This window comes from Rhopalosiphum maidis, chromosome 4, assembly GCF_003676215.2.
Source record: "Rhopalosiphum maidis isolate BTI-1 chromosome 4, ASM367621v3, whole genome shotgun sequence".
Lineage (NCBI taxonomy): Eukaryota > Metazoa > Arthropoda > Insecta > Hemiptera > Aphididae > Rhopalosiphum > Rhopalosiphum maidis.
In genome coordinates this window covers 3454686-3515633 of record NC_040880.1, presented here as the reverse complement: position 1 = coordinate 3515633, position 60948 = coordinate 3454686, and the positions used below count along the sequence as shown (strand labels likewise).

General features: G+C 25.2%; 2 protein-coding genes across 2 annotated transcripts; one reads left to right on the top strand and one right to left on the bottom strand.

The window, feature by feature from the left end:
* Window positions 1–1516: 1516 nt before the first annotated feature.
* Window positions 1517–4985, bottom strand: LOC113561181 (septin-1). Its single transcript, XM_026967455.1, has 9 exons — window positions 4774–4985; window positions 4475–4667; window positions 4287–4410; window positions 4077–4211; window positions 3848–3965; window positions 2571–2657; window positions 2324–2484; window positions 2151–2252; window positions 1517–2063 (listed from the first exon to the last, which is right to left on the bottom strand). Exons 1-9 carry the CDS (start codon window positions 4795–4797, stop codon window positions 1931–1933), a joined length of 1077 nt encoding a protein of 358 aa, XP_026823256.1. The 5' UTR covers window positions 4798–4985; the 3' UTR covers window positions 1517–1930.
* A 4460-nt stretch (window positions 4986–9445) lies between these two features.
* LOC113548337 (la-related protein 1B) lies at window positions 9446–24458 on the top strand. The gene is made up of 20 exons (XM_026949166.1): window positions 9446–10251; window positions 14743–14780; window positions 16554–16613; window positions 16697–16958; window positions 18340–18432; window positions 18496–18695; window positions 18875–19020; window positions 19089–19275; window positions 19353–19749; window positions 20443–20534; window positions 20671–20876; window positions 20968–21190; window positions 21245–21406; window positions 21466–21680; window positions 23037–23194; window positions 23316–23460; window positions 23520–23629; window positions 23706–23842; window positions 23901–24120; window positions 24200–24458. Exons 1-20 carry the CDS (start codon window positions 9870–9872, stop codon window positions 24313–24315), a joined length of 3549 nt encoding a protein of 1182 aa, XP_026804967.1. The 5' UTR covers window positions 9446–9869; the 3' UTR covers window positions 24316–24458.
* The last annotated feature ends 36490 nt before the right edge of the window (window positions 24459–60948 follow it).

Below are 60948 nucleotides of genomic sequence, written 5' to 3'. Positions count from 1 at the left end.
ATTAATATTTCAGATTTAGAGATATCATTAAAATTTAAATAAAACATAATACAAATGTACAATATAAATTAAGTAGGTAATAATAAATAATATAGTAGACGAAAAAATCTCAAAAATAAAAATTTAGAGGCTTAGACCAACTGATTCAGGTAAATATCAAATTGAACATTTAATAAACCTAATTGCGTAGGTACCAAGTGAATTACCTAATGATACTGTAAAAGTGTAATAAATATGAGTGAGAATTCAAAAAAATGTTTAAATTAATATTTATACAGTATTTTTAATTTAATTTAAAGGGCTACAATATTTTATTTTTTTATTATTGTTAATATTAATCAATAATCCTCAATAGCATAGGTTATTGAGGTTTACAAAGTTGTATTTACATCATACAGATATACAAGAAGAGATAATTAAATTTATGTAATGATTAATTTTGAAACGATAATGATTTGACTATTGATTTTGTTGAATCTCAGGAGATGCTAAGCGTTGCAGATATATGTGTTCTAATAGATTGGCTTTTTTCTTCGTAGGTAGGGCATGCCGTGTATGTTAGAACTCAGTTTGACTCCACATGATGAACTAATTGGCAAATTTTCTTTTTTTATAAGATAGCTGTGAGCTAAAAACCCACAATTTATAAGTATTAGCAATATACATTGTGGGGTTTTAACCATCAATATCATTAAACAGGTGAGTAGAGGTGATTATTTCCTCTACATATTACCTATGTACTTATTACTTATTATAGTTAACACAGATTTCTTGAACGTTAAATTAATACTGTATCTAACAATTTTAATTTTCGATATAGACTTACAAAACTATAATTATAATTAAATACAGTAGATAATATAAGTATACAATCCATGCTGTGGACAAAATTTAGGTACCTACAGTTTTGATAGAGGTTCTAATTAGGTGTTAGGTTTGTGATATTTCTATGAAGAGTAGGTAACTTGGATGAACCATTCACATAATATTTTACACGGCGACTAAAACTTAAACTTAAAGGAAATTGTATGGTGGCATAATAATTTATAATGAAATTTATAGAGTTCCAGCATTTTTGGACATGTTTTTGTCCAGTGAACTCTATGGTTTCAATTTGGCAAATTAACAAAAGCATAATAAATATAAATACATTAATATTATAATAGTGTTTACACCAGCATATAAATATTATATAAGTAATATTTATTGTATAAAGAATATAGTATAATATTATATTATGTACAATATTTATTATATTACTGTAAGTACACGTCATAAGTGTTAAGAAATGTTTAAAAAAATATATAATAATAATTAAGTACATCCAAAATTCAATTAATTGTTTTTGTTGAACCTTAGAATATCCAATCATAGTTATCTAAATAATTTTGAGGTACTTTCTTGTATTATAAATGAGAACTACCAAAACAAAAAATATATTTTTAATAATTATAAATTAAATCCCGAATTTATTTTTAATTATAAATTAAAAGTATAAAAATATAAGTATCAGATCTTAACTAAGGGTTAGATAAAATATGATTAATTTATTCAAATAAAATATTATGTTAAAATTATAAGCCATTAATTTGTTTCTTAGATCAGTTTTATGATAAAAATTAATTTAATATACTGAACTGCTCAAAATTGGACAAAATTTGGAAAGGCACTGCTTGGTATGTTATCTACTTGTGCAGTTTTGATAATATTGGAAATTTGTAAATAATACAATTTAAATATCAATTGTTAAAAATACTTATTGAACAATAATTATAGTTTAGGTATATCTTAATATAAAATTATAATTTAATCTGTAATCTTACTGATCATAAGAATAAAATAGTTTGAATAATGGCATCATGGAATTAAGAGATATTTTTCTCTAAACAGTCATTGGATAAATTTGTAAATTGTTAATATTGAAATTATATTAAGGTGTTTGTTGTTGTATTTGAGCTTGCATTTTGGCAATGACATCTTGCATACGTTTAAGTTCAGCCTCCTTTTCTTGTAAAATTCTATCTTTTTCTGAGCCAGAATTTTTCTCATGCTCAGGAAGTGATCTATACAAATTAAGAAAAATTTAATATGATTAAGAAATAACAATTAATTTATTTTCATTCTTATCAATGTAATAATAATAGACTTACGTAGTTCTTTTTGGCACAGGTACTCCTTTTGCTAGACGTTCTGATCGGTAGTTTTCATAATGTACTTCTTGTGTTACTTCTTGAAGATCTTGCATGTGTGTGCTGAAAGTATACTTAAATTAGTTTATACATGTTATTATTTAAGCACTATTGATTTATATCAGTTAATTTACATAAGCATAGTGCGTAATTTGATGAAGTCACAATGTTCAGGATTTTCTACTTCAACAACACCCCAAGGATAGAACCGCCCTCTGACTTTTTTACCACGGACTTCCAATAATTGATTAGCACCACAGACAGCAAATGGTACAGCTTCTTTCAATTGCTTCACCTTTGGTATGCACAATTGTTTAGTTATTTTACAATTTAAATGGGTTTTTTTTTTTTTTAATAATTAATTAAACATTTATTAAGAACCTGTTCTTTGTAATCTTCATCTTCATCACTGTCACAATCGGGTAGAGGGTAAATCTTTATGCCATTAGCATTAATTTCTTCTAGTATCTATAAATATATGACATAAATTGAGTACGATCCATACTGAATTCTTGTAATATTATTAAGTCTAACATAAATTTTTTCATTAATGTAAATATCTCAAACATTATAATTTATAAGCAAGAATCATAAGTTCATGTGCTAAAAAACAGTTGAACAAAATATAATATACAACCATGATAATAAAATATATTCAAATATGTAGTAAAAAGGATTTAATTATAAAATTTAAATTTAATAGTATAAAAAAAAATGTTCAACCAATTTATGAACAAAACTTAATGTCATACTAAAAATTGTGGATGAATAGATTATTTTATTTGTGTATAATTGTTTTATTAGACTTGTGAGTCGACCATTATTTTTTAAAAATTTCAGTACTTGTGCATTAATTATATTTTTAAGATTTCCAAACATTCTGTTTTTGTTATTAAAAATTTCAATACTTCTTACAATCAAAGGTATTAACAATGTGTTAATATTTTAGAAAAAAAAAATTATATGCTTTTTAAATGAAAAAAAAAAATGCACAAATATGATAAAAAATGCATATATTGAACCCAGTCACCCTGAAGCAAATTTCTATATTACTTAGCAATTAATGACTTGGTTTTTATGAAAATGCATGCACACTCTTTATTAGTTATTACAGTGAAATTTCTATTTACAAATACTTTCCACAAGCAAGTCACAAAATATTTTTTAAATGTATAATACTCATATTATCAGTAAAACATTTTTGGAATAATTATTATTCAACCAATATCATCAAATTATTTTAAAACAATAAAATGATAAGAGTGCATACTAGAATATTCTAATAGAATTGCTGATTTATGTAATCTTTTGTAATATTATGTATTAAAAAATAATAACTTTTAAATAAATCTGTATGCTAGGATTTAATTATTGGTATACATAATTCCAAATATAATATATTCTAATATTCTATATATATATATAAATTATTGTAATAAACAATAGTTGACATTTTTTCTAAATCGAGCAGTAACTATATATGCTGCCAAAATTTAATTAGATGATAGACCACACCTACCATTAAAATACTAACGGAAAAAACTTCTAAATAATAGAAACATTTGTATAACAGAAATTAAATTTCAATCATATAGAGATTTCATTAACTAATATTTAAATAATAATTCGATAATAAAAAAATATTATTTTTTAATTACTCTTTTTTTTAATTTCTGTATTTCTTTTTTAGTAAGGACATCTGATTTGGCAATAACAGGAACAATATTCACTTTGTTGTGCAGTTTTTTCATTAGTTCAATATCCAATGGCTTTAATCTAAGAAAATAAATATGTGTATATTCAAAATACTATAATTATAAAAATAAGCAAGCTTGTATTTTTAACATTTTTTGATTAGGCTAATTAAGACAATATTATTTAACTTACCCATGACCAAATGGAGAAACAAAATAGAAACAACAATGAACACGATTATCAATAATGTGACGCCTGTTTAATCCACTTTCATCTTTTAAAAATCGTTCATACTGCTCATCAATATATTGAATAATAGCTCGAAAACTATAAATTACAATTTTTCAAAATAAGTTTAAAAAATTAGATACTAATAGTTGAATAGTTGTAATTTTTAAATACCTATCAGAATTATCTATGGCATCTCCAAAACCAGGAGTATCGACTACAGTTAGTCGTAACTTCACGCCACGCTCTTCAATTTCTACAGTTGATGCGTCTAATTTAACAGTCTGCTTGGTTTTTGCTAATTTGACCAAAAATAAATACTCAAAATACAATGGAATATGAATTAAATATTAGATACATACCAATGGCATCTGGAATGGTGCGTTCGGGATATAAATCTGTTAAGAAAAGGCTGTTGACAAGCGTAGACTTTCCAAGACCTGATTCTCCGACCACCATAAGCGTAAATTCAAAGCCTTTTTTCACGGACTTACGGTGCACTTGATTCGGCAGGTTGGCAAAACCAACGAATCCAGGTGACTCCACATTGTTGAACTGATTACCGAATAATCGAAACAAAATTAATAAACAAACCACACGCTCAATGCATTATTTAGTATTTGAAAATCGAAGCAATAGTGACTGAATAGACTGAACTTACTGTTTTAATCGAATCGCTGGACATTGTTGCTGTCGTAGATCTACCGGCTAGTGACTATAGCGTATTAAATGAAGACGGTCGCAAATTCGCAAAAACGAATTATACCGAAGTAATCAACTTGCTCTATACTTCTTTATTTGATTGTTTTAAGGAAAAATAAACATCAGCGTCACACTTTCGAGAATATAAATAATAACAACGATAATAATGCAATATAAATGTTGATAAGTAATTGATAACACTATATCATTATTATTATTATTTAAAATATAATATGTACAATAATACTTGGATGTGTATTAAAATGTTTTATATTTATTATATAATCCGGCTTACCCCATTAACTTATAATTATATATCGCATCGAAAAGTAATAAATAACATAAACATAGAATACCCTATTATCTATAACCGCGGTATAGACACAGATTACGTTTAATGGCGATTGGCTACAGCAAGCGCGTCATATTTCGTTTGGTTTTTTAAGTTTTTTTAACTGTTTGCCAAAAGTTTGCAGCCTTGCAGGTCATTTTTAAACCGTCACCAGCCCACAATAATAAACTCGAAGTCTCGATATAATTATAGTATTATATACCTGTGGTTTGTAGGCGTTGGAATTTAAAATGTAAACATCTAGGAATGTAGGTAATTTTTAAGTTTATATCTTTATGGAGAACATGAGTTTTTGTGATTCCTTATTATCATTTATCACACGATTTAACGATAATTTTATTTTAGTTAAAATATTTATTTATGTATACGGACAATGTCCAATTTACAATATAATATAATAATAACGATATTACGATAATATTAATAGTATGATAATAATTGACAATTAATAAATTTTTGAATAATTCGATATGTGTAGTACAATTAATACAATAATACAATAATAATAAAAATTAATTATTACAAATATAATATAACGACTTGTAGATCGAAACGTTTGCCTATATTTATTTATTTTATTTTTACGGATAGTGTTCAATTTACAATATAGTATAATATGGATATTAATAATAGTATAATAATAGTTGACAATTAATACATTTTCGAATAATTCGAAAATAAAATTAAATAGAATATAGTAAAATGAATAAAATGTTTTCTTTGTATATGGTATTTGGTCCAAAGTTGGATCACACGGCAAAAAAAGTATTTTACAATTAAAACAAAATAATACAATATCAGATTTAAAACATCGATGGGTGCTTTAATTTTATTTTTAACGGGGCATAGCACAGAGATATATTCTACATCATATTCTACAGAAACAACCGGCCGAGAACTATGGAAAACACGGAAACCTAATGTAGTAACATCCTAAACATAAAATAAGTAAACGACTCTTAATTTAATTGTCTATGCTCCCAAAACAACCACGTCGGTCAGATATTAGAATTCAAAATATTCAGATCATAGACATTATAAAGATCTTATATCTTTATATGTCTATATATGATTCAGATTGACAACTGGCAAATGGGCAGTGGCCGGTATACGGGAAAACCAAAATGATAATATTCATCAATAACCAATATTATAATATAATATCAATATAATTTTATAACATTCTAGCATGATTTATTTTTTTACTAGTACTTGTAGACTGCAATACTTTTACATAGCTACATGTACCTATTATTGCATTAAAGAATAAATTTATATGATTTACAAAAAAAAAAAAAATTATGACAACTAACAAGTGGGAACCGCTTTGCTCGGTTGTACATGGGTGTCGAGTGTGCCACTGTAATAGATGTGTTGAATTTATTTAAATTCATAATAAAGTTATCATTTTGATTTTACATAAAACAAAATTCTAAGTGGTGACAGCCACTATATATCACTCAGTGACTCAGTAAATTTCATGATTTGATTTATGATATTACTCTCAATCTTTGATTAGATATTGCTACTAAATAACTATTAGATATAGTAGATATACAGTAGGTTAAATTATTTTTTAAAAAAACATTGTATTTTAAAGAATCTAGGAAAAAAAATCCCGGTACCAACTAAATACATTATTCGTTATTTTGTTATGATTTACATAATTCAATATAATCATTACATTTATCTATGCAACAATTTTTAAACATAGTTATAAGTATAGTTAAAATCTGTATTTAACATAGTCAATAATTGTCATTTGTCATTTATATATTATATAATTAAAAAAATGTTAAATAAATTATTTAAATTATATACAAATAACATGTATAAATGACAATTATCGACAATGTTAAATGCAGATTGCAGTTATACTTTTAGATACGTTAAAGAAATATTAAATAGTTAAATGTAATGATGATTATATTTAATTATGTAAATCATAATAAAATAACGAATAGGGGCTTTTTTACTATTTGTGTATATAAAAATATATAATATATAGTTCCACACGAAGACCAACCCAATGAGAAAATACCCGATTTCCCGATAAACGAACTCATCCCTGGATTTACTATATATTTTTTATATTTAATAAAAAAATTATTAATACATACATTTAGAAATAATATTTTTCATAGTGATAAAAAAAATCTATAAAACATCACAGAATAAATTAAATATACTTGTAATAAATCGTTATATTAATAATTATTTGATTTCAAACATTCAAGTGATAGTCTTTTTTAGTATGTAATAACACTATAGTATAACTGTATAATGTATTCAGTCCAGTAATGAGTCCAGTACTACATTGGTTATTTATTTTATACTATTCTTAACTCATCTATAGTTACGGAAATTGGGATAAAAATATTCAAAACTATGAGGGAGAACTAAACTGAGTAAACTGCATTTATACTCATTATAATACCTTTATTTTTTTTATCCATGGCTTAATTGATATAATTTTTACATGGTTTATGCCTATGGCTATAATATCTAAATATCTTACATAGTTACATCGTTACATGCCTATATTATGTCAAATTTAAGTCTTTCTGTAAGGCTAGAATATGAAGTTTATGTAATTTATAACTACGGGTATGAATCTTAGATCATACACTAATCAATAATCACTAATATTATACCTATTTAAATACCGCAGATTTGAGCGTTTTCAGTTTTTATAACTTATAAAGTTATAAGTAATAAATGGAGATATAACTATTAAAACATATCGTAGCATACCAATACAAATAAATGCTACTAATTTAATATTTATGATTTTTAGGTTTTAATGCTTTTAATACTGCATTTTTAAGGTTTTTGAGTTTTTCAATACATGTTTCATTTTATATTATTTCGTGTCTTTGTGATTATAGCACGGACTGACGGACTAAGATAGTATTACACAATAATAAGACATAATAATAATATTATTACGTCATCATGGATTTATATTATATAATTAATAATTATTAATATTTATTATTATAGTGTTTACAATTTATACAAGTTTTATACTGTTTATTAAATTATATTAATATATGGTTTATAGCAAATGATTACGACTAAAACAGTGCACCATGGATTCCGTTGAAAGCGCTAGCGTTGAGCAGGTTTTTGGTGTTTTTGTTTTTTTCAATAACAACATGTCAACATGGGCAATGGGCACATAGTCAAATAATTTTTATTTTTTTTTTTTCGTCACGCAATAGTTTATATCTCAAGTCGGGATATTTACATTGATCTATGACGATTAAATAATTTCATACTATTCAGCAAAATAAAAATTGAATTTCGTTCAGTTACGCACTGTAAGAGGGTTCTCACCCTTTCCGACTTCAGTGTAGGTATTTAAAATTTTCAACTTGCTTATATTTAAAAAAAATATTCAAAATATTATTGTTATTTGTTATTATAAGAATATCAAAGTATACTATCAATAGCCAATAAAACGCGATAAAAGCGTAGACCTAGGTCTATCGTGGCCCATGTGTAAGAGGACTTCTACCCTTTTCCCCGGCATAAAGTATACGGTATATGCTGATATCAGGGAAGTTGTGAATGTTGTGATTGTACATAGAGTAATATAAGTATCATAGCCCATAGGACGTAGATTAAAAAAGAATGGATCTACCCAATATTCATTAGCTATTTCGTCATGCGTAAGACCCATAGTCGTATCACATACGCGACAACTTTTTTATATACTATACAACCATGACAACACTTATTTTGTCATGTATACAACGGTGAACGGGACACAATGTTATTTTACACTGATGACTGGGACTTTGGAGGCGTGGCCGTTATTATTATTACTCGGTCTGTCACTGGTCGTGCCAAACAGCTTAAGAGAGATAGGTAGTTTGAGTTTAAAATAAGAGTGAGAGAAGTACCTCACTACCTTACTCAAAGGACAGCGAAAGAATAAAAAAAGTAAAAACAGTTCCTTGAAACGAGCTCCGCCCACTTACACAGTTGCACGTGTTATCATACCGAATGCTTCATCGTCGTGAACTCTTGACTCGTGGTTTATTATTATTTTTTTATAGTTGTATATTACATCAATCCATACTCTGACTTTGATTCAAGATGGTTTTTAGTGGGACTGAGTCTTAAAATCACCTGGGCCCTGGTTTTTTCACGAATATAGATAATTATTATTATCTACATATCTATGGGTTTTTAATTTCTTTGGCTTGAGCACATGTGTTTGAAAAACTTTACTGATAAACAATTTTCTCTTCCATATTATTGCGTTGCGCAGTAAAACAGAAACGTGCCGGGTTACCGAACGTCGAACACGCAGTTCTTATAGTTTTTGCGTTTCCAAAGTCACATGGTTTTTTGAAAAAAATAATATTTTAGTTTTTAATTTATAAGCAAGTTTTAGTTTTATTTTGTCATTTACTCTCGTAATACATTTTTTGACGTGTTGATATACCACAAATAAAATTGTAAGAAACATAAATCGATGACCCTATTAAACTTGAGTAAGTACTACTGAAGTTAAAACGCTTAGTAGCTTGATTTACGATTAGTTTTCGTGGAAATCAAGTATGTTATTTTTGCAATCGTTTTTACATTAAACGATTTGCTCAACAACATAACTAAGTTGTTGTAATGGTATTTTGAAAAATGCCAGAGTAAAGCTGTTTATCCGTCGCTACGGATTAATTCAAGTTTTTTAAATGACTACCAGTATGAGTCAAGTAATCGTACCGTCGTCAGTGCCTTCAGTTGCCATGTCTACTAAAAGTGCGTGCAATAAGGAAAATATACGCTCAAAAAAATATGCGCCCACGTCTGAGGATATTGATGTAAACAAACATATCCAATGTCAATCTCCAGTGCCTAGTGAAGACAAACCACTACAGGAGCTTAACAAATGTGACGAGGGTAGTGAAATAAGTAGTAATGATAAAAAAAAATTTGTGGAAGCTCCATTACCTAAAACTAACCCATGGACAGCAAATATAAGCGTAGCACATGTTCGTTCAAAAGAATCAGCCAAAGAAAAGGATCCAATCGTTGGGGAAAAAAGAGTCTTGTTACCTCAGCAACAAACTAGTTGTAAGTATTAGTATCTATGAATAATATTTAAATTAGCTTGATAGGTATTAATCGTGAATATTGAATTTCATGTCTAATTCAAAACTTACACAGATTTCATAGATAGGGTAATTTTTTTAAATTTAGTTCTTCTATTAAACTTATAATACCTATATTACACGCCTACTACCTAATTAAATATTTTGCAACTTATCTTGAAATAACACATGTAGGTATCTGTTTTATCATGAATTAGGAATTGGTAGATATCAATATACCTATATGAAAATTGTAGGAAATTACAAACTAAAATTTTAATCTAGTACAAAGATATTAACTTTTAATTAATTTAACAGTAAATTATGTACTTTATACCAAATAGCAAGATTTTTTTGATAGTTAATTATATATATTTAACTGCTTTAAGATCTATGCAAAATTAACTGAATGGTTTCGCTAACACTACTCCCAGAGCCTTCTAGCTTGAATGAGTTGAGTTTGATAGTAGCCTTTCAACAGTCAAATAACAATATTTTAAATTAATACCTAACTTATGAAGGCATCTGCAATTTTGTAGAACTTAAGTATATATTTTATGTTAAAAACTTAGAATAAATCAGTGATCATTTTTAAAATTTTTGTTTATATCTAGATACAAACTAATACTTACTATACTAAGTTTTCTGATGGCTTATTATTATGCTATATGCATAAGTAATTAAAATAAGATAGAAATTAATTTCTGAAATAGAACAGACAATCAACAGGTGTATTATTGGTCTATCTGTTAAAAATATACCTATTGGAATTGACTTAATACCTTGGTATTCACTAGACTTATGTATTATTATAGATGAATCAGTACAAATGTAAAATTCTATGAATTTATTTAAAATTTATTTGCTGATTTAAATTAGTTTTTGGTGATATTAGCATTAATATCATAACATTAATTAGTTTTCAACTTTGTGATATTTATCTAAGTGATATAATTCCACTTATTAATTTTAGAAAATTAATGGGTAAGTCTACATATACATATTATTAGGTAGTTTCACATGACTTACACATTTCTTATTATGTTTTAATGTTGGGAAAGTTATTTATTATTTTTTGTTTGTTAAAATCAATGGTATTAAAAGTAAGTAGGTAACTATAGGTAGTACGTATTATCTTAGTTATTGATATAGTCGAAAGAATATATTGAAAAAATATATATTTATATAGGTATATTACCTATCATATTATATTAAAAGAGTAATTATAAATTATAAAACATCAATCATTTTTAAGCTTAGTTCATTAAATTATACTATTTTTTATTATAGGTAAGTAAGTACTATTATTATTTGGATAGGTAAACTAATTAATCCATTGTTAATAGATTATGTTAATATAAAATAATTGCAACCATAATAGTTATTATGAAATAATATTTATAGCAATAACATAGTTTATAGCTTATGCATAAAAAAATTATTTTTAATAGGTAGATAATATTACATAGGTGTCCGAAAATGATCTTTATCAACTCTTTAACTTAATTTTACTTAAATGTTGAATTGTATTTTAATGCTTATGGCGAAGCCTCATTGGCTTATGTTTATGTAAGTATTATATTATCAATTAAATAATTTAAGTAGGTAGATTTACCCTAGTTATAATTTTAAAATTATTGATTAATTATTATTAATTATGCCAATTATACAATTAATTAAACTTTTTGGAAATAATGTTTACACAAGTAATAATATATAAATTTGGTATACATTTTTAATATCTACCCATGTTTTTGTTTTAGTTTTATCTTTCTATTTATGTGAAATATTTAATAAAAAAGATAGTTAAAAGATCAAACACATTAATTGTTTAGGTACCTAATACTTATGTGATACTTAAATAATTCTGTTGATATATAGACTGAAGGTAGTAGTAAGAAAGTATTTGAAGTACTTACCTTAATATTATACTACCCAACTACTATTAGAGTTGTTTGGTAGCTCTATGAAAATACTAATTTTTATTACTATTTTATTAATAAAATCTTAAAAATGTGTTTTCTAGTACCTACTTTAAGCAATACCGTAAGAGGACATAGTAACCGCTTGTGTTGTCTCCGTCTTACACACATGCGACATAGCAAGTTTCAACAGTTTCAATAGTATGCAGTTAGTTTTGACATTAGAGTGAATTGACCTATTATAATATTTTAAAATGTACAGTTTCAAAAAGATCATAACTTACTTAAAAATAATAATATCATTAAAAGACTACAAATTAACAGTACACTATTGAAACTGTTGAACAAAAATTTGCTATGTTGTCGTACATATAGACAGAGACAACACTTGCGGATTTTTTGTATTAGGTAACTAGAACATTCTATGTCCTCTTAATACTTAATTGTAACTGTAATTAAATGTATGAATTTAACTACTTTAAAATAATTGTTACATCAAATTAAAGGATTTGGTTGAATTTGTCTATAATTTAAATGATAAATTTATTGTTAAGTTTAAGTAGGTAATGACATATTGTATTATTATTTTACTATTGTTAATTTCAATTTTTGGATTATTTTTAGTATTCTAAAATAAACTTAAGGTATCTATAAAATGAATATTATTTTATTAAAGTATATAATAATGTATGTTAATAACTGATTTTTTAATATCATTAGTACTTGGTAGAATTTAAAAAAATGTACCTATTCTTTTTAAAATTTCTCAAATTCTCTACTGTAGTTAGTTAGCTTCAAGAAAAGCACTATAGAAATAAAAAAAATGATAATTTACCGACTAGAATTTCATTTCTAGTTAAAATTTTAAAAATTATCTATAACTTTTAAAGTACCTATTTCAAAAATTACCATTGTAAAACTAGTGAAACTTATAGATATCAAAGAAAATTTATTTTAAACATACTGTACATTTTATAATTTTTTATTCTCCTTTTATCAAATCTAGTAGTATGTTTATTATTAGGTAGACATTATGATATGTATTATTTGCAAAAACCATTTCATGCATAGTTACATAGTAAATTTCATTAATTCTTATTTATGATGTGCAAATAAAAATATCGAGCCATGATAAATAAGCCAATAATGTTTTAGTTACAATGGTTCGATATTATAGTGTGATGATTCAATGTTCAAATACTGATTAGTGTTGTACACAAGATAAACACTTAGATAAACGTCATATAGCAATTATTATGGTTATTAAATTGAATTCCCTATCTAAATTATGTTTTTATATGTACCTATTGATTTATATTTTAATTTATAATTAAACTGTTGTAGGTATAAATTATCAGATATGTTAAAAATCTAGTTTAAAAACATTATTTTTTGTATCTGATTGATTACCTATATTACTCTTGTTTTGTTAATTAAAACTTAATTTAATTAATTAATCATATTTAATAATTAACAAGAAATCTGACTGATTTAATTGATACTAATTATTAAATAACAAATGAATGCATTTAACACTTCTTACAAATTATTTTTAAATAACTCATTTGCATTGTTGGACTGTAGAAACATTAGAAAGCAAACCTTTATTTATTGAATGAAATTCCAACTTCTACAATATTACATAAAACAAAGTTATCATTATAATTAAAGAGAGTTGGTCACATCCAAGCTAATGATTGTGCGGATATGAGAGTTATAATCATTAATTAAATTTTTAATTCATGCATGAAAAATTGATTTTACATTTCCTATAAATGTATGGGATTATTATTCATATCTTGAAGAAAATTTTTCACTAACAAAAAATTGTATCAATGGTGGGCATAATGGATTTTAATCTACATTAAATATCTGTCATCTTATTATTTGGAAATTTGTTCAGGCGTTTAATTAGAAGGAGGAAGTATGATGAGTAATTTAAAAAATGTGTATGATGATTATTATTTATGAAATTAAGATACCTATTTGAAGATAATTTTAAATGTATAGTTTTCAATTAATGTTTTATTTTTAATGTATTTGTGTTCTACTCATTTTCAATTTTTACTATTTAAAAAAAAAAATAATTGTATTTATGGTAAATTGTCTGCAGAGTGGATTGTTCATGCAATAATTTTTGTCCAGTGGATAATTATACATCAATGAATTGTGTGTAATAGTTAATCTTTTTAAAGCTTGAATTTTTAATGATATTTAGTACCTTTATTTTTATGTTCAGTATTTAATGAATATAATAATTATATTTTTATTTTATTAATAAGAAGAATTTTTTTTTATTTACTTACAACAAATAGAAACGATAGGTATACGTAACTTAAAAATATTCTTCAGTATACATAAATGCTTAGTTTTTTATTTCATTATGTCACATGTATTCTACTGCAAATATTTATTTAAAAAGTAATTATTTTTATTATATATTTTAGTATAATATATTATGTATTTAAATAAAGCAAATAAATGTGTGCTCAAAACTAGATTTCTATTTTTAAGATTCCTGATTTATCATTAAAATGTATACTTATTTACAGGTGATATGTCAAGCAGCAAATTCACTAAGATTAAAAAAGTAAGTACATTTTCGTTATTTGGATCATTTGATGTAATACATTTTAATCTAAGTAATAGTTCATTATTAAAAAAACCTCCTTATTTTATTTTCAAGTATCAAGTTTCTGCCAAAACTATTGAACTTATTTTATAATTTTTTTTTACAGAATTTTTATAAATACTTTCCTAAGTGTCTCTATATTGCTCATTTTTTAATTTTTTGTTTGGGGGTGAGAAGTACCTATTTAATCTTTAAAGTTTTTTGGTGAGGCATTTGAATAATTTTACGATTTTTTTCACAAAGTTAGGTACTAAATTATAAAAAATTTTAATATATAATTGCATTTGAGTTTAAAACTACGCATGAGAGAAAGACAAATTTAGCTAATATTTTATTAAGGGTGTTTATTTTAAACAAACAAAAACAAAACTGTTTAACTCAATGTTTCTCAACCGGTTTGTCGCCGGGTAAGTGCAAACGTGTCGCGGGAATTACTTATATTAAATACACAAATCTTTTTGACACTATATTTACAAAAATTAATATGCATTATTCCTAAATTTTTTTTTTTTTTTATTGCGTGTCACAAAGTTTGAACGTTTTTAATAGTGTATCACCATAATACAAAGGTTAAGAAACATTAGTTTAACTAATAATATAAGTTTTTCTTTTGTTCTATTATATATATAGTGTTGTTTTTTTAGGTTTTTTATGCACATAATGCAGAATGATTTTCATTGAGGAATCTATTTTGAAAATTCTCATTTGCTTACATTTCGTATCAAAACCATTATAATCCTTGCTATTAAAGACCTTTTATGAAACTAATGAATAATGAATAGGGTCTATACGAGGTGATCTAATTAACCCAGTACACTCATTATTTTATAAAATACTTATGTTTTTGAAAATGTGTATTTTAAATTATTTTACGTTGATTTGTAGTCATCAAAAAACATTTTTGGAAAAATAGTTTATTTATTAATAAATTTTTTACTTTTTTTTTTAGCATAGATTTTTAATTTCATATTCCAAATCATAATATTACTCTGAGTATTTTGATCTATCAAAATTAAATTTTGAACAAGTAGATTTTAGTAATAAGTATTTAAAGGTAAAGCAGTGTAATAATTAGTAATCAACATTTTATAGTAAACAATTGTTCCACTCATCTAAACTTGAAATATTTAAGTAAGGTTAAAAGTAATTTATAAACTACTTGCCCAAAATTAAATTTTTATGTATTACAAAAAATATCCTATTTTGGAATAAGGAATTTAAATGCACAGTAAAAAAATTTAAAACATTGATAATGATGAAAAATAGTTTAAAAAAATGTTGTTTTATAATACCTAAAAATTATGTAACAGTAATATATTCAAAAAATTTTTTAATTTTTTAAATAATTAGTGTCTTGCATAAAACAGATCACCAAGTTTTCTTATATACATACCTATCAATATAATATAAAGAGACAAAATAAAAGGCATGTAATTTTGTGACTTAAAAAAATTTTATTTTTAATGTCAAGTTAATATTATAGAATTAGAAACATTATGCATACGAAAAAGTGTCATCTTTGTTATGGTCAATAAATAATCGTATTTATTAAATATTGTTTTTAATACTAAACAACTAAACCCTTAAAATTAAAGATATTATAGTATTTTTTTATGTATTTATAAATTAATTAATGAGTCATGCAAATAAAACAAATTTAAAGATATTTTGAAATGTGTTTATTTTTAGAAATATTATCTTATGTTGTATTTATATATTTGTCATTTTTAGAACAAAGAATTAAATGGTATTGAGGCTTGGCCTTCTTTAGGAACTGCTCAAGGCCCAGATGTAAGTATATATTTTACCAATTAAATGAAATTAATAATTTTTATCAAATTAAAAGTACTTTATGTAATTATATTTTCATGTAGAAAAAATGTATATCACAGAGTGAAAACACTTCACCAAATATTCAGTCACAATTGCCAAAAGTTAATAATTCCTCATCTGCGAAAGATGCCCAGACTTCTACTAATGAGGTAACTTCAGCTAAAAAGTCTTGTCAAAAAATAAATGGTGTTAAAAAAAATGAAACAAGCAATGACTCTCCAAATGTTAATGAACAAGAAAACGGTACAAATTCTGGTCATTCATCATCCAATGAATCAAATAATATTGATAAACGAAAAAAAGGTTAGTATTAACACTTAATAAATAATTATTGTTTTATTAAGTACATTTTATTTTAGGTTTTCATTTACATATATTATTTCTCGACTTGGTAATACAATTGAGTTACAAAATTTGTTTTTAGATTAAAAGGATGTCTTACCCACATAGTTTGTTGTATCCATTTTACTAATGCATATGCATAATATACCAACATTTAAGTTCAGAAGTTCCTATTTTGTGTTGTTATTTTAAATATTTGACTGAATGGACCTATTATCAAACTTAAAGGTAAGAACATTATATATGTTCTATCATTTTGGTTTTTAGGATATTTTAATTTTATGTAAACCATGAATAGGGTCCTAATTTTGAATGCCTTAAAAACTCAAAAAATTATTAAAAAAAAACTTAAAATGCCTTTTCAATATAATTATGCGCTTAATAAAAAAACTAATCCAAATTTTTTGATAGTCACATAATCAAGAATAAATCAGTAATATAAATTTCAGCATTTTAATACTTCTTTATCTTAACTAACTAAACTTAAACATACACAATAAGTAAACAATTTACTCAAAATAAACACAATTGCAATGTAACAATGATTGATAAATTAGTTGTTATATATATAAGCGAATTTCAACAAGATATTATATTTGATAATTACTGTGTTTAATAAAAGACAATCATATTTATATATATATATAAAAAAAAACAATAGGCATTTGGTACTAATGAAAAATTCCCTGAACATTATTAAAGTAAATACAATGAAAACAATATTTCTTGTTACAATATTTTGAATTTTCTAATTTACAATTTAAACTTGTATGATATATTAATAATATTATATGCTTAATATCTCTTTATATGTTGCTAAAAAATAATAAAATGACCAGAAAATGCTCTAAAGTGGAAAATAGTAGAAAATGGAAAATAAATATATCACTTGAAATCACTTTAAAGTATCAGTTACAATAAAATAAATTATTTACTTGGAATGCATTGTCCTATAGCACTTAAAAAATATAATACACTGCATTAAAATTTAAGCTCTAATTATAAGAATGTAAAATACTAATAAAAATATATAAAATTATCTAAAAATTAAAATATTGTTTAATACCAATTAGAAAAAATCACAGGTAATATATTTACCTTCAAGTATGAGTGATAGGTAAATTCACTTGTATATTTAAGCTTAAACCATAAAATCGGAACTGCTAAATGTAAATGTTGTATATTGGTAAGATGAAGAGAACACTTATGGGTACAGGCACCCTCTTAAGAAAAAAAAGCCACAACTAGTTTGCAACCATTTGGCATTTATTTTAAAATAGATTAACATAACGATATATTTTAGTTTAAACATTCTTTGTTTTATCTGGGTATATTATTACAGTGAAACATTCTAAATGGACACCTCTTGATATTGAAATATCTAAAGAAAACAGTTATAGGAGCAGACTTTCAAAATATCGTAGAGATCGATCTGGTGAGAATAAATTTAATTAGTAATTTATATAAAGTATACTAATATTCTTATATTTTTTCTCAGGTGGTCGAGACAAAAGTAATAATCAAATTAGAAATAAAAATAGTCGCAAGGTTTCTGATTTGTCAGATAATACTATTTCTGATTCTGACAAACGTGAGGGAGGTCCAATTCGCTATCTACGACACCAACGATCTCGCAATAGACTACAAGATGAAGAACCTAAGACTAACTCCCAAAAACCATTATCAGATGGAAAAAATGTAAATTTTCCTTGTGCTCATCTATGATAGTTTTCAATGTTTATAAATATTTTTTTTATATATCACATAACATATTAATAAAATATTGCATGATAATTTGTTTAAAATTCATAAATGGATTCTTAACACCCAAATAATTTAAGACCCTTTTAATCTTTAAAAACTCTTTTATTTTTCAGGCTATTTATAATTTTAAAGGAAGTGATGTTTTGTACTCAGGTCCATCCCGTTTGAATTATACCCAACCTTATTGTGAATTAGTTCCGTTTATGACTTATCCAGTGATAAATGAACAGACTGTGATTAATCTTCTTAAGCAACAAATGTGCGTTGATAATTATTTATAAATTGTTTGATACTATGATATATTTATTTATATTATTGTTTTTCCAGATCTTACTATTTTTCAACAGATAATCTTTGCAAAGATACATTCTTCAGGTTTCACATGGATGAACAAGGTTATGTTCCTGTAACATTCATTGCATCTTTTAAACGTGTAAGAGAACTTAGTCAAGATATTAGCCTTATCATGAAAGCTATGATTGATATGGAAGAATTAGAACTTAGTAGTCATATGGTATGGAAATATTTAGCATTTGGACATAAAACTAATTTAGTATATTAACCTTTTAGTTTCTAAACTAATTTAAATAGGTAAGATGCCGAACTGATCCAACTAAGTGGCCACTTAAAGAAATACCTCAACAATTTTTATTTAAAAATAATTTAAATGCACAACATCCATTATATGCTCATCCCATGGGACCGCCTACAATTGTTCCACTTATTTCTCCAGACTTAATGGTGAAAAATCTACCTGCACCTCCTCCTCCGCCAAGCATACACATAGTTTCTGATCCCCAAGCTGCCATGAATCTTAATCCTGATGTCCCAGAATTCGTTCCAAGGAATGGCCCCATAGAATCGAAGACTGAAGAGAACTGTGATACAAATGACTGTGAACAAACAAAAATAAAAAATACTCCTTTTACCAATAATGATGAACTTATTGAAACGCCCAATAAATCTAATGGTCAACATTCAACAATTGGTAAGAATATTAACAATAATACATTTTTAATGTAATTTTGATAATAGTTATAACATCAAATACTCCTATCTTTATAATATTTTATAAAATTTAAATTGACAATTAAAATTAAATTATTTAATATACAGTTTTATTGGTTCAAAATACCATAATACTTATATACTCTTACACATAGTACAGTAAAACTACTTACTATTGTATATTTTTTGTAAATACACAGTTAATATTAATATGATTCAATTAATTAATACCAAAAAATTATTGAGAACTATGCTATATCTGTATTTTTTTTTTCAAATTTAAATATTAAGAGTATAATTAAGATTATACATCACAGTATATTCAGAAAAGTAATTTCAAAAATAAACTATTCTTGATATGTTTTTAATGTATCATATTATCATAATATTAACAATATTGTTACTACAGCAAGTATACAGACTGATGTTGTTTGACACTTGATAAGATTCTTTCTTAACTTAAACAGAGTGTTATGATATAAATTTTATCCAAGAAAGAGAAAAAGAACCTATTTATTTTGATAAACTGACTAGTGACTAAATTAATTTATGATAGTATGACATATTATTTATCAAAAAATATTCTTGATCAGTATTTGCAAAAATAATTATATAAGATAAAGATAAAGTAATGTATTTATTTATTCATAAATTAACATCATTTGTTAAACAGCTAATTTAAAGTCTGATACAATCAATGAAGAATCCAAAGCTAATAAAAGTGAATCTGTTGAAGTTTTAGATGATAAAGAATCGTGGAAAGAAGTATGTTTTTATTTTTAGCTATAATTAATTTTATTGAATATTTAAATTATACTTACTCAATATTATATAAATAAATAAATAATTATTTATAATTAATAGTTTTCATGGGTAAATTAATAATCAATTAATATTGCAGGTTAAAAGACGCTCAAAACCTAAACATAATGCTGCCATAATATCAGAAACACAAAATGTTGCATCTAATGTATCTAAACGCAATTTTCCTGAGAATCAAAGTGATACTCATACATCAAGTTCATGGGATCTTGGATTTCAGTTTGATGAAGATCTTGCTGTTGTACCATGTGGGAAAATAAATAAATTTAATGAAGATCCAATCGGGTAATTTTAAATTTGTATTAAATATTCAATTTTGAACTGCAATTAATAAATAAGATTATATTAATTTTTTCCTGGTGGTTTGTTTATGAAGTTCGGATAGTGATGAATCTGATTATGGAGATAAAGATGATTTTGATGATAAAGATATTGACAAACTCATGATAATTACACAAAAAATGATAAGTCGCCCTCAAAAGATTGAAGATCGATCGCATGATAGAACAACCCGTGTAAAAATGACTCAAGATCTAGAACATGCTATTGACTTAGGTTTAAGATTGTATGAAGAAGACTTGTGGCATACAAATTCTACGGTATTTATTACAAATTAATATTCAGTCAATTATCAATAATATATTTTTCTTTAGAACCAAACATCGTCTTACAAAACTGTAAATGTTGTTACACAAGAGGTTTTTGAAAGGCTTGTACCAAAAGCTCCAAAAAAAGTCAATCAAATTCCTCCACCACCACCACCTTCTCTAAATGTTGATAATTTAACTGAAATAATGGAATCTACTGAAAGAAAAGTAATTGTTTTATATATTTTTAATTAAAGTTCAATTATTTTAACATTTTTATTAATTAGGAAATTGAAAATAAACAAGTAAAAGCTCATACTGCAACACAGACTAAAACTAAAGTGAAATTTGACTTACAAAAGCCAAATCGTCGTCACTTTTATGGAGATATTGATGAATCTGGAAATAGAAAACGAAGTCGTTTCAATGCGGATAGTGAACATCATGTAGGTTGGGTGTTGGACTCACGTGCCCATTCTAGGCCTCGTACAACATCATTTGGGTAATATAATTTTACTAATTTTATGTTATATCTATGTTAAAGGTTATCACGACACTAAAAACAAGTTTGCTTAGATTTAAAGTATGTCATTATCCAAGAAATATAGTATTGGTCTCACACTAATTATTCAATGAGATACAGGGGTTTAAAAATATGTGTGTAACATTATAGAGCTGAAGTTGGAACAGCGGCGTATGTTTTACGTGCAAGTGTCTAGATTAACACAACAATTTCAATCATTAAATATAATATTTTTAATTTTTTTTTTTTTTATTACCTTCAGTGTGTATTTTTGTGTTTATGACACTGGTATGATTATAATTTTGATATACTTTCAATTTTTTTTATAATATGTATGCAAAAACAAGATATATTCAATTTTAAATTACACCATCATCTTAAACACATAAATATATTTGAGATTATGAAAAAAAAATTCTGAAATACTATTTTAAGTTATTAAAATCATTGTGTAAATCAAACTACTTTTACATGTAAAACATAGGCGGATGTTCAGTCGTCGGCTCTATGATGTCATGCAACTATTCATTATCTCGTTGAATAATCATTTTTTGAATTTAGGATTTTTACTAAAACATTTTTCATTGTGTTGATCACAATAATACACAAATAAACTTAAAATTAAAAAAAAAAAATAGTGTTGTGATGTCCTTTAATAAATAGTATATTATAATAGTTATCAGTGTTGGATTGATAACTATTATAGTGCTCCATAAAGTGTAGAACTAAAGTCTTAAATGGTCTCTTGTTTTTAAAATATATAAATTTAAGTTTGCTATTAACACATAATGAAAAATTAAAACATTGATGTGATGAGACCCCTTACATGTATGATAAAAACAATTTAATGATTTACTGTATAGATATAGTTTTGTTAATATATGGCAGGGGTAACCAATATGAATATCAGAATAAGTTTGCAAGCCATGTGATTAAATACAATAATAACAAGAACTAAAAAATGTTTATAAGTACATTTTATTTATTTTGATAAATTTTTTTAAATGTTTACCAAAAAATCTAAAATTCATAATGATTGGTAAATTTTAATTCTCCATATAATTGAGTTGTATTTGACTATGGCAAAAGCCACAAGTTGGGCCCCTTGATTTATGGCATGTATCCTAAAGAGTAGAAAATCTTTTAACAAATTGTTGACATATGTTGTGAAATGCATATTCATTTGTTTTTTGTGCTAAGTACTATTTCTAATGTTCAAATTTAAATGTAAATAAATAATAAGAAATTTATTTAACTATCTTTTCATATCTCATTAATCCTGATGATATTTTTAACAATTGTTTTATTATATACTAAACTTTATTTTGTTTGCAGTAGTGGAACATTAGGCACTAGTCCTAGTCCAAGTGATGGTTTTCTATCTAGCACACCTCAATCATTGCCAACTTTTCATCATCCTTCTCATGCATTGCTTATGGAAAATAATTTTACTCAACAAGCATACCACAAATATCATTCACGTTGTTTAAAAGGTGTGTATATTTAATTATATTTAAAAATATTCTTTAATGCTGCCTAACTTTGATAAAATTATATCCAATAACTTACAGAAGATTAAAATAATAATAAATGTTCTTATTTTTTTTCCTCTAGAGAGATCTAGACTTGGGCCAGGAATGTCTCAAGAAATGAATACGTTATATAGATTCTGGTCATTTTTCTTGCGGGACAATTTTAATAAGAACATGTATAAAGAGTTCCAAACTTTAGCTGTAGAGGATTCAAATAATGGTTTCAGGTTTGTTAGAATTATGTTAATGTAAGCTATATTTTTATAAATATTTTTTTTTTCTGTAGGTATGGATTGGAATGTTTGTTTCGTTACTATAGCTATGGCCTTGAAAGGAAATTCCGACCAGAATTATATAAAGATTTCCAAGCAGAAACTATAAGAGATCATGAAAATGGTAATTTGTTGAATTTTATATTTAATTTAAAAATAATTTGAAACAGTTAACTGATTTTTTTATGGTTAAACTGTAGGCCAACTTTATGGTTTGGAAAAATTCTGGGCTTTTTTGGAGTATTACAAGTATAGTAAAACGCTTCAAGTAGATTCCAAGTTAAAGCAATTTTTAAGTAAATTTAAAACAATTGAAGATTTCCGTAAAGCAGAAGAAGTAATAACTTAAAATATATAATTAATAAGTTTGTATTAAAATTTAAACGTTATTTTAGCAATTACCTAAAAGTGAAGGTTATTTGGATGCATCTATGCGAAAAATGGCACGCATGAAACGCCACCGTAGTTATTCTGAAAATTCTACTCTTGATACTTTGAAAATTGCAACAGATGTTATAACAAAGCCATTAAATATTACTTCTAATGTTCCATCAACTAATGATGAAAATTGGCGTAAAAACTCTGTATTACCTAGAAGAAGATATTTATCTGTTGGTAAGCTTCTACTAAATTATAACTATTATATTTGCATTTTGTAGGCTTAAATAAATTAATGAATGTATTAATCATTTAGGTGAGAAATCAGGAGACTCCAAAGGTCCTAGAATCACAAAGGTAACATTTGAATTAAATAAAAAAGGATCATCAACAATTGAAGAAAACTCTTCAGAGTCACCAAAATTAAAGTAATGCCTCACAATACATTAAGAAAATCATGTTATTTTTTTAACATTAATAAAATGAATGTATAGTAAAACACAAAAAAAAATAATTTTGGAAATTTTAGATATTTTTAAGTTTAGTTTGTTATGTTATTTATCAAGATTATTGACTTGGGTCTAATATATTTTTAAACAAAAAATTTGATTAGCTATTTCATATATGCATATAAACCTAGACATTTTAATATATATATATATACACACACATTTATAATACTCATATCTGAGTGCATTTATATTTTAAAAGTAAACTCTTATATTGACACCAATAGTTATTAATTATAAATGTGTAATTGTAATGGTTACTTTACATATATTACTTACAACTTGTTAAATAATTTTGGTGAAGACTGATCATTGTGTTTTGTCTTTTTATTTCAATATTAATTTCTTCATTTTCCATTTAAAAATTAATCTACCATCTTTTATTTATTTTACTCTTATGCTTATTGTTGTGAAACACTAGTCACATGGTTTGCTAATTACTAAGTTTATTATCAAGTAAAACAAATAAAAATGTTTGATGAGTCTTTGATACCTAACATAACAATTACTTAAAAAAAAGAAAAATAAGATTTAAGGACGGAAATTTTATTTTATGTAATAATTTCTTAAGTAATATTATGGAAAGTTTATTTAGTGTGATAGTTTTTTAATATTTTAACAATTGTATTGTATAAAGTGTGTTGCTTAATTTAATTATTTTGTTAATACTATTATTTTAGTGATGATGTTAGCATTTAAATTTCATAACATTATCTAAGAACTATAATATTAGTTTATGGGAATGGGATTAGATATCTTGTATTTTATTTTATTGTTCCAAATCTTGGATTTTAAATAAAAAAAATCTAATAGTTTGTGTCTATTGCCATATAATTAAAAAAAAATATATATATATAAACTAGAATTAAAGCCAAGTCTTTGATTGTTTAAGACTTGAAAGTGCTCACAGGGTTTCTTTTTATTTATAATCAATGAAAATAAATTCAGAAGATTGAGATAATGGTATATATTTAAATTAATAATAGTTTTCATATTGTTTGTCATACAATTTGGATTAGTTATTTTATTTTTGGTAAGTCTAAATTGAATTACTGAATATGTATGTAATCATTTGAAAAAAGTAATAATTTTTTTGTATTACCTAACATTTTTAATAAATAATTATGTAAAAAATATATTTATATTTTGCTTTAAACAATACTTTGATTTAGAAACCATTATATATGTTATTATTGTTTTCTTTATCTTTTGAATTTCCCATTTTTCTTGAAATTGAGTTAAAATTTGTCAAATCAAATTTCTAATGATTGTGTTCATCTTTTAATTTTTAGAAATATAATAAGTTTAATCTGATTGCAGTTTAAAGAGTATAGCTAATTTATATTGCATATTGTATTTTCCAATATTTTTAAGTATTTTTAAAGTAGAATAAATACACTTGTTTTTTTTCTTAAAGTATATGTATAATTATTAAATCATAACAACTGAAGTTTGAATCCAAATTTAAAGCCCTTTTTAAAATATATTTTTAATAAATAAAAATATGTTATAATTAAATTACCCAAAATGTTTGTGATTAAAATTATTATACTTAAAATTTAATTTGGGTGATTATTATACATAACTTTAATTAAAATATATATAATTAGTGTATATCATATAAGTGTTTAAGTTTGTTTGATTGCTACTTTGCTAACAATAACAGTATATGTATGTATATATATATATATATATATACTGTTATATAATATTATATTAATTATAATATTTATAATTATTATTAATTTGTTCAACAACATAATAAACTATATTGTTCTGTGTATAATCTTATCAAAATATAATTATTTTATTTTGAATATTGCAATTTGTATATTATTATTTATATAAATACCCATTATGATTTAACACTTCCTGTTATACAATAACTAAGTTGTTTTTATAGCAACATAGAACTATAAATCTACATTCATGAACATAATATATGCAGACATTTTTATAAGATAATTTTAAAAAAAAATGGATGAAGAAAACTACTTATTAATATTATTAAATTGTGAATCGTTAAAAAGTAAGCACATAATATTATGATAAAATAATATTTTGTGTAACAATTAATAATTTTAAAATTTATCAGCTGATGCTGATATCATAACAAATATTATTAAGACAAACATAATATCAAAAACCTACGCAACTGCCCCATCTAACCTCCTACTCACGGGACTCGCATGTCCACATTGCTTTAACTACTTAATCACGCACTCTTCATAGTCTGAAAAATCAGGCTCCCGCTTGCAATCACTTGAAAAGTGTTTTTTTTTTTTTATTATTATTAATATCAATTATATGTTTGCCAAATTCTTCGATACTCTTATTTCTTTTTTCCCCTTTTCACTACTTAAATAATTGAAACACTTTTTGTTTTTCACCAATTGTAATAATTTTCAATTTACAATGCACTTTTGTTTTTACACGTCATGTAATTGCCAATCGGCCTTGTAATTAGTAAAGGTTATTACAAAATTGATTGAGAAAATGTAGATGTGTATTTTGCTTTTTCGAAATGGGAATTTATGGCAGAAATTCAAAAAAACTGTTAATTTGGGGATTAATGAATTATTTTTGACAATTTTCTTAGTTTTATGTTATTTTCACTAGAGCATTTCTACATATTTTATTTATACTATTGTATTAATCATTAAACACAGTAATCAATTTTATAATATATAATTGGTTCTAATAAAATATAGTTAGCTATTAATAAATTATAAATTAAAAAAAAATCATGTCTTTTGGTAAAAAGTGTTTAAGGCTAAGTATTTAGAACTTCAGAAATCTGTTAATTTTAATTTGGAGCTTCTTTCTGGCACAGAAACTTGTTTATTAATTTTAGTTCCTACTTACCCGTCTTGTAAAATGTAAATGGTTTTAATTTTCATTGGTTGAGGTATTCTTTAGTTTTCTAAAACATACTTTGCCCTGTCTGCAGTGGCGTAATTATAGGGGGGTTATGGGGATGTATCCCTCTCGAGCCTTTTTGAAAATTTTTACTAACGTTGAGCAACAGGAACTATTAACGGTTATCTAATAACAGCAATAAAAGTTAAAATACAATTATAACAATTATTATAATTATTGTCTTAAGTAATCGATACTTAATAAATAATAGTCCTAATATAATATTTTATTAAAAATTAAAAGGCAATCAGATGCCTTACTTTCATTTTTTCAAAAAGAAGTTGAAGAAACTGATCAAGCTATTCATAAAACAGTTTGTCAAAATGTCATTCAGACCAAGACCAACTTAGCAAAGTGCTTGTAATAAGAAAGTTAAACTTTATTTCTGAAATAATTAAAACTTTCATACAGTTATGTTTGTATTTCTAATTTCTATTTATTCTTTATAATATACCCATGTCAAACTTTAAGTACAAAGTTAGGGATAAAATGAATTTAATGATTAAAAATTAACATTATTAAATCTTTATGTTTATTTGTATATTTTGATTTGAACATTGCTTCTATAGTTTTCATTTGTATTATGCTAGAATATTATTTATGCTTAGTAATTAGCATTTGCTTATCAACACACATTATGATATGCTTGAAATATATTGCATATAGGCTATTGGCATATAATTTTTACTAAATCACATGCTTTATTTTTTCTGTATTTTAAGATTGAATGCTTAAGTAACAATGCTCAATGTCATGAAAATGATATAGGTTTATTTTCCCATAAACATGCTTTGGCTGATGAAGATAAATATCAAAGTCTGGTGATGTAAATAATCAGCCATTAGGTCAACATGCTGTTAGGGTTTTAGATAAATGGATAGCTTAATGAACAAAGGGGATGTGGAGGTATAGCCACTCGCTATAACGATAATATATAAATTTATATCCCACCCCAGAACCAATTCCTAATTACGCCACTGCCTGCCTGTCCTCATACGGTTCTGATTACTAGGTAATATACTAGCATTAATAATTTTATTAAATTAACTTTATCGAATGTATAGAACATATTGTGATTCATACCTATTATAAATAAATAGGTACCTACCATATAATTGATACCTAGTCCGGCTAGTCCATCAGTATTTCATAAGAACTGGTATTGATGTAGTAATGTCACTAGGTCACATTTTCCCGTTTTAGTATTGAAGTAGGTACAAGGTATGTCTATAGGTAATATGTATTATGTAATTTTATTATTCCCATCATTGTAAATAAGTTTTTTGTAGATATTATAAGTGTACGCTTATAACGTTTAATTGGCGTACTCGGCTTTTTGAACTAATTTAAATTGTGCTAAGAAACTGTCTGTATCTGAGTTAATACATGCAGCATTTTTCTTGGTTATTTTCGAACGCGGTTCAAACAAACTTTTGCGATAACTTTTAAATTTTTGTCAAAACCAATAGTGTTCTCAAGTATTTGAATTAATCAATGGCAACCCTATAGGCTAGCGTTTCTCAACCTGAGGATCGCTGTGGTCAAAAATAATAAAACACCAATTTACAAAATGAATCTTTCGTTTAAAATTTGATTTTCCCAACGATATAATACAATTTTATACCGCTTTTGGGGGTCGCGAGACTATAATAACTTAAATGACTATATACTTTTATATCAGTAGCGGATTTTTAACAGTTTTTTTGAGGGGAGGGGGAAGGGTCCTGACGAACAATATGTAAAAATGATATTTTATAATATACAGTATAGGTACTCTCGATTATCCGCAGAAGAAGGTGGCAGGGCATCCTCGGATAATCCGACAAATTAAAATTATAAATAAAACGTATCAACAATTATCAAAAATATTAAACCAGCGTATTGTATTTTACGTCGTTATCAAGTAATTGGCTATCACAACCTAATAAATTAAACCGATAATTATGTATAATGTAAATATATGTATATATATTTTTTTTTGTATAGGTACATATAGGTATGTAGACGATTCCACGGACGAGACAACGGATTATCCGCAACGCGAATAGTCAGGGTTACCATAATGTTTTTATACCAAATCCGGACATCAGTTCCGTTCTGGGGGGGGGTAAATTGAAGATAATGATAAACAATATTTTTATTTCATTAATACAATTTTATTTAGATATATAAATTAAATGTCTACATAAGAGTTATTAAGTTAAGTATATGTTATAAAATGTGTCATTTATCGATTTTTTTTGCGATAATAATGGGTAACCTACCTTACTACCATAGTCACTTATCGTGACGTCCCAGGAAAAAATATGAACAAAAATAGAAATTACATATAATACATTTATATTGAGTGTACACAAAATCTGTTACCTGACATAACTTTTTGTATCATGTTTTTTTCAACCATGTTAAACGGTTAACTTTGTAAAATCTGGACGTATGGTAACCCTCGGAATAGTCCGCTCACAGATAATCGAGAGTACACTGCATATTATTATAAGTTGTCTAATATTAAACTAGCGTCTGGATAGGGGTCAGACTCCATGGACCCCTTCCCGTAAATCTGCTACTGCTCTATATCACTAAGTAAATTTCGTGATATAGCTATTTAAGTCATTTATTTATTTGTTTATTTGGACGGGCAAAATACCCAATAAAAAAGTCAATGTAATGTACAATTTTCTAAGTTAATTACTACACACATATTAGATCAGGCACTTAACACATTTTTAAATATACATTGAATATCAAGGTAAGTAATTGAACTAATTACAATAAAAAATGCGTACGATGTGAATAAAATATGATATATATATATTCTTAGGTTCTAGATTCTATATATATTATATTATTAAATTATTTAAGTATACAATAAACATAGTTGTATATGGAAATAAAACTTACAATATAACTTATTTAGTTATCAAATAATGTAATCAGAACGTATAGCAAGAAAACTAAAATATAGTTTTAAAAAAAGTATTTTTGTAGATACTTGGAAATAATACGTTAAGAGAAAAAAATAAAATTATAGCTTGTATAGTAACACCGTGGGTAATAACACATAATGAATAAAAAGTGAAATTAACACGTTCTGTAATAATAATGGCAATAGTACATTTTGAAAAATAACAAAAGTGGTTCTTATATGAATTACGAAGGATTTAGCACACTTTGAAATAAAATCACTATGGAAGTAACACGTTTTGATCAAAGAACCCTATTTATAAATGAGCGTATCATATAAAATATTGATGTCAGGAACGAAACGATAGCACTATTCGATTTCCCGCCATTTTTATAATAAGAAAAGACTATAACATCGATTTTGTTAAAAATGACATTAATACGTTTTGCAGTACAACCCTTAAATTTAAGAAAAAAATTAAAATGTTCTCATTCCTAAAAATATAGTTCATAAATGAAATGTGTTCAAATTAAAATGTTTAGATAATTTTATCGTAAATAAAATACGTTAATACAAACATTTTGTAAAAATATAAAATTAAAATTAATTAATTTACTTGTTTTTTATAAAAAAATGTGTTTACATTTTCAATATTTTTTTAATGCTATAAGAATATAGGAAACCTAGGTTTTAACAAAATCAAAAATAAACTTTAAAAAGCTTTAAATCCTTTTTGGGGACCGGTCCAATATGTGATCTATTGACTAAATATGTATGTTGTATGCTACTTAAAATAGTAATGTACTTTCTCGTATTATAATGTTGATTATAATATTAATATAGCAAAAGTAACTTTGAAATCTGATAATAAATCATCAAATATTTGAGTTTATAAATATTTAAGTTGGCAATCTAATAATGGAGATGCACCATTAGATTTTACATTATATTTAGACTTAATTAACTTCCACAATGACTATTGTTTGAGTGTGAGCTTCAGTATTTGGATCCACAAAGTTGTCAGTATGATTTATAGTATAAAACCTACAAAACTCAAATATATTATCAGATTTTAAAAAAAATTTGCTGTATGAATGACCTAACCTAATACGAAAATCTTCTTTATAATCGTCAAAATAAGTACCTATGTATAAGACAGTTCCCGTTGTTAAGATTAAAATTGCCATTATTTTTAAGTACAATGAAGTATAATCTAAAATCTGATACGATTTTCGTTACATAATACATACTTCATAGTAAAAAAAAAATATTCTAAAACATATTATATTAGAATAATTCTTATTCTACACATTTTGTTTTCTCATGTTTGATCGTTATTAATGTTTCAATTATGAATAACGATATTCGTTATAATATTGTTGTAATTCTAAACTATTATTTATAATGACATAAAACTTGTATGCGTACAGTATTATATTTCTTAGGTAGGTTACAACGATATTTTCACATGCATGTTTTCGGAAGAAACCAATCATTCAGTTTACTGTATAACTAATAGTAAAATTAATTAGGTTATAAAAGTTATATTTAACGATGATATATTTTTTAGTATATTGAATTATGACGTTGAGAGTATAAATAAATTGGCGTTAGTATTCAGTCAACGTGGTAACTTAGTTTGCAATATTGTTTTGCTAAATATACCCTTGTAATTATTTACACATGTGTTTAAAAACATAATATTATACAGCAGTATAGGTACGATATGTGGCTAACCCATTGACTTACGTGTTTCACACTAAGAGCTAAAAATTAATAATTATACACCAAAAATTCATACTATGTATATAGTATTAGTATATGAATAAGATATATTTTTTTTAGATTTTTTTGTATTCTTAAGTCGATAAGAACATACGAGTGTTGCCTTTAGGGCAGCGTTTCTCAAAGTATGAGTCATGGCACACTGGTGGGTCGTTAGTCAATTTTTAGTGGGTCACGAACCTATTTTTGAATTTATTATGATGTCAATGCTGTTATTAACCATGACAGAAAACAAGCACACATTTCGCATACACCTCATTCTTATAAGTACGTTTATAAAAATAAATTGATTATAAACCTTTAAAATACTAAATATATATTACAAATTTATTCATATTTATATAATACAAATTTTGTTTTTTATAACTAATTTTTGAAAAGTGAAACCATGTGGGTCACGAAAGTTTAGAGGGTGCTGCAATATATTCTATATCTCATATGATATTTCACGTATATTCCACGTAATAATATTTGCATTCAACAAAGTTCATTGTTTTTATTAATATTATATTAGTTTAATTTAAATTAAACACATTTTGTTTTATCATGTAAATTTTTATTCTCTTGTAGGAAATAAATATTTTAATTATCATGAATAACAATATCCGTTTTATTATTGTAATTCAAACCATTATTCGTGAAGACATACAACTAAAATACTATACAGTATTTTATTTCTTAGGTGCTAACTTGACGAAACTTTCAAATGCATGTTTTTAGATAAAATTCAATTATTCAGTTTACTGTATAACTAATAGTAAAATTAATTAGGTTAGTAGCAGTATCAAAAACATAGCATATAAAAGTCATACTTAACGATGTACGCTAAAACTGTCTTAATATTAAAAAAAAACTAATAACTTAAAAAAATAGTATAATTACAAATATTACAAAAAATACATATTCACCAATTGGAGTTTGACCACTGTCATATGTGTATATTAATTAAAATTTGTAACTTAACGCGTTTTTTGTTTTTGTTTTAGAATATTGGTATTTAAAAGTTTCATTTATGCTATTTAATTTGATACATGTTTATATTTGAAATTCTTTTAATTTTTCTATGTACATAAGAATATTTGGGTGAGTTGTATAAAATTTCTATGATTCAATTGAAAAAGTATACAATCATATTGTACACTCACTATATACAATCATTGTATATTTTACAAATAGGGTACAGCTTAAGTTGTCGGGAGCAGTTTACATTATACATTTTCAATGTAGACACAAATTCTAAGTTTGAATAAAATAAAAGTTTGAGCACAGTTTACGTGTGCTCGAAATACCATTTAATTAACATTTAACACGTTAATTACAGTTACTCATCATTTGCTACCTATCGTACATCAGAGCGGTAACCATTTAACTGATATTTTTTTTTTATGAACTCACACATATTATAGAACCTCTATTTTTCCCAATTCCACTCCCAAATTTTTATAATTCCAAGATTTTAAATTAAAAAATTCAAGTACGCCAAAGTACATATAAGTACACGAAAAATAGTGATCTGACCGACAACTTATGTACAGCAGGCTGCAGCTTGACTACCATTTTTTCCCATTATTATTTTGAAAAATATTGGGAACTTTTAATTTGGAATACTTCAAAGAACGAGCAAGATACAATTTGCTATCAAAAACTGCTCTCAACAAATGTGAGGCCATTTTTTTCATTTTGGTCAATGTTTATGGTAGAGAATACAAAACTTCCCAGAAATACATAAAAAATATGTGAATGATGCTGATTTTACTTTGAAAATAAAATAGCTTATAGCTTAAGCTTTTGTTCCTGTGCTATATTTTTTTTGGAACATTCGAACAGTTAATTTTTCAATTTTTTTTGTAGACAATGAAGAGTTAAATCATTAAATTGATTATTTTGAAGAAAAGAGGATTGGGAGACCAACTAGAAGAAATAAACGACTACCTCAAATTTGATTTAAAATATATATTAGTCGTGAGTCGTGTAGGAAAACAGCATAAACGAAAGGCGGGGAACCCGACACACAACCAGACAAGATTTTCAAAAGTATAAAAATCCTAAGCTTAAGGAAGGTCCTATACCGACAATTTATTCGTTCGATATCTTGAAATCTATATGTGTAAACAATTATTACATGTTTATATTTAGCAAAGCAATATTGCAAACTAGGTTTTCACGTTGACTGCTTACTGACGCAAATTTATTTTTACACTCAATAACGTCATGTTTAAGTGCAATAAATTAAACCCAGCATTGTTCAAATGCAACGTTTTTAGAAAAAGTGTATTCAACCTACTAAGAATTAACAGTTATAAATTAAATTACTTTACTTTACCTAAGAGCAATATAAAATAACGTAACATTAAAAATTATACATATCGTTTTAAATTTATAAAACCATTAGAAAGTCTCCTGTCATAATTGTTTTTCGTAAAAAATTAAATAGAATTAAATTAAAATGTACCAAATATTCAGTATACACACAATCATATAAGTATATATATATACATATGTATTGTATAATACTTTTTAACTTGTTTAGACAATAGATTGATTTTTTTTATACAACATGTAAATTAATTGTAAAATCAGTAGCTGTAATTTGAAAAATATTGCAGATATTCGAATGCAGTTTTTTTCAATGTGATGTATGAATAATAGCCTACCTTTTAAAAATAATCTAAAAAAAAAATTAAGAAATAAATTCATTGACACTTCTTCTGTCTGCCATTTTCCCGTAATCATTTCCCCGACTAATACATTGCAACGTAAGAACGTATGAACAAAATGTATATTTGTATGATGAGATAGATTTGGAGGGCAAAGTATAACCTCCCACACAATATTTACAAAATGTATTGAAGTCTCACTAGACCACTACTTCCAATATTGTCAGGATCAAATAGCAATTAACGATAGATGATAAAAATTCAATTTATTACAAATATTCAACCAATCGCTAAATAATAATAAATAATAATAATAATAATAATAATAATTAAACAATAATAAAATAATCACTAATCATACACAGTTTAGAATAATCTATCATTTCTTTTTTTACCGAAAAGAAAATTATGTAAAATAATATGTTCATTATTTATCTACCCTAATAATACGAAATAATCTATAGAAAGGAACCAAAGACCTCGTCGACGACAAACTTAGTAACTTTTAAAAATAATATTGTCTCTAAATTTATTCTAGTGTCAATTTTATCCATAAATAATAGTTCAAAACGAAGTTGCTTGAAACCGCAAAAAATATTTTTTTGAATACCAGTTTTATTTTTTTCGATTTTCAATACTACGGTAATGTATTTTTGGTGTATCGATTTCTGTTTTTTAACAGTTTTTAAAACCGATTTCGAAACTGGTTTCAAGTCCTGTGACGTACAACCAGACACGGTTAAAGAAGACACGGAGATTGCGCATACTAAATAATAAGATATTAGTTGTAGGTCGTACAGGAAAATGGGTTTGATAAAAGACGGAGAATGTGACTGACAATCTAACAGGATTTTAAAATATATGAAAATCCTAGGCTTTGGCAAGTCCTTCCGATTTCGAAGTTTATATTTTAAATTTAATCTAACTCTTGGTGAAATATCTTTGCACGGTCTGATTCTACAGGTATGGGGTGTGTTGTATTAAGCTTTAAATGATGTATAAAAAAAAAAAATAAATAGCAATACGAATTAGTGTTTATTAAAAACCACATTAATAAAACAATAATGTAACAATTAAACACATTTACAAGTATTTAATAAAGTTATGTGACGATTTAAAAATAATAAATTTGTTCAAACCAGGTTAATATAACATTTGTGCAATTTAATATCAGGTAGGTAGTAAGAAATAAAGAATATTTGTTGTTGTCATAACATATTTGTTGTTAAATATTTTTAAATTGCTTATTTATTTTGTATTGGGTTATGAAGGAATCAATCGGTCATAAAAGAACATGAGAATTATTTTTATTATCATTTCATTTTTTAAAGTTTTCAAATAACTTTTATTCTTTGTGCGTATCAAATGATTAGAATGAATTTTTCTACGCATTGTTATATAACTATTACAATTACGATTCTTGCAATTTTAATTATTCCAACAACTGCTAATTATCAGATTATAAACAAGTATCAAGAGGAACTTAAAAAAAGTAAGTTCAAATTTATTGATTTATACCTAATAATTTTCTTTATTATTATTATTTATATTATTTATATTATTGTTCTAACTTATACCGTTTATTGCAATTTTGGTTATTTCAGATTTTCCAATACAAAATATTAATACGTGGGATGCTGGTATGTTAAAATTTATTTATGTATAATGAATGAGTATTTTTTTTTTAATTTTTATTTTATTCATATGAAAATAGTGTAATAATGTGATATAGTTGTACAATAATTTGTAGAACTATTCAAAAACTATTTAGAAACTGAATCCAATTAATGAAGTTTTACTATTGACTAGGAACGACAATCACTAATACCGATTATTATTTTTTATTCGTACATAATATTAATATATAGTAAATTATATTGTTTATGACATAAGAATAAATGTTAAATCTGCCCTTTATAAAATTTATTTATGCTCAGTTAATATAGCTGTTGTTTATAATTAAGTTATTAATTAATCTATCAACTGTATGACACATTGAAATTTTACACAGCTTTAGTCGAGAAATATACAATTAATGATATCTTTTAACTATAATTTTAAAGATGTTATTTCTACATAGATTAGAATAAAATTAATATAATTGTTTAAAATGTAAAAATTGTATTAAAAATAATCAGAGAGATAGTTGAATTATTTTAGAGTTTTATCGTTTTATGTGAAAAAATGCATATCAAAATTTTTAATATTACATAGTAATATTATATTATTTTTTTTTTCAGCCACTTGCAAATGTAATATATTTTAACTTATTATTAGTAAACATATGGTAACTTAAAATAGTCGTAATACTAAGAATTTAAAGGTTGACGAGTTGATTAAAAGTTTCATGAGATAATAGTTTTTGAATATGTTGTGGATTGACGTTATTTTCTATTTTGAATTTGACTTGTATTTATACATTTTTTTAGTATTAGTAAAATATTTTAAAATGTGTGTATGTATTTATATAAATGCTCTAATTACTTTATATCACATTAATTGTTTGAAACGAAAAAAATTAAATTTTTTTGTATAAAATAACTTAGTTTAATTATCTACCAGTTAAGTGCATAAAGTATACAATAACATTATATGTTAATTTAGAATTTGAACAGAGCGATGGATGTATTGATTTTACAATGATTTGTTTTTCTGTCTGTGCGTGGGTATCTTTGAACAATAAATAGTAGAAAATGTGGTTTGATATTTTAAGGGTGATTTCTGATAGCAAATTTATCATAGTTGATTAATGAATCAATTGTAAGATAGGCACTTCAGAACTAATGTTAAAACGAGATTATTATATTTAATATTTTTGAAGCGGTAAATAAAAAAAAAATATGCTACTCAATCATACTTTTTCATAATAATGGAATTTAAATTATTTTAATTAAAATATAACAGATATACTAAAGGATATAGCTAAATTTACGGGTAAGTAACTATAATTTATGGGGTAGTAATTTTATTGTATTTATATAATTAAATCCTTTTTTGTATAAAATGTATTTTTTAGTATTTTTTTTTTGTTAAATTAAGTTAAATTAATAAAGTCAAATAGTTTATATTTTAGAATTTTTTATAAATATCAATATTTATTGATTACATTTATTTGGAACGTAATAACTTTTTTAAAAATACGATTTCTGAGAAATTGCTGAAATGAGTATATTTCTTAAATTATTTATTCATCGTATAATATTAACAATTTTTGCAATATATATAAGTAGCATTATTTATTTATTTTTTTTGGTCAATTCTATTTGTTACACTCTGTTTATACACGAAGAAACTTAATAAGTAGTGTAGCTACTTTTTTATTTTTTTAGTCTTTTTTTTATCAGATTTTTCGTAAGGTTTTGTTATTATTGTTCCAGCTATTTAATTTGTTCATTTCTGTTGAAACAAAATTTGCTAATATTTTAGGTAGAGAAAACTGCCTTTTTTTAGCAGTCCTGTAAGCTATATTATTTTCATTTTACTTAAGTCTTACTTTCGCTGCATTTTTATCTAGTCTGAGAAACACGTCTGTAAATTTTTCTTAAAATTCTTTAAGTTATACTTCATCATTTGCATGTTACGTCCAGACTTGGTGAAATTATACAACAACGTGGGAATGAATACGTGATATATAACAGATATAAAAATTCAATAAGTATATATATATAAGCTGTATAATATAAGGATAAGCGGGGTTACGACCTAACTCCAACATGCTGATAAACAAGACTATGATTGGTGTAACGAACAGCCCCTGAATGGCTTTAATATTCTTTACCGCACGTCTGATGAGCTTTTGTCCTGGTCTCCTTTATACTTGATTGATTCATTAGAGTGGCGGAAGCGATGGTGGTAATTTTCGTTGAATTGAGGGGATTCGCATTAAGTTTTTGTATTCTTGTCGGTTTATTACTAATGTTCATAGACTACGAGTTCGGACTTTTCTAAGAAGGGAATAACGCGGGAACATAAATTATCGAATAAAATAGTACAACATTTATACATCTGTAACATTAGTTTAATACATTCACAGATGATGCACAAAGCGAAGACGCCATAGACTTTACAAGTAATTATTTGAAAATAGCTAAATAACATTTTTAATATCATCTACGGTAGTACGGTGGATAGAAATCGATAAAATATTAATATTAAATTTACCTATAAACATTTGAACCTTTCTATAATTAATGTATAAAAAAAATTAGTTGTCATATACTATACTATACTATACTATAACTTTTCAAAAATATAGCAAATATTTTTTATACATTTAAAAATTTTTAAATGTTATGTTAAAACTCAATTTTTAAACAATTTATTTAATATTAAAATTTTTAATGTTTTACAATTAATTCTATTAATGTAAACTTTGTACTCTTTTATATTACCGTTGCATACTTACCTTGTAAAAGTATATTATATGTTTCTGGTTACACTGTTAGACTGAACATTTTATCTATTTTCGTGTTCTCATTAGGTTAGCTTTCGGATTATTTTGTGACCACGCTAACAGCGGTCGCGGTAGAAGCACTGATTTTTCGATCGTTGTGTTTTCACTTCAATTTATATTATATTTTATTATTCAATGGTGATACAGAGATTTTCAAAACTTTACTGATCTCGCCGACCGACTTTTTAACATTTTTTTATAGCCCAAGTAATACCTTTTTTTATATTGAATTGGTATTTAATATTTTATATTATATTCGTTTGTATTATTGTCGCAATACGCGCCACTCTCTACACGTGTAAATCAAATCAAGTTTTTGCGCCCCGACAACATCAATTACACGTAACGTAAAACGAACACGACACAACGAGCAAGCTTTTCGGGGATCGACCCACGACTAGACTATATCTTCGACCGCGCTCACGTCCAACATTAATCGCGAATTACTGGGACATTAAAGTACGCAATGCGCTCATGCTTCGAGCACCTGACTGACGCCCACCTGATATTAAGGTAATTGTTTGAAATGTCCGTTCTTGCGACTGGAATAAATATTTACATCAATTTATTACTGAAAAAGTAAAAAATGTTGACGGGGAATATACATTTCGAGAATTGGATCGTTATATTAAAGTAATTACCAAAACTCAGTTTTCGACATAAATTTATTATTTTAATATTTTTTTATATTTTCATAAATATAAAAACATAATGTTTCTTTATTTTTATTATTGTAAATAATCATTATTAACGATATTATTTTTAGCTAATTTGAGTATGTATTTTCTAGTATTTTTTTTTTTTTTATAATGTTAATTTATTTTCACTGTTATTAATTATTTTAACCGTATAATACATGACTATTTTATTTTGTAGATCAATCATACAGTAAGTATTTGTTTTTCAGATACATTTTATTTTCATGTTTAAAATTAGTTTAATTTTTATGAATTTTAAGTTGTTTAATAGAGTTTGATAAGCTTACCATGTTTGTAAGTCATGGTGTATTATTTTAGTGACCATGTAATATAGATCTTCAGTGAAAATCGATAAAGGTATAAAATATTTAAAACTATAAGAGATAAAGATACTTTAATAACTGATAACCTTTATTAGACTGCATATATGCTAAAATGTTGTAACATCGACATAGTCATAAAAACCAAATAAAATCATTGATAAAAAATTACAGGAGTGCTATAATTGTTTTATTAATTATAGTCAATATATTATTTGTTTTTATAGATGAACCACAACGGCCAAGTAAATATTTAAATTTTATACTTTGGTTTATATATATAATATGATATAATACCCCAAGTATTAAGTGCTGCTGTTGTGATGTTGCTCTTACACTCCCTATCATTTGATTTCGTTACGTGACAATTATAATTTAGGAACTTAGGGAGCTGGAGTATCTTAGCTAAAAAAAAGTTTTGTATTTCGTTTAGTATATTTATCACTTATTGCCTATCTTTATATCTTTGATTGTATTTGGTCAATATTATAATTTAAATTTATTATCGTCTATATATAGACGACACTCCAATATAATACGAGCCACTGAGTACCGACAAGTTCCTATAAGAATTTTGGAGTGAGATATATCTTTTCAAACATCCTGATCATTTGAGTCACTCGTTGATTGCGTCTCGTGTATTAATGTCACCCTCAATTCGTTACTATTATCACTACCAAAACCATAATTTATTGTTTTATAAATTTCCGTATTGTTTGTCTTCGTTGTTCCTAAGAAAAGCCATTTCATATAATGTCGTATTTTAAACGTTAACCTCCATTAATCATTTTATCCAATAATTATTTGATTAAATATCGATTTCCAGTTTCTCTTCTATCTTATTCTTATCACGTTACTACGTTCTTTCAACATTTTCAACGAAATAATATTTTAACTTTTTTTTTTTAATAGATTTGATATGTAAGTTAAATTTCAATAATATTGTTTTATAAGGTTTATTTAAATTAATTATATTATCTTATAAAAAAATAGATAACTCATACCTATGTTATGTTTTTATTTTATTTAGCTGAAGCATTTGGTACGTAATGTATTTGTTTTTTATTGTATTGCGCACCATACAATTTTATTTTATCTTTTTATGTGATACGTTTCTCGTAATATATTTTATACATTTTCATCAAATAACAATAACAGGAAACTACATAAATAAAAAAAAAATCAAATACGCTGCTTTTGTATTATTATTATTTTTTTAAGTTCAAAATATAATTTCACTATTTCGAATTTCTAAAATAATTTTTATTTATCATTAACATTTTTTTTCCAGTTGAATTTGGTATGTATATTTTGTTTTGTTTTTTCATTAGTGTTTTTTAGTTATAGAATCACCGAATATATTATTAATATGCAAACATCAAGAATTAGGTCTTCACATTAAAATCTTTTGTAAATTTATTCTTGTATAATATTATAACTTTATTAATACTACGGTATTATATACATTATTTTTGTAGAAAGAATTGGTAAATATATTTTGTTTTTATTTATTTATTATTTTCCCAAATGCATACTGTTGCTTGTCATATACGATTAAAATTAATTTATAAGAAGTATATCTAGGGTGATCACTGGCTATTTTATGTTTAAGTCATAGTTGGCAGGTCCATATTGCCTGTAAAATGTGTGTCTTCTATTATAATTTGTACATTGTACACATATAAAAGAATTAACTAAAATATTATTGTCCACAGATAACCAACGTATGTATTATTTCTTTATTTTGTATATGTAATCAAAGAACTACGTGTGAAACAGGGACTACAATTTTAAATTATAAGTGGAGCAATTTGAAGCATGTGTGTTTTATATATTTTTTGGAACAGTAAAAATGCTTCTAAGTGCAACATTGAGGATTTTTTTGTATAAAATTGCTGAAATTAATTGCATTGAAGTTAGCTGACATAATTAGGGGTGAAAATGAACATTACAATGGCGAATAAATAGGGATATTTACGTAACGGTAGTTTTCGATTGATGTAAGCAAACAATAAATCATCGGATCTAAATAAAACTGTTTGGTTCTAAACTACAATATTAATTCAAATAAGCTTTATCTGTGTTAAAACGATTAGAGGACACCCAAAAGTAATATCTTAGAGTTATTGAGTGAAGAATATAATACCAATTTTTCTGGTGTAATATTATTAGTTTATTAAAATATATATAGAACACATGAACTCTATGTTGGCCGGGTGCAATGGAAACTGTTACAAACCAAATGAAAAAGTACAAACTACCTGTTGTAGCAGTACAAGAACCACGGTAGCCTGTAAAAGGTAGTGTAAAATTTGAGAATCTCACGAATTCGGAATTTCTATAATGTATTGGAAAATGGAAGACACAAATATGGAGTAGGGTTTGTGGCCAGTAACGCAATACTACCAAATGGGTAAACTGACATATACTACAAATGTGATGAAATTAATGGCATCCAGTAGGAATATGGGATTAATAATTAACGAAGCAAATACTAAATATATACTGATAGCATGCCACACGCCATGGCAATGAGCAACGATTTGATAGTCGGTCCGTACACCTTTGAATGTTTCGTTAATAATTTCCAATATTTTGGAATAAATTTCAATTATAAATCAAATAGGCACAATTAAGATTAGGTAGATAATGTATAATACATCATAAGTTATTGTTTTTTTTTCATTAATTGCTTAATAACTAATAGTTACGATAACTTTTGTTTGTAGTTCAAATAAGTATGTATTTATTATGTTTTCAAATTGATATTTAATTCATTTATTATAATCGTGATCTAAATAGAAGTTTTTAGTAGTTGGGTTCTAAACTACAGTGTTAAATCCTATAGGTTTTATCTACATTGTATAATAAATTAGAGATTATCAATTAATAATAATATTATCTTATTTTCGTTATGTAAATAATTTAATAAATTTTGATAATATAATATAATTAATTATTATTAGTTATTTAGTAATAACAAATTTTATTTCTCTAGTAATATGCATTTAAAAAATTACAAAAGAAACAATTTAACACCCTATTTTTTGTTGAAAATTTTCATTCTCATCTGATGATATATTTTTTTTTAATTAAAAGAGGGTATTATTTTTATGAAGTTTAATCGAGTCCCCTTTGGAATTTCTGAATATTTTGAAATTCTGATAATTCATCATTCTTAATACATTTCAAATTTTAATAGTTATTGATTATTTTAACTAATTATTAACGATTATAATTAAATTTTTTTAGATGAGATTCAAAGTACGTAGATATTATTAGAATTTTTAATTTTATTTTTATGAAATTTCAAATTTGTATTAACAAAATTTATGTGTCTTAAACGAAAACTTGTTAAATTATTTTTTTTAACCAATTGTTTTTTTACATATTAAATGCAGAACCAATTTATTAATTTTTGAATTTAACTCGTTATAATTATTATTATTGTGATTGCCAAATCGGTTTGTTGTATGTTACGATATTGCGTTAATTATTGCCACGTTTAGTGTTTGAGTTTCCTCCAAAAACAGAAATCAATAGGTACATGTGTAGACTGTAGGAAGGTGATTGCTAAAATTTTAGATAAACAAAAATATCATATATAAAATTGTGTTACTAAAACAAAAAAAGGTTCTCAATCGAATAACTGATTTTGAGTTATTAGCTTTAATATAAAAGAAGAAATTTACCAATGATTAAACTTAAAGGAAGTATCTTTATCTTTTATTTGTCGTAGGTTTTTTATGTTATTAAAATTTTCAAGCTAGTCTTAATATTTAAAACATTAAAATAAATTAATACTGAAAAATATCATATTCGTAAAAAATCGACGAAAGATAACAGATAATGTTCCTACCTTTAAATTTGTTTATTGTAAATTGATTATGATATCAAAGCTAACAATACAAAGTCAGTTATCGTGAATTATAAATAAATATGTTGTAAAGCGGATAAAACACACGACAATGGTTTTTTTTAAATTTAAAACACACCTGGGGTCATTTAAATGCCAAATTGTAAGCAATTAAGATTTATACACATATTTAAACTTAACAAAAATTATATCATAATTTAATGTTTTCCAATGTTAATAATTAGTTCAGACATTTTATTCATTGATTGAAACTTGTACTTTTTAAACTGATATTATATTATTTTAATTCTTTATCGTAGTTATCTTATATTGTTTTATTGCTTTTTTTTTAAATAAATATTTACAAGTAATCTTTACATTGACAAATGAAATTATACTGTGACGACATTTACAAAATTACATTTTTGGTTTATAATAACACATGTGAATGTATTTAATAAAAATAAATTTAATAATTAAAGTTCACAACCTATGAAAGTAGTACACAGGGCCAGAAATCATCATGATATTAAAGCTAACAATACAAAGTCAGTTATTATGAATAAGAAAATAAGCATTCAGTAAAATGTATAGTTATTTCTTATTAAATTACAACAAAATAAGAAAATTGATTTTATCGAAAACTGGTTTAGCAAAAAAAATTCTCGTCTTTTTTTATATGTTGTTTCCATTAACTAAGAGAATTATCAGAAATTAATTACTCTTAACTCCTAAAATTGTACTGACTTGATCATGATTACAATCATCTAAATTTGACAGTTTTCATATCATAAAAAGTGATTTTAGACACAAAAAATAATATAAACAATTAAAAACGTAAACAATAACGCTGTAATATCAATATTCAATACATTTATCGCTCGGATTAGAATTTAAACATATTGTCTCGACAGTTAGAAGTTAATGTAGCTCTCGTAAAGAATTACTGAATATTTTGAAATTCAAATAATTCATAAATATTTATAAATCTCAATAGTTGTTAGTAATAAATTAATAGTAATAATTTTAATTATTTTTTTTTAGATCATTTAAATAGTAAATATTATTTGTATTTTCTAATTTAGTTCTAGAAAATATATTTTTGCATTATTTCCAGTGAATAAAACAACATCTTTTTAAAAAAAATTTTATATTCAAATAAATTTTATTATTAGATATTTTCATGATATTTAATTTTTTGAATGACGGCTTACTTTTTTAATTTAATATTCTGAAGCAAAATATTTTGAGAGTATTTCAGTACATTAAAATCGAAATTTGACGGGTAGTTTATAAATTCTATTGTATGAATTCATTTTTCTAATTTATTTAAATTTAAAAATTATAGAATATGCAATAAATATATATAAATCTTTACGATATGTATGATGCAAAGAAAATATAAACTAAAATATGCAATGAAAATGTTTAAATTTCGAAATCTTTACTTCAAAAAGTATATATGTATCAAATCCTATTTCTTCTGTCTAATTATTCGACAAATATGCAAATGTATTAAGTTTCGAACTCTGGTAATAATATGTATTTTAAGTTAAGGTTTACAGAGTAAAAGTAACACATTTTAGGTTGTACCCCACATCTTTCCACTCTACACAGTACTCACCAAATACTAGTCCGATTATCAATTATGATGTATCGAAATACTCCGAAAAACATTCCACTTCAGATTAATATGTATGCAGTTATTTTAAAAATATAATTTTTAGAAATGTTACTTCAACAGAAAATTATATATAAAAAAAAATATTTTCAAAAACTTTAATACATTTTATATAATAAGAGTTTTTTAATAAAAGAATTACCCATTATAAATTATATATTTTGTATACATTAATGATTAACTAAAAAATTATGGCCCACAGGTACTCAAATGCAAGGTACATATTTTTGTATATTTAATGGACAACTGATTAATCCCAGCTTATTAAACTCGTAAATTTATCTAAAATTTTTTAAAAAAAAAACTTAAAAAACTTACAATTTAAATAAAACCAATAGATCGCTAAGTTTTAAAAATTAACTCATACTAAATATTTTTAAATTTTGAAAATCAATTAAACACATTAATTTGTTTTTTAATAATTATTATTTAATATTTTTAATCTAAATTTATTATTTACAATTATAATAATATTTTTTTGTAGGAATATACGATAGTAATTATTATATTTTTTAAATTAATATATATTTAAGTAGTTGACCAAATGATGATTAATAAATACTGTTATTTTTTTATTTTGTTTTAACTAGAACTATTTTAATTTAAACTACAATATTACAAACAATAGTTTTTATATATGTGGTTAGATAAATTAGAGATTACCAAGAAATAATTCCTTATATTTAATAAATATTTTTTATATTTTAATACTTATTTGATGGTTTAATTTATTAATTGTTATAATACCAAATTTGCACGTTTCTCAGGAAATATACATTTATAATTAGCTAAAAATATTCTAATTGATTGAAAAAATAACTTAACAACCAACATAACGTTTTTACTTAAGAACTTTTTTATTACTAATTGACATTTTTGTATTTACTTAAAATTATGATATTATGATGAACTTTGAAGTTTAAGAAGCTTTCCTATGGAATTACTGGACATCATGAAGTTCTGATAATTCATAAATTATATTAATATTGATAGACTTCGAACTTTATAATTGGGCATTTATGAATATTTTGCAACAAACATTTATAACTTTTTTTTCTATTATTACAGGACATGACAGTACGTATAATTAGTATTATTTTCAAACAAATAATTAACATGAAGATTGCAACTTTGATTTCAAACTTATGGATGTGTCATAGTTTTTAATCGAATTATTTTTACATTTCTTGAGTGAAAAATCTTGTTACAATGTTAATTTCTCTGTCGATCAAACGCAAATTTAGATTTCCTTAGTACGTTATTCTCGGTTAATGCACTCTCTCAAAATCTCTTTTTCTTAGTAAATTTCAAAAGTCCTTATTATTCTTCTCGTGATAATTATCCATTTTAAGTTTCAATATATAATATAAAATATACTGCTTGTGAGTCACATAAAAGAATGATGAGGGTTGTAAATGTTTAACTATCTAACTCTCCTTTTAATATTATACATGTATTTTATATTGTTTTAATTTTTCTTCTATTTCTATTTGTGTTTGTGAATATTTTAAAATTGTATAAAAGTCAATGATTTTGTTTTTTTTTTAAATTATACTTTAAATTGCAAATAATTCAATAAATAAAAACTTTCACTCAGAATTGAAAAAGTAATAATTATCATAGTGATTCACAAACGTTCATTTTTATTGGTTAATTTTTGTAAATTACAAAATATTGATTTATTTTTATAAAAAAAAAATATTAGGTATTTGCTATACTTATAATATTGTTAGATAGTATTATAAAGTATAACATATAATAATATATTAATTAGTATGTTTATGATTTTATTTCTAGAATTTACAAGTAAGTGCATTATGAATATATAAACTAAGTATATATTTATAAATTTAATGTATGGAACTTTGTAGCTCAATTTATAGGTTTACATTGAATTGAGTCCCGCAAAAACTTTTGGGTTATCGGAGTGGAGTCCAACCATTATTGTTAGGTTGTTTGAATTGAGTCCCTTCAGCCTATAATTGATATATATTGATTGCTTACATTATTTTTAATAATAATAATAATGTGTGATATAATAATGTTTTTAAAATAATAATAATAATTTTGTGTAATATAATAATTTTAATAATAAAATATAGTGACTGGTAAAAATTTAAATGATACAGATTTTAAAAAGTCAAATCTCCAAATTTGCTTATTTATGTATTTGTTTGTCTGCTCCCGTAAAAATTTTTCTTTTTCTAATGTTTCTTTACATGGTCTTTTTACTTTGCTTTTTAATTTTATATATGTATCAGACCGTATTCCCACCAGAGTGTTTACAAGAATAAAAATATTTGGATGTCCTGTCCCGAATGAAAAAAACATTTAATTTTGAGTGAATTTTACTGTGTAGGTAGTTATATGACATTTTATCTATACGGATTCAATTCAAAGGTATTAAGATAATAAGCTGGACTCAATTCAAACCCATAAAAGTAGCATGGACTCAATTCAATATCACCGAATTAAAAAATTCGTTTTTTGTTACCTTTATAATGATCTTCATCCTTCTAAATTTACAATTATTTATTGATTACCACGGTTATAAAACCCTTCAATAAAATATTGACACACATAATAAATAACGTATCACCATAATTATTATCATTAACCCGGTAGACATATTCACATTAACAAAACATGTTGACTCTCCACAAGTAGCATAATAACAAAAACATTTTTAAAAGCGTGTGTGTATATTTTGTTCATATTCTATACTTGATTTACGTTTGAATTATTCACAAATATCACATTAAAATGACAGTTTATAATTTTTTTTTTTAGAGCTTGTAATGTGGAGTACGTGCGTTTTTTACTTTATAATATCTAATAAATGATATATGCATTTGAATAATTTTAATCTATTTCAAACTAATATAAAGTGTAAAAGAAAAACTAACAAATAGTAGAATATTTTGATTTTTATAAATAAATTATCTGACAAACACTTATGTTTTAATTTAAATTGTTTAATTATATTATAAATATTCTATTTTTCGAGTGAGTCACCGTAATGGTATAGTGTTAAATAAAAAATTCAATGATTTAACTATGTATACGAAAAATATTGTTTACTGAGACAATCTGTCAGTCTAGAACCTAATCACTAGGTATATTGTTAAATTAAATTATCAATAATATCAAAACAAACACATGAAAATAAAATTATCGCAAAGAGATCAAATATGATACAAAAACCCAATTTTTGATAAATTTGCAGATACGAGATATTACTGTTAGTGTAACGATTATCAACTGCAAAAGTGGATTGAAAATTTTCATGATTTCGACTTAACTTCAACTTTGAATACTTATAAAAATAGATTGTGCCTATTTATTTTAAATATATTTTGAGACTATTGTAAAAACAAATTTTGTGAGATATTGAATTACATTTTTAAACTTTTTGACCATGGTAATTTTTGGTTTTTATTGATATTTATAGGAATAAATTGAAAAATTCTAATCTCAATAAGAACTAAAATATTTGGAAAAATACCTATACTATGTAAAGGAATTGTTTGTAAAATTATTTTTTGAAAATTTCAAGTTGTTTTTTTAAATAATTAAGGTGAAGTACTTAGATCATTATCGATAATAATTGTCATATTGTCAATGACTAAAAGTCAGAGCCACGCCATTAAGATTTGGTGCTCAGTGCAAAATTAAAAATATTCGCCCCCTATTTTATTTATCGTTATACATTTCAATTTTTTTGGCGCCTCTTTAAACCATGCGCCCGGGACGCATGCCCCTTAGGCCCCCCCACGGCACGGCTCTGCTAAAAATACATAGTACATACATAGGTAAGATTTATGTAGAAGGTTTGGTTTTCTTTCTATGAGATGGGATAATTAATATTTATTAAAATGTATGAAATGTTATATGCACGTATAATACAGGCATATAATGGTGTAAAATTATATTAATATAAAATAAAAATTCAATTTTATAGTAGTATTGGTATAATTGTAAAATGTGTGAAAATATTCTTATCTTTATCTAGATATACTGCATTTATTTATGTTTATATTTTTTTTTTTTATTAAACAAACTATCCGCGACATCTGTAGCCGTTGGACGAAACAATACATTTTATAATATTAATAGTATACATATTATTAAATAATGTCAAAAAAAAAAAAAAGATACATATAATAATATTATTGGATTAACATGGCCCTTGCACAAGGATCACTATACATTTATGTTACATTATTTTTATCTATATTATAATTTGTATATAATAATTTTCTTAGGTATATACCCCCACACTACTTATATAAAATAATTATAAAATTAAAGTATAATAACTATTACAATGTAGTTTATTTTTAACAGCAATGGCAGCTCATTACCAAGCAAATTTCAACAGTATGTATTATTGTGTACCAATAATAACTCAAAATAACAAAATATTAACTATGTGGTTATATAATGTAGTATATACTGTGATCATGTAACTTTTTGCAAAACAATAACTGGGTTCTGTTATAATTTGTTTTATATTAATTAAGTAATAATTAAGTATATACAAATAACCAGAATCAGTATTGGTCTCGGATTAAAGTAATGATCGATGCTACCGGTGAATTTAGAATCATTGCTTGAATGAAGAATAGAATAAAATAATGATACAGTGTTTGTGGTAAAACCTTACTTTAATATTATTTGTATATAAACGAGTCTTAAGGTATTATAATGGTAAATATTCAACTAATCTAAACCAAATTAATTTTCTAGATTATTTGGACCAATGTAAAGTAGGCCCGCTGACTAGATACTGTATTGTTAACAACGAAATAGACAATGGTGAAAATAAAAAATATTATACAGAACTTTTTAACGAGTGTATTAAAAAGATAAAAATCTATAATCTTCTGTCAACTTAAAAAACTTTTTTTTAATAAATGTTTTATTTAATGAAATAGCCAAGATTTCTGTTACTTTTTTTTTTTTAAATTATTAATTTTAATTTGTATTCTATTTGGTACTAATATCCATATTATTCAATATAATAGCTATGCATATTCTATTTTTACAATCAAGCAAAAGTGAAATGTAACATTCAAATACATTATTTAAAAAACATATTTGTAAAAAAACGCATTAAATAAAATATATGTATGTACATTTAGATTTAAATTATATTTCCATATTTAAGTGGAATAAAAAATCAGAAATGAGAGAAACTATTTTTCTTTCAGCACAATCTGTTTTTTTTTTTTAAAACAAAATTCTCATCGTTTTGCCTTCCAAAATATTGTCATACATATTACTCTAGAATCAGTTTTACTCAGGTTGCGTAAGCGCGTATTTTCTATGTCGTACGTGTGTAAGACGGAGACAATACATGCGTGTTTGATCACCTCTTAAAACAATTCAATTTATTACCTATATTCAATCCATCACTGATAAGTAATAATACAGTTTAAAATAAGTTGGCATTTTTTTATTTAACGAACAAGAAAAATATGTAAAGTAATGTGATTAATGTATTTATCTACCCTAATAAGTAATAATACGAATTATAGTGTAATCTGTATCAATAAATAATGGCACAAAACAGAGTTGTCTAGATTTTGAAAAAATAAACTTCCTTAGAATACTAGATTTTAACCAATTTTTGTTTATTTTTTTTCTAAAATTTTTTTTATCGATTTCGATATTGAATACCGTTATTACTTTTCCTATTTTGTTTCAATTTTGAATACCGGTATTGTATTTTTGAGGTTTCGATTTCGTTATCGTTTTTTTAAGGTTTTAACCGGTATTCAAAACAGATTTTGAAATTTTTTTCATGCATTTATTAGGTCACCATAACGATGTGTTAAATTTAAGTTCAGTCTTGTACCATTGTATACGATAAAATTTGATTATAGCATTAATGGTTTAATTTTTTGGTAACCATTGTTAACCATAGTTTTTAATTATTTAATACATGTTTGCTTTAAGTTATTTTTTGCTTTTCTCGATTATTTAAAAATTTACTGTGAGTTTTCACCCAAAAATATAAACTAGATCCCATTTGCTACCTCAAACTTCATTCGAAATTGATGGTTGGAGCACTTTTTTTTCTATAAAAAGTGTTTTTAGAAATTATACATAAAATAATAAGAAAAACACATTATTATAAAAACAATACACTTTTTTTACTCTATTCAGATAAATTTTTTTAAATTTTGATCTTATAAAAAAAATTGTGATTATATTTCTAATATTTTTAATTTTTCTATAAAAATATGCTATAGGAACCTTGTATAAAATGTTCACGATTTTTTACTCATCAAAAAAATTGAAAATTAACTAAAAAAGTAGGTAACCTTTCTGCCTTAGTGTTGTAAAATTGGCGTTGACCATCAAGTGTATCATGTCATAAAGTAGGTCACTGTAATGAACGTGTTAAATTTAAGTTCAATGATAAATCATTTCATACGAAAAATAGTGTGAATGTGGTGTTTTTATTGTTTGTTTATTTCTAAGGATATTTTATAACATAAAAATATATCGTATTACTATTAGTAATAAAGGGATTATGTTTAACAAGTGTATGCCTAAAACATCATATTTAATAAAATATAATTCTATTTAAATATTTTTCCGATAATTTAATTAACCTCCTTCTCCCACAAAAAAAAGTACAAATTAGTACCAATTTTCTTTCAGAATCCTGCTTCCTCGAAATTACCTATAAAATCTTAAGAAATTTTTTCTTTTAGAAGAAATGTCTTCAGGTACAAAAATTGAAAATAAATAAGCACTCATCATTCTGAAACCTGTACATGAATATTGCCACTCAGAATGTAAAAGTGGAAAATTTCTTTTATCTATTATTAGAGCAAAAAGAGTCAATATGTTTTGAGAGTTTGAAAGTCCCTACGGCCTAAATATGAAACATATGTTAAACATTGTTTCGTTAAATATAAATGACAACGCTCTGGTTAATGGTATCACTTTTTCTATTTATTTTCATATAAATTTATACAAGTATGTACAGATGTATGGGGCTGAAACGCTAACGCGGCAGCCAGGCTTGAAAGCGGACTGCCGGATACGGCGTATTGTCACGACGAGTTGGAAGCTCCGCCCTATCGGCATTTTAGGGTCATTTGCATAGAGGATGTACAGAAAAGGGTACGGAGCCGACCACGAGTAGCTATGAAGCGACTGCTATCGTGAATCTGACCCGGGAAGGCAAGCTCTCAAAAGTGGCCGTGGGTGAATTGGGGGGGGGGGGTACTACCCGTTTACTATGTTGTTCGTGGTCCGTGTGAAGAACACGAACTGTTTGGTTTTCTTGTTGTCTGGATCGCCGGTTGCGGTGTCGTCCCGTACGGAAAGAGTGTAGCGATGCCCGTATGGGTTGCTCACGGTCTGTACGAGGAACGTTCGTTCGGTGTACTTGTCGATGTTACTTTCGGACTGCGGCTGGTCGTCGTGTCGCTTCGGTGTTCCCTCTTTTCTTCTATTCTTCGTACTGATTGAAAATATGTTCTAGTAGAAGAAATTGTGTTGATTGAAAACTGTTGTATGTGGTTGGAAATCGACCGGTATATAACCCGTGCACCGTATCGACTAGTAAATTATCGTGTGTGCCGCCATGATGTCTGTGTTTCCCGTCGGTACGGATCTGCGTGCTGTTTGCTGGGTTTTTTGGTTACAATCCTGGGGGGGTCTCATTATATTTGTCCTGATCTCCCATGGGCGTATTTGTCAGTTTGTTAGTGTAATTGGAAGGACTTATATTTTGTAAAATGGCTCCGATTACTGTAATTTCCTGTAGAGCGTGTTCTGATTGGCTGATATTGTGTAGTCCTGATAAGGGCTGTTTTAATGAATGATGTACTGTTACAAATAGTTATTGGTTTTTGAGTTACAAAAAATAATACAAATTCAAACAACACATCATTTTATTATTTTCGGAAAGAAAAAAACAAATTAGTCAAATTCAAATAGTGCATATTATGACAAATTGTAGATATGGGTTTTTTTTATAATATATGTAATGAAACTAGCTGCAGTAATAGCATTTATATTTATTTGTACGTAACGTTAAAAATCCGGAAAACTTGATTGAAACATATTATATAATAACATCCAATATGGCAATATGAAATACTCTAAGAATATTTTATATATATATATATATATATATAAGACGGTTGAAGCGTCGACTTCGTTGGTTGTCTTTTTATCTATTACAATTGTCCTTTAAATAAAAATAAAAATAACACACGTAAAGTGTTTATAGTTACATATACATATTATATACAATGTAAATATAATATTTAAGACAATGCTTAAATACAATTAAAATGAATAATTTAAATTTTTTGAAATATTTGTACCCATTGGTCAATGAGACAGTTGTGCTTGGTGATTTAAAACAAACATTTTACATTATGGACACTGAACAGCAGTACTTTGATTATATGACTGAATATATTTAGGAATATCTTCTATTTTTAAACTATTTTATTGCTCGACTCTTCCATAATTATATGCTAATCAATAATAAGACGTTTAAATCTTCAGATACGTATATTTAATTACACTTTTGCGTCCCAATGTTTTTTTAAATCAAGCACCGTACAGATATGTACCATAAACACAGTAGAAGTTATATTAAAATATCAATACATATTTTTGTATTCCATTTAAATAAAAAGATAAGGGTAATTGGGTAACTTGAAATTTAAAGTCAGGGACCATCGTAAAATTATTTGTTGTAATTTCCTAATAATAAGGTTGTTGGAAAAATATAATAATTGTTTATGATAACGTACTAACACTAATAACTTTAATTTTTCACGCTTTCAGTCACGTGCTCGAATAAATAAAAATGAACGTTCTTAAATCATTTAACCTTAGAAAATAAGAAATTAATGTGCTCTTGCCGATTGGCGAATATAGTAAGCTGATGATACCAATGCGTAAATATTCATTAAAAAAATAACTGCAATTTGCAAGTCTAATTTTAGTTTTTCTATAATTTTCTAAAATATATTAAATTTGCAATAAACCAATGTGTATATTCTGCAATATTAGTCTCTCTCTAAAAAAAATCATTGTTTATTTAGGAAAGGTGCATTTAAAACACTTATAGATATTTTAATACATTTATATAGATACCTAATTATTGACTGCATTATTGGCTTTTTATACTGTTTCGTAATATATGACAATTTTAAATAGATGTTTAGATGTTTAGTGTTTCTGTGAATATTTATGATTGATTTATTATCAAATCTAACCTTTAAAATAAAAAATGTTACTTTTGGTTATACATATTGTCATATTGAATTTTCATTATTCATTGCATCAAATACAAATAAAGAATAATTTTACTCGTTATACTCAATTATCCTTGTTAAATTATACATAGTATAGCTAGGTTATTAGTGTTATACACCTATTCATAACATTTAATTGTATATTTCTATAATTGCAACTTTTATACTTAATAAATCGTATAAATCAAATATTTAATTTGTACTTAAGTAGAAAAAAATCAAATTCCAATAATATAATAATAAATATCTTAGGAATGCTATTTTATAGTCAACCAACATTTCACTAAACTAATTTAGTATAATATGTAAGGTTGATAGGGATAACATTATATTATGTATTATATATTCTCAGTAAATATATTATGCTTATGTGTACTTTAGTTTTGCATAGATGATATTGAGATTTATTTATAAAAGTGCCTAAAGGTGTATAACCATTATTCTATGACAGAGAAAGTTGTTGAACGTGTATACTGTCTATATTGAATGGGTACAAGAATGTATACGCTCAAGGTTTTAATAACGAAATTTTCATCGGATTTTTATATGCAGTGTTTATTATAATAATTTTCATTAAACCCATAACAAATATTTAATAAGACCTTATATAAATACTTTATTATAAATAATATACAGTAGTTAATTATAAAGAAATTTTATCTTTTTTTACTGATAATTATGTTTTTTTAACTATTTCCGAAGATAATTTTAAATATTTATAATTATTAAGGATATACTAAAGCGACATTATCAACTATTGTAATAATTAAGTAATTTAAGATTATATAATTAGCGTGATGATATATATTATAAATTAGATGATACTTTTAAAAATTTTAAATAATTTTTCTAAAAGTATTGAAGTTATTGGAAATATATTTTTTACATCAATTAAAATCAATAAAATAAAACTTTTTATTTTTTTTCTATCGTATTTTATAATTTTATAAGCTTTTCCAAATAGCAACACTACATTTTTTATTTCATATTTCAAAGAAGAAACTTTTTTGGACATTTTCATAAAAAAAATTAGCAAATGTTTCCAAACAAAACTGTTAATATATTTTAGTAGTTAATTACTTAAAAGTATTTTAAGATTAAATGAAGGCGAAGTAGTGTGGAAAAGTAATTATATATCCTGCAAATTATTGGATCTCTTTCTTCGATTATCAATACATAAAATACCTACCTAAAATTTAATATTTGCATATTGAAATTTTCAAAAAAATATTTTGCTCTAGAATATAAAATAAAAAATATATGTTATCATTTAAAAAAAGTAAATAAATTGAAATGGAAATGATACAAAAAAAATTTAAACACTTTTTGAGAAAACTAATGATTACCTTTAAATATAATTTAAAACCATAAGTCTTATAACTTATAAATATAATGTTCATTGCAATTTATAATTATACGTTTTTTTTTTATTTTACAACTTTTATTTTATATTTTAGATAATATACTATTTATTAGTATTATGTACACACTAGTACAGTATAGTAAATGAATCACTCATATTATTTTTATTTTTTTGTGAGATATTCTTAAAATTTTGAATTTTTAAAGCAAATATTGAAATTAGTAGATTAATATCAATAATTAAAATTATTATTATATAGAATCTATATTATAAATTTATAAAGAAGATTGTTTTATAAGCTATTATTGCAGTGTGTAATACTTTATTTCAGGACTGTCGGGCTGGCGAACCTGAACCTATTTGTACCCGCGTGTAAAATAAAAATGTTGGTAAGATTTTATTTTCCCTTAGTGCCAACTAATATAATATTTTTTTTTGCTCGTTAAACTTAAAAAAAAATCCTACAAATGATCTTGTTTTGGACAGTTGCACGTGTCACTAAAAGAGCGTGCGCTTCGTGTTATGCATGTCACAGATTTGTTTTCTCTGTAGCTTTAATTATGTTTGGTTTTACAAATATTTCACAAAATTTTATAAACCTAATTTTTAGATTTTAATATATAATTATAGTATAATTTTTAATTATATAGTATATAATTAAAAGAAAGAAAAAAATACAAGCTATGCAATTGCTTAAATGAAAAAAAAACCATTTCAACATTATAAATGTCCAAAACGAATTTAAATTCTAAATGAAAAAAGTCTGGGATTGCGAAATTCACCAAGACCAGTAACCACACATTGCATAAATAGTGGCATAGCGTTGTAGTTAAATACAACTTTAAGTACTTACGAATTTCAAATTAATAAGAATAACGAGTTTATGACCAATATTTTATTGGTAAATCACGTAAATAAAAAAATGTAACTTTATAGATTATAACTCATGGGTATTAAAACGCTGAAATATAACAAAAAATCGTGACTATAAGGCATAAGGAGTTACCGAGATCATACATTTCTAATTAGTAGGTACATCGAAATACTAATCGTTACTCGTTTATAGAGACGTAGCATAGGTGACCTTAGAGACTACATAGAGATATGCAATGGTTAAAAATGTACGAAATCGCTTAATGTGTTTAAAAAGTGTATCGTGTATCCACTATTATTTATGGTCTACGGACGGCTCTATTGCATTTTGTCCGACAACGCCCCTTTGAAATTTGTTCAAGAACTTGTTGTATACAAAAAAAAGCACCGTATTTTTTCTTATGATCGTGCAGCGCCGTATCTCTGGCTGTGGCCGTTATATACTTGTCGCTATATAGCACTTAATTACTAATTGAATAAAGTCCGTCACGGAGTCAAACAATCAAGGTCGTTTCATTTGTTAGTCAACCTCTGCAGACTACAATATACTATGAATGTAGGTTAGGTTAGGCCACGAACGCACGCGCGTCTTAACCATACATTATATTTGATATTTTGTTATAACACCGTTCACTAGTCTTTCTCTGTATGTATATTATGTATGATAGATCGTGTCGCTTTCGATGGAAAAAAAATGAATCTAAGAACCTATATATACAACACAATCAACTCTTTGTCCTTCTTCATTTGCTGCAATATCAATTACTATGTTATGTCTACTCGTATATATGTCTATGACGCGAGTGTGTGAAATATATACTCCAATTTCGTATACAACTATATTGACTAAATTATTGTTTTAACGCAATAATAGGTATATATCGAAAAATATCGGTCGGCATTATATTTGTTTACACCAGTGGTTCCCAACCTTTTTAAGACTATTACCCATAAGTCAGGTTAGATATTAACAAATACACCTCCCTCCCAACAAAAAGTTTAGTAAAAAAATAACGAAAACAAAATATACATTATGATCATAGTTATAATTTATTCAAATTTTTCAAACAAAGGAAACAAGAGTTATTACAATTACATTTACAGTCATAGTACACATGACTAAATAGATAATAAGTAATTAAAATTAAAATGAATATTTTAACTTTTACCCCTCAACAAAATCGTGTTTTTACCCCCTTGGGAGTAATTATCCCCAGGTTGGGAACCGCTGGTTTACACTATTAGTAGACAATAATTGTACCCAAAGTGTATTTACAGTTTACTATTATTAAATTTCAGGGCCGTAATACATACAAGGCATCATATAGATATGGGGACCAGTGGTCTGCGACTAGTTGTATGTTTCTGTAGTGACGTAATGTTTTTTTTTTTTTTTTGTGAAAAAGATTAAAAAGACAGTATAATATCGTAGTTCATGTTTGTACAAAAATGTAGCTATATTTGATTACAGTACATCTCTCATACTACAATTATACATAACGGTAATAAACGAATTTTATATGGGTAGTGGATTCAAATAAATACTGCAACTATAGGCACTCTAAAGCTGGATCCGATTAAGATCACACGAAGAAAGAAAACATTGATAGTATCACTCGTGATAGTTAATACACATCACGATAGTTTGAAGAGACTGCGTCATCACGAGGACAACAATATGATATAGTTGTTATCGCCGCAATGGCATATTACAATGCGTGTGTATTAAATATATATAAGAACGCGTTGTAGTATTTATTTTAAAAAGTACCTACTATTATTCTTATGTATTATTATAGGTAAATAATAAAATATAAGATCAACAATCCATTCGTCATTAATATAACTACATTATGTATGTAACCGCTTACGATTTGGCATGAGTAACTAGGTGTAAGCCTTTGAATCTCCCTCAAAACTATAGGTTTATATATCTACAATCTCCTTTGGATACTTATACTAATCGCCGTTTTTTAATACGTAAATAAATATCTTAAAACGCTAACATTTTTTTTTTGTATTTAATATGTCAAGTTATTTTTCCACTTATCACCTCCCCGTAATACGAAATATATGTATCGTTATGCGTATTATTTATGTACGCCAATGTATAAATGTGTTAATAAGGTCAAGAATTAAGAAGGGAATAAAAGATGCATACAAAATGACAAGAAATGTATTATATACATTTAATATATTATCACATTGTTAATATATCTCTGTTTTTTTTTTTTCATTTTCTTTTCCTTTCTTTATTGTAATATAAAATAAACCGTGCCGAAGTGGTATCACTGGATACCTACAGCTTCACCCACGCCCCCCTAGTCACTACCCAATTACACTCATCTCAGCTTCCTATTGTAGTGCCTACTATTGTATTACAGATTGTTTTTTCTTAAAATAAAAAAAATATATATATATAAAAAATGCATTTAATATTTATAAATTATATATATATCGTATACGGCTTCACGCAACTATGACGGCGAATCGGAGGCAATTACAGGCGCGTATGGTTTAACTGGAGACGGAGAGCGAAAACCGTGTAATGTGTAAAAGTGTAATGTTATAACATTATACTCTCACACGCGAGACCATCCTTCGTTGCACGAGAGATCGCATGTATGATATACAAGTTTTAAACGTGTACAATGAATTCAGTTTTCAGATAAAACTTCTAAATACCAATTGTAATGGTCATAAAATATGTTGTTAAAACATTGTTGAGTACCTATTTATAACATAATACAACATGTAAAATAGGTACAAAAATGTTTATGGAAAAAATTCGAATTCTCAGAATTTGGAATTTTGTAACATTTCTATTTCTTCTTCTAAGATGCATAAAAATTGGTTTTGTTTTTGTATATGAAAAAATAACGTTTGTTAAATAATGTTTTTTTATGGTTTTAATGACACATTTCACTGCAATTTAGAGAGAATGGCTGATAAATTAACATGATCATAATACAAAAAATACGCCCATAAACCAGATGACAATTATAATATTCGTAACGGGAAGTTCGAATTATAAGCGTGATCATCAAAACTAAACTAAAAAACAATTTTTTAAAACGTAAAACAGTTGATTATTACGTCGACGACTTTAAAGAAAACCACATGCGGATAATGTCATATGTTAATAGAATATACGTATGTAATTTGTATGTTATGGGTATTGATTACACTTGGATGATGTCCTACGCTTAGCCAATGTTAAGATTGTCTGGCTAATGTTTAATTTAACTACGGCTTTTGGCAAATAACAACATTTCGGACTTCAGCCACCAATTGTTGTTTTACTTACGTTAAATATTCTTATTTAATAATATTTATTATGTAGGTATTGTTTATTATTACACGTGAAACTATTGTCGTAGCACTTTGAATTACACAATACTTTTAAACTCTCTAAACTAATTTTTATTCACGCGACGAGTAACCACTAACCAAACATATTTACAAAACCATTTTTGAACCTAATTATAGACAACAAAACATAATTATTATCGGTGTAATGGTATGGAAAGTTGTAAGTCTCTACGATTAATATTTTTGGAATTAAAATCGTTGTTTCTTATTCAATATCGAATTACGTTAAAATTTATAATAAACATTATATAAATGTATTTTTAATATTTTTAAACTGCTATAAAAATAATTTATGAGAACCTTTGTATTATTTATTATACTCGTATTTCCGACCTCTTTCAATTATGACAAAAAAAATAATTTTAAAAAAAGTTG

Excerpts from the sequence above, each read along its gene's own strand:
- LOC113561181 (XM_026967455.1), bottom strand. The coding sequence starts at position 4,797 with ATGTCCAGCGATTCGATTAAAACA. Across the intron at positions 4,668-4,773 it reads CCAGCGATTCGATTAAAACA|TTCAACAATGTGGAGTCACC; the intron begins GTAAGTTCAGTC and ends TTCGGTAATCAG. Across the intron at positions 2,064-2,150 it reads CCTGTGCCAAAAAGAACTAC|ATCACTTCCTGAGCATGAGA; the intron begins GTAAGTCTATTA and ends TAATTTGTATAG.
- LOC113548337 (XM_026949166.1), top strand. The coding sequence starts at position 9,870 with ATGACTACCAGTATGAGTCAAGTAATCGTACCGTCGTCAGTGCCTTCA. Across the intron at positions 10,252-14,742 it reads ACCTCAGCAACAAACTAGTT|GTGATATGTCAAGCAGCAAA; the intron begins GTAAGTATTAGT and ends ACTTATTTACAG. Across the intron at positions 21,681-23,036 it reads CCTCGTACAACATCATTTGG|TAGTGGAACATTAGGCACTA; the intron begins GTAATATAATTT and ends TTTTGTTTGCAG.